Source organism: Spinacia oleracea, chromosome 4, assembly GCF_020520425.1.
Source record: "Spinacia oleracea cultivar Varoflay chromosome 4, BTI_SOV_V1, whole genome shotgun sequence".
NCBI classification, from domain to species: domain Eukaryota; kingdom Viridiplantae; phylum Streptophyta; class Magnoliopsida; order Caryophyllales; family Amaranthaceae; genus Spinacia; species Spinacia oleracea.
The window spans coordinates 60,193,884-60,265,972 of record NC_079490.1 but is presented as its reverse complement, the minus strand read 5'-3'; the positions used below and the strand labels follow the sequence as shown (position 1 = coordinate 60,265,972).

Genomic DNA, 72,089 nt, shown 5'->3' with positions numbered 1-72,089 from the left:
GATTAGTATTATTTGCATCTTCCTCCTCCGGTAACGGTTGAACAGCCGTTGGTAACAGGGGTGTTTCATCGTACTTGTCATACTCATCTTCATCCACAACATCATCAATACCCAGAATATTTCTCTTGCCTTGGGCAACTGCACGCCATATAGGATCAACATTGTCTACCACATAGAAAATTTGCTTAGCTTGTGATGCTAGAATGAATGGCTCGTCACTATCACTTAATCGATCAAAGTTAACCAATGTTAAACCAGGAAAAATTTCATCTTGTTTCACCCCATTATGGTTGTTGGCCCACTTGCACCGGAATACAGGGATCGTAAATTTGTTGTAATCAAGCTCCCATATTTCTTCGATAACACCATAATATGATTGTGTCGCATCAACCGGTCTTCTATCCTTGGCGCTTGCATAGACCCTAGATGCTGCAACATGCTTCACTCCACTATTCTGCACCACACTCTTTTCATCTTGTCTTCTAGTGTAGAATGTGAACCCATTGATATCATACCCTTCATAAGACAGAACACATAGTCGAGGACCTCGAGCTAACCACTGGACCATTTCAGAAACATCTAGATTTTTTTTCATTTCCTCGGCTACTTCCTTCTTAAACCAATCAACAAATGTGCGATTATGTTCTTGCATCAACGCTCTTTCCTTCAACTTAGGATTCTTTTGTTGCAATTCTAGCAAATGCTTATCTATGTAAGGATTGACCTCGGTAAGATGCTGCAACACACAAAGATGTGCCTTATTCTTCCTTTCAGATGGAGGCGAGATCACATTTTTACCAATTACCCCATGCCCTTCAAGCCTTCCTGCATGACGAGATTTTGGAAGACCTATTTGCTCAAGCCTTGTTAAGAATTCAGCTACATATTGAGATATCTCTTCCTCAAGGACTCCCCGAATGATACTACCCTCCGGCCTTGCCCGATTCTTTGTTTTGTCCTTTAAATGCCCAAAAAATCTCTCAAAAGGATACATCCATCTTAAGAACACCGGACCACATAACTTGATTTCTCGAACTAAATGGACAATTAAGTGCACCATAATATCAAAGAAAGATGGTGGAAAGTACATTTCAAATCGACACAAAGTTTCAACAATATCATTGTGCAAAGAATCTAATTTCTCCGGATCAATCACTTTAGCACATATAGAATTGAAAAACACACAAAGTTTTGTTATAACATGTCTCACGTGTTTCGGCAATATCCCACGAAGTGCAATTGGCAAAAACACATTAATCATTACATGGCAATCATGAGACTTCATACCAACCAACCTAAGGTCCGAGAGAGATACTAGGCGCTTTACATTCGACGAATATCCCGAGGGAACCTTAATTCCATGTAAGCACTCACAAAACTGCTTCTTCTCCTTTCTTGACATTGTGTAACACGCTGGAGGCAGATAAGTCTTAGTACCACCCGCACCAGATTTTTCAACAGGCCACAAATCTGGTCGAATATTCCTCTTTTTCATATCTTTCCGCACATTCTCATTGTCCTTAGTCTTTCCAGGCATGTTTAGCAAAGTCCCAATGATAGCATCGCACACATTTTTCTCAATGTGCATTACATCGAGACAATGCCTAACCGACAAATCTCTCCAGTAGGGAAGATCCCATAATGGAGATACTTTCTTCCACAAAACACCCTTTTTAGACTTGGACTTGTAGCACTTGCCGTATTTGGTTTCAACATTTTTTATTCGTTCATAAACCTGTGATCCTGTCAAAGGCGTACGAGCTACTCTTTCCTCGGTGAACCCATTGAATTCTTTCTTCTTCTTACGATAAGGGTGATATCGACTGAGGTGCTTCCTGAAATCTGGGTAAACATTTTTCTTGAAATTATGCAACCATGTGGGCTTCATGTCCTCTTCACATATAGGGCATGCTTGTTCTCCTTTGGTTTTGTATCCAGACAAGTTTCCATATGCCGGAAAATCATTTATGGTACAAAAAACCATAGCTCGCAATGTAAAGCTTGAATTGGTGTGTGCATCGAACATTGAAACACCTTCATTCCACAATAATTTCAAATCATCTATGAGTGGAGCCAGGTACACATCTATGTCATTTCCAGGTTGCTTAGGCCCCGAGATGAGGAGTGATAACATGATATGCTTCCGCTTCATACACAGCCATGGAGGAAGATTATAAATTGCTAGAAGAACCGGCCATGTGCTATGTTGACTGCTTAGAGTTCCATATGGATTCACACCATCTGCACATAAAGCAAGCCTTAGATTTCTAACCTCCTTACCAAATTCAGGATATTTCTTATCAATATTTCTCCATTGAACAGAATCTGCAGGATGTCGAAGGAGTCCATCTTTCTTCCTCACTTCCGCATGCCACCTTAAGTTTTTTGCTTGTTTCTTCAATGAAAACATACGCTCAAACCTAGGTATGATTGGAAGATACCACAAAGACTTAGCAGGCGGGCCCCTCTTAGCTGAATTTGCCCCTTTGCGTTTGTAACGAGATGCGCCGCATGTTGGACACTCATCCAAATGTTCATGCTCTTTTCTGTAAAGGATACAATCATTTGGGCAAGCATCTATCTTGTCGACCTCTAAGCCTAAGGGACACATCAATTTCCTGGCATAATAGGTAGAGGTGGGGATATCATTCCCTTCCGGCAAAAATTCACCTACCCACTCCAATAAGGTGTCAAAGTGTTCATCTCTCCAACCACCTTTACATTTGAGGTTGTAAAGTATTGACACACATTCCAACTTGCTGAATTTTGTACAACCGGGATACAATGGAGTTTCAGCAGCCTTTGATACTTGTTCGAACATCTGAGGTCGTTCGTCCAAGTGATCTTTCATCCCATCCATCATCTCATTTATTTCATCATCTTCTTCCTCATCATCATCCGTCTCATTATTCTCATAAATATCATCATCACTCTCATTACTCTGAACATCAAATTGATGGACACTAGAACTTGGACGATCAGGTATTGTTTCACCATGCCAAAACCAAACATGGTAATCTTGCTTAAACCCACGGCGAAATAAATGATCCTCAATTTCATCAATGTCACCTAACCGCTTGATATTGTTACAATCACGGCAGGGACAATAGATTTTTTCGGCTTTTGTACTCCGTTGGTGTGCTAAAGCACATCTAATGAACTCTGCGACCCCACTCAAGTATTCTGCCGTAGTATGGTCACCATACATCCAACGACGACTCATTACTAATAACAACAACAAAAGGTTCCACACATAAACACATATATTAAGAAGTCACAAAATCATTAAGAAGTTCCGCAAATCTTTGGTTACATCATTTAAGTTTATCAATGCTTCACTGAAGTGATATTAGAAGTCCAAAAACAGTCATAATAAGTAAAACGGAATGGATACTTAAGCATAGAATACTAATGTACACGTTTTATTATTACACTTACTATACTTATCCAAATTTTATTTATCGTAAAAATGATATGCACTTACTGTACTATTGATTTCAACTTTCAAAAGAGGAAAAGAGAAATTTTATGAAGATAATTAGATATATCAATACCTTATGCAATTGTTGAAATTCGAACAAGCACGATGATAGATTATGCTGGCAGTACGATCATCGCCCCTCTCTTCAACCATATGCGTATCTACCCATCTTCACAATTAACTGCAAATAAAAGAAATAATTGAAAAACAGCCAAAAAAATCAAAATAAAAACGAAAATCAAAACGAAAATCAAAACGAAAATCAAAACGAAAATCAAAACGAAAATCAAACGAAAATAGTTCGAGGGCCAAATTCAGATATTTCTCATAGAATGCATGTAACAGGAAATTAACTATCTACCACATCACCACATAGCAATCACATTATTCAAGTTATTGGCATTATCGCAGCATTCAAGTGCGGAACTAAGTGCTTACGTAACCTCGGGGAAGGAAGAAGGGTAATGCCAGAATAAAATCCTGTAACCTCGGGGAAGGAAGAAGGGAACTAAGGGCCTGATACTACTGATCTAAGTGATGTATTCAACACTTTGAGCATACTTGGAAATTAAAAAAATTAAAAAAAAAAAAAGGTAATCCAAAAGCCTCTTGGAAATCAGCAAAATAACATCCAAACAACAGTCTGAAGGGGTGAGTAGCAGTCAGCAACAGCCTTAGCCCATTCCCCATTACTTGGAAACATAGTGGCTGTGTGCTTTTTAAAGAAATAGATCTATACTCGGAAACATAGCAATCCCCATTTACTTCGTTGAGTCGTTAAGTTTCAAAAACGAAAATCAAAACGAAAATCAAAACGAAAATCAAAAACGAAAATCAAAAACAATAATCAAAACGAAAATCAAAAAATAAAATTGAACCCTAATCTGAAAACGAAAATAAAAAACGAAAATAAAAATTGAACACACCATACCACCGGAACCACGACGCCGAGCAACCACCGGAACCACGACGCGACGGGGAGATGCTGAACCACGGAACCAAGTCAGCGACGCAGGGCTGAACCACGGAACCACGGAACCAAGACAGCGAAGCAGGGTTGAACCACGACGCGACGGGGAGATGAGCAACCAACGGAACCAAGACAGCGACGCGAGCTGAGCAACTCTTGGGTTCGACGGCGACGCGAGCTGAGTTCGACGGCGACCTTGGATAAGCTTGGAGCTATAGCAGAGAAGGAACAGAGATATGATTGAGCGCGGTTCGTACGTACGTTGCAACTAGGAAAGTAAAAATTTTAATTTGAAACGCGGACTTGTTGCAGCGGGCATTAACATGTACGCTGCAATAACTAAGGTTTGTTGCTGCGGGCTTTTATTTTGTACGCTGCAACAAACGCATTTGTTGCGAACAACTAAAATGTACGCTGCGATAACCCTTTAAAGGGTTTGACCCGCGTTGACCGACTGGTTGTTGAAGCGTATTTATACTTGTACGCTGCAACAAGGGGGCTGCAACAGGGGTTTTTTCTACTAGTGATATGTATATATATATATATGTGTATATATATATATATATATATATATATATATATATATATGTATATGTATGTATGTATAAATGAGGAATTGAAATAATATGGAGTAATAAACTTAAATATCCCCGATATAGATTTTTTTTTTTTAACGTAAAAGTACAATATATTACACTCTGCACCGTGGACACTTATCCAAATTATCATACTTCTTATGATATAGAAACAATCATTTGGACAAGCATGCATCTTCTTGTACTCTAAACCAAAGGGACACATGAGCTTCTTGCCATAATAGTTCGACCTCGGAAGTTCATTGCCAGCCGGTAACATATCACTTAACGCCACCAACAACTGAGTGAAACTAATGTCTGTCTAGCCTCCGCTTTTCTTGATATTGTAGAGTGTGCAACCAGGGGAAAGCTTGTTGTACTTTGTACAACCAAGATACAGTGGCGTTTCAGCCGCCTTAGACAAGCACTCAAAAACACGATCGTGAACCTCATCCTCGACCCCGTGCATCATCTCCTCCACACGATCATTATGATCATCGCTATTATTTTCAACGTCATCGTCATCCTCAACAAAATCCGTTTCCTCATCAGCATAGATAGCTTCTTCTTGTTCATGCACAACATGCGTACTATAATTCCCTACGTACACTCCATTCTCACCATGATAAACCCATACATGGTAATTAGGTCTAAAGACACGTAAAAATACATGATCTCTAATCACCAAAACATTATTGACCGTGTTCACATTCTCACAATCGGCACAAGGACAATAAAACTCTTTGACCCCCGACTAGCTTGATGTTGTAAAGCACTCATACAGAACTCCGAAATACCATTCATGAAATCCATTGTGTCACATCTACCATACATCCAACTAGGATCCATCTCCGGGAACTTCTAAACAAACCAAAACCCCGTTTAATTGGCATAGGAAAAAAAAGATCATTAATTAAATTTACTTTTTAACGAAACCCTAATCGGCATACATCAATGATTTATGTACTAAGATAATAAAAATATTTTAGGCCTATTTTCATAACTTTTTTGTTTTATTTGTTTTTAAAATTTTATATTTTAATTAGTTTAGTTTTTAGTTTTAATTATTTATTTCTAATTGTATTTGTATTTATATTTATTTATTTAATTATTGATTTATTTATTATTATTATTATTATTATTATTATTATTATTATTATTATTATTATTATTGTTGTTGTTGTTATTATTATTATTATTATTATTATTATTATTATTATTATTATTATTATTATTATCATCATCATTATTATTATTATTATTGTTATTATACACTACTACAAAAATGGGCAAAGAGACCCTCATTGAAAGACCCCTCGATTAAGATAACGGATCTCTTTAGTATAAGAGATCCACTATTAGATATAACGGGTCTCTAATAAGTCTAAGAGCCTACTATTTTTTTCAGAAAATAGAGAGAGAGAAAAAAGAGACCCGTTATTTGATTTAACGGGTCTCTTTTACGTCAATGGGCCCACCATTTTCTGTTTAAATTAAATAGTGATCAATAATAGATCATTTATTCAACCTAACGGCTCTCTAATATTTCACTGGGTCCACCAATTAAATCAAGCGAAAGAAGGGAGAGACCCTCATTTGATTACCGGGTCTCTTATTTTCCCAAATTTGTTTCATTAGAAAAAAAAAGAACAAAAAGCTTTTGCCTCCATCTCTCTTCTTCCCTGTCGCCCCTCTCCATGTGAGAAACAAGAGAGTGAAAAATTCAACGATGTCCGTTAAGGGCGAAAGTTCATCTTACTTTGGCCTTGAAGAAGCTATTTCATTATCTTACTCTCGAGCTCGAAAGTTCATCGCCCTCACCATTTTCCAGGTCGGTAATTTTTGAGGTTAAACCTTTGATTTTTTTTGTTGATTACGTTTGAACTACATGTTGATTTTGCTGCAATGTTTTTGTTTTGCTTATTTTCTCTAGATTTCATGAATTAAGGGGTTTTTTTGGTATATAAATTTAGGTTTTTATTAACATGTACTGTAATACCTTGTATTTTTCGTAATTTATAAATATATTTTTATTGTATTTATAAAGATTTTACGAATTCAATTGCATTTAATGAGAATTAAATGTATTTTATTTTAAATAATTTAATTATTAATTATTAATGAAAACTGGATTTTTTATGAAAAAAATTAAACGAATTTATTTATTTAGGAATTGTTGGGTTGTATTCTAAAAACGAATTTAATTCTAATCTAAGCCCAGTCCAATTTCATTGTCAAACCCAACAAGACTTGCAAGGAATTAATTTTAATTAGGCCCGTAAGCAAGCCCAACTCAAAACCCCAAAACCTAGCCCATGAGGGAAGGAAAAGTTATAAATACAACCCTTCCCCTCATTAAATCCCCACATTAAATTTCTAGATTTTCTTTCTCTCTCTCTCTCCTTCTTGCGGCACTTTCTCTCTCCTTTGTCCGCCCTTTCCTTCGGCCGCAAGCAAGCACGCCCCTTCGTGCCTTGCTCGCTTCCAGCCCGTGCCTCGCCTTCCTGCCTTGCCGTCCCTCACGCACACACCCTCACTCCCTCGCGCTCACACCCTCGCGCGCACCGTGTGCGCTGCTGTTGCGGTTGTCGTGCCGAGCGGAGCCCAGCACCCAGCGCCCTCGAGCACGCTGCTCCTCGTGCGCGCTTCTCCTGAGCGCTGTGAGAGCCCTGCCATGCTCGTGCTGCTGTTGTTGCTTTGCGTCGCTGCCACAGACGCAACACAAACCGTTGTGGTGTGTGTGTGTGTTGTTGTTAATCAAACTCCGTATACTTTTAAACTTGTTCCAAATTCCGTTTTAAATTGTTTAATTACCATTATTTAATTGTTTTGGATTATTTAAATTGCAGGAAATGGTTATAAACACCGTGTTTTAATGTTTTCGTATTTGAATTGATGGGATTGATTTTTAATCATAAGAATTATAATTATTTAGATTTAATGATTAAATAAAGTGTCAATTTTAAAGGTCAAAACATGGTTTTATGAATGACCTATTGATAGAATTTTAATTCCAATTTTTCAAGAGATTGATTCACATAATTTAATGACGATTTAAATTATGGGAATCAACTTAAATTTTCAGATTTATTATAAGGCTTTCAGTGTTGATTTTTAATGATTTTAAGGCCAAAAAGTCAATGTTTTTATGCTAGGACTTGAGTTGACTATTTGAGACTATTAAATTAACGAATAACGATTAATTTCCAAATAAACCAAAGGTTTTAGATTCTTAAATAATTGCTGGAAATTTAGTAAACATGGATAATAATTAAGTTTCTCCTTTGTGTTTATAAGAGTTGATTTCTGGCTTGAGTCGTGATTCGCACAGTGGCCCCCGTACTTAGGTATTTCAAGTACGTACATGACTAGGGTGACCACCTATCCCATGAGGACTTTATGATGTGTGTTGATTGTGAATCATGTGAATTTAAGTGTTGAGGATTCATGTTTGATGTGTGAACAAGCATGTTGAAAATTATTATTGAATCTATGTATTCTACGTGAATGAGCATGCTATGGATTGATTAATGCTCTATAGATTTTATTGAACTATCATGTCATGGACTTTGATAATCGTTGAATTATGTCAAGCATGTTGTTCAAGTTGATATGCATGTATAAGTGTTTCGCATGCAAGTTATTATGGTTATGCTATTGTACGGGATGTCTAGGATACATTGAGCCTATTGAATATTGCCTCAGTGCATCGTTTATTCTACCGCCGTGTAGAATACATTTAAGGAGTGTATGTGAATTGAACTAAGGACGATTCGTGCTAAGAGCACATCCCGCTTGTTAACAGGCAATGTCGGGTTATCTCAAACAATGTTTTTGAGAAGGAACAATTGAGTAATTTCACTTGAGTCCTATGTTTGATCACAAGTCCTAAAGGATTAAAATAATGTGTCATTGTTTAATTGTGTAATTGTTGAATTGCTTGTAAGTTATGTCTTTGGGTTGAGTCTTTAACATAACATACTAATTAATGTAAAGTGTAATCCGAATGAGCTTCAAGTCCGAATGAGCTTCAAAACTCTTGGAACGTATATACCTTGAGTATGAAAAATGGGGGTGTCGCGTCAGAGAAACTCGTACTCCTTGAATGATACAAGACGTTGTTTCATTCTTTTGGTTAATCGCTTATAAAATGCGCAGGAATTCCGTCGGTATGGTCCGACTGTCGGTAGAAAGCCCTACTTTATTTATTTTGTGTTTGGTGGACTCCCAACACCCTTAGTTTCCCTTAGTGGTCTTGTTATTCCCTCAGTGGTTTTATGTTTTACCCGTTCGAAGCTAAATTCTTATTAATCTATGAGTTAAGAGTCGTGTAAAGTCTCGAGTTCTCTCCACGATTAATTGTTTACTTCAATGGCTTTTGCATGTGGATTATTATATTGTTGAGTGAAGCATGCACTACAAAATAATCATTTTATAGAGACAAGGAATTTCGTCTCTATATAGTCCAAATCCGTCTCAAAATAATGCTTAGAGACGGATTTAAGACGGAAATAGGGCGTCTCAAAAAAAATTGAGACAGAATTTTTGCAAATCCATTACAAACTTGAGACGGAATTTTTGAAACTCCATATACAATTCCATCTCAATTTTAATTTAGAGAGTAAATTTTAATAACTCGTCTCAAGTTTGAGACGTTTATTGTATCTGTCTCAAAATCCATCTCTAATTGATGCATAATTTTGTAGTGTTGTTAGACTAGGATTTCATTCTAGCTTGTTCGTACTCAGCTTTCGCTGACTTCATGCTTCATGTCTTTCGCCTTAATGACCCTATGATGATCCATCATTGCACTTGCATTGTTGGGGAATAGTTTTCAATAAGCAGGTTGGTAGAGATAACTTGCGGGAGAAGTTATCATGGGAATAGTGATGAGTGACTATTTCATCTCTAGTATTTATAAACTCTATTTTGATTTATAGTCATGACTATCATTATTACTATAGTATGGTTTTAAATCTTAGTTAATGGATTTTCTAAACTATTTAATGTTGGTTTGGGCCTTGATGGTTCCAAGTTGTTTTATGACCATTAACTATTTAATATATTTTGAAAGTTAGTTATTTCCGCTGCGTAATTCTGGTAAATAGCCTTAGCCGTTATCACGGTGGCGGTAATATCTTGGTAATTCTTTTATATTAGTCGAAAAAAGGTAATTATAAATATAAGGAATTATCAGGGTGTTACAAAGTGGTATTTTCAAAGCTCTAGTTTGAGAGCTGCTTTGCATTAATTAATAGTCCAAAGTGGTAAATCCTTAAACTACGATTTTAAAAAACTAATTGATAGTAATTCATACTATTTGAGTAGGATTTGCGGAACTTTAGGATTTTCGAAAATTCTTTTCCTAAAGTCAAAATGTTATTTTGAGTATTCAATATTTTGAAACGCCAAATACCAATTATTTTAAGTTATTTTAAAACTTATTGATTTTATTTTAATATTTCTCGAATTTATTAAATTTGAACAAATTCGAATTAAATTTTTGAAATTTCCGAATTCCTTTTCTTTTCGGATTTTTTTTTCCGATTTTTTTTAAAAAAAAAAACATTTATTTTTCCGAATTATTTATTTAATTTAATTATTTATTTATTTTCGGAAATTAATCGGATTAATTAATTAAATTATTCGATTAATTATTTTAATTTTCGATTTTAATTTTAATAATTTCGCTTATATTTGAAGTTATTTATTTAATTAATTTCGAAAATTATCCTTATTTCTAAGTGAGAAAGGGTAGAATAAGAAGGGTATTTTTAGATTAAGTATGCATTTAATATGAGTATGCGTGTGATTAAGTGCTAAGTGTTAAGTACTAATTGTATGCTTATGTATTTAAGTTTGATCATGCATGTTTTATGTTGCTTTATGCGATTAATTGCATCACGATTCATGATTACGCATGTACTTGTGCATTGAAATTGTATGGCTCCACGAACTTACTTTGTTTTGGAAAGTATTAGTAAGACTTTCAGTGGTGAACTTTCAGGACTAAGATGTTGCTTTCAAAGTTCGCTAACCTAGGGCACCTAGAGAAGCTAAATTGTGAGACCCCGTACATTTACGTACAGAAGATTGAGTTTGCCTGCAACTATTTTGCTACGGTCAAGAAACTTCCTGAACTAAGGAAAAAGGATGTCATTGTAATACCTCATATTTTTATAATAATTATAAATATATTTTATTATATTTATAAAGCATTTTACGATTTTTAGAATTTATTTCGCATTTAAATATTATTTAAATGTATTTTAATTAATTAGAATATTTTTTTATTTTAATTAATTATGGAACGAATTTAATTTTCGAGTCGGGAAATTTAATGGGTCGCAAGTAATTTTAAAGGTTTGGGTTTTTAAATAAAGTCCAACTCGTTTTATTAATCGAGCCCAATCAAAAGAATTTAATTCTAAGCTCTAGGCTAGCCCAATCATTTAATTGCTAAGCCCAATGTCAAATTCCCAAGCCTAGCCCACTAGGGATTTGAGAGCCTATAAATAGGACTCTCCTCATTAAATGATCCCCTTGTTATTCATCAAACCCTCCCTTCCTCTTTTCTTGCCCCACACTCTTTCTCTCTCTCTCCTCTCTTTGTGCCGGCTTACCCCACCCGCATATGAGCGCTAGCGTGCTGCTGTGTCGTGTCGTGCCCTCGCCTAGCGTTTCCCCACTCTCCCTCTCCCTCTCGCAGCCCGCCTAGCCAGCGCACCCTTGCTGTTGTTGCTGCCTGCTATTGCTGCGCTGTGTGTGCGTTGCTCGCGCCCATCCCTCGCCCTCATCCCTCTTGATCGCGCCAGCCCTCGCGCCCCTCGTCCCTCGTTCTGCGCGCGCTGCTGCCCTGCTCTTCGCCCTTGTCCGCGCGCGCACACACACGAGTGGTGCGCGTGTGTGTGTGTGTGTGTGTGTTGTTGCTCGTTCGTTCAATTCTTTCGCCCAATCACAATTAATTCGTGGTTGTTCCGTGCTATAGGCTGGATTGGTATAATCCTATTTTCCATTATCTATTTTATTTCAATTCTGTATTTTAGATTATTATTGTTTTGAATAATTAAAATGCTAGGAATCGATTGTGAACACCGTATTGTGAGGATTTATAAGTTTTAATTCTTGAGGCGTGTTTTAATTATTAAAGTGTGAATTCTCATATTCGTTTATGTAATAAAGATTTGATTTTTATGTTGTTAAATTGGTTTTATTGGAAAATTCAAGTTAGGGTTTTAACCTAGGCCTAAAGGGTCAATTGATTAGCATAATTAGGTGATTATTTAATTATGATAATCAATTATATTTTCAGATTTATAAAAAGGTTTAAAGTGTTGATTTTTATTGATTTTAAGGGTGGAAAAAGTATGTTTTCATACTAAGGATTAGTTTTACAAATTGAGACAATTATTTTATTAAAGAACGATTAATTTCTAATTATTATCAAGGTTTTATATTTCATAAAGTTGCTGGAAATTTAATGAACATGGAAATAATTAAGGTTTCATTATTTTGATGATAGGAGGTGATTTCTAAGTGAATAATCGTATTTGCAAAGTGTCCCCTACGCTTAGATATTCAAGGTACGTACAAGTCTAGGGCAACCATATTATTTTTCAAGGGACATTACATGATTGTTATTGATGTGAATTATATTATGTGAACTTGGTGTATTCATGTTTGATTTGGTGAACGATCATGTGAATTATTATTATTGGAATTATTGAATTGTTGATTGAACAAGCATGTTGGGACTATTGTGAGTATGGATTTCATTGTAAATCATGTTGTTCAATATTTATGCATGTATGGTTGTTTCACATGCAAGGGATGAATTATCTATTGTTATGCTATTGTACGGGATGTCTAGAATACTTTTGAGCCAAATATTCGTACCTCGTTGTACTATTTATTTTACCACATGTGAAGGGTTAGCTCACGTAAGCCACCGCACATGTAGGGTTCAGTTGGGAATATTTTATATGAAATGAATTCGGATTTGTCGTGCAAGGGCACAACCCTCATGTTAATAGGCATGATGTGGAATCTCACCTTTTGTGAGAAGGAACTTGGTAGTAATTTCAATACGTCTTGACTTATTAATCACAAGTCCTAAAGGATTAAAATGAGACTGTTTTGGTTGTCGTTTATTAATTGTATGTATGTATGTATGTATGGGTGTTCGAGTCTCGAGTTCACCATTAATAAAATATTAATAAACGTAAAGTGCAACCAGAACAAGCTTCAAAACTCTTGGAACGTATATACCTTGAGTATGAACAATGGGGGAGACTTGCCGGAAAACTCGTTCTCCTACTAATGATACAAGACGTTGTTTCATTTAATTTATACGCTGGAATTCCGTCGGTATGGCCCGACACTCGGTATGGTCCGATATTCATTATATAATTTATTATGGTGTTTGGTGGGCTCCCAACACCCTTCCTTTATGGAATATTCTTTTGGCCCGTTTGAAGCTTATTCTAATTAAATTTTGATTCAAGAGTCGAGTCTTGTATTCGCTTGTTAATCATTAAATGGCTTTTGCATGTTGATTAGTACTTTAGCGAGTGATGCATGTTTATAGTTTTATTTCACTCTAGCCTTGTAAGTACTCAGCTTTTGCTGAATACGTGCTTTGTGTCTTTTGGTCATGGCCATCGCCTTAATAACCCTATAATGATCCATCATTTGCACTTGCATTGTTGGGGAGTAGATTAATTTAGCAGGTTGGTAGATCAATGTACGATCGAAATCATGTAGCTTGGGATGCTTGAGAGAGTTTCATTCTTTTGTGCTTTGAAACTATTTTAAATTATACTTTAATCATGTTTTGGGTTTGTTGGATTTTTAATACGTTTGTTTTTGGGCCGTTATGGTTCCAACTTGTAGGAGGCCTCAATAAATATTATTTATGTTGGTTTGAAAGTTAGTTAACATTAATTTCCGCTGCGTAATTCTGGTACTAGCCTTAACCGTTATCACGGTGACGGTAATACTTTAGTAATTCCTTTATTTTAAGTTGGAAAATAGTTTTATAAAAGCAAGGAATTATTAGGGTGTTACAAAGTGGTATACTAGATCTTAGTTTCATTCAGTCTTTGTAGTAAGCAATACTACAAAGTGGTAATCGGAGACTAATGCTTCTTTGTAGTGATTCATACTACAAAGTGGTATTTGCGGAACTTTAGGATTTTTTAAAATTATTTTCCTAAAGTCAACACTACAAGAAAATTTACATATAGAGGCAACGCCTTGGGGCAATTAATTATTTATGGCCTCTAAAAGTGTTTTTTAGCGTTACTTAATTATGATTGCCTCTAAAAGTGTTTATTAGCATCAATAAAAATTAGGTTGCCCCCAACTTTTTAGCATTAGTGAAATAATGGTTGCCTCTAAAACTTCTTTTTAGCATCAATGAAACTTAGGTTGCCCCTAAAAGTACATTTTTAGCATCATTGAAATAATGGTTGCCTCTAAAACTTCTTTTTAGCGTTAATGAAATTTATGTTGCCCCTAAAAGTTCTTTTTTTAGCATCAGTGAAATTATGAGAGCCTCTAAAAGGTTTTTTAGCATTAGTAAAATTAATGTTGCCCCTAAAAGTTCATTGTTCGCAATAGTGGTATTGTGGTTGCCTCTAAAATATTGTTTTAACATTTCTGACATTTAAATTGCCCTTAAATGGTCTATTTTTGCATAGCGAAGTTTAGGTATCCTTTAAAAGCTTTTTCAAGGATTAGTGAAATTTAAATTGCCTAAAAGTTAATTTAACACTAGTAAAATATATACTACATACTATACTAAGTATCTTCTATGGAATGCTTTCATTGTTTTCGTGGCACGCTTTGTCCATCGCAATTAAGTTTTTTTCTTAAGGCATGCATTTTCTAGGCGCTTCTCAACAAATGCTTCATATGGTCTAATGTAAGAGTTTATTTACAACGCGTTGTGGTTTTGGCGCTCTGCAACAAAGGCTTATGTTGCGGCGTTCTTTCACTTAGCGCACCTCCAAAATAATATTTTAAAAAAATAAAAAATTACACAGATTCACGGTTAGCCATAAAGAACACATGCTAACTCAAACTTGTCATTCTCAAAAATAAATTTGTCTTCTAAAACAACTACTACATATTTAATTATAAAAAAACTATTTTGTAATACAATAATGTGAAGTTTCCTTTGTCATAAATAAAGTACACTAAAAATAAACTGATTGTGCTACAGCTCATAATCACAAACCTTAGCCAACACCCTCAAATGCAAAAACTAAACACTATGTCCAACTACAATGGATCCTAAATTGTTACAATATCCATGATCTAATCTGCTTCTCTTGATTCATGAATACAAAAAGAAAAATAAAAACACTGAAACCCCATGTCACACGATCTTAACTATACTAGTACGAACTCAAGATCACCTTGTTTTCTGAATTAAAGATTATATTTCGTATGTGAAATGTCCATGTAAAATTTTGGTTACATACACATGGTGCTAAGCAAGGCAGCAATATTTTCACCTCTGCTCACGTCTGCCCACCTGCACCAGCAGCTTCACAACAGAAAGGAGCTCAAAACACAGCAGCAACAAAAGAAGCCCAGCAGCAAACACACAACAGAATCACCTAAACCACAAGGGACCCTGCTGCAAAGACCTGCAGTCCCTTCCTAATCCCACAAGCATAACAGAAAACCGCATCAAGAAGACAAGTGTTGATTCCTGGTTTTGATGATGACAAGCTCACCTTCTACTAATAGTTCGTTTTGGAGAATGTCAGGAACAGGTTAATATCTAAAGAAGAACAAATGCAATACCGAAGCAAGCTAGGGAGCTATGAAGTAATTAAGTTCGAAGTACGTGGCAAGATTAAATCAAGGATCAAATCAAGCAGATTAATAAGGGTCGAAAGGTATAAGACCAGTGTAATTTAGTACAAGCTTAGTATGGGAACAGAGTATTTTAAAGAGTCCTAGTTATATCGTGAAACGAAATAAATCAGTTTTTACTTTTACAAAAAGATAAACGTCAAAGTTTTTAAACTGATTTTACAAAACTGTTTGAAGTTATACTCTTGAATTTGAGTTAACATATAACTCTCAAAATACGAAAAGATTGTTTTTACCTAAACGCGTTTGAAGTAAGATTTGCGAAAATCTATCTATTAAAAAGAGTCCTAAACTGTGTTGGATTTGAATCTAGGGTAAACACTTAGATTCTTATAAATACAACCTTTGTTCTTTGCGAAACTTTTTTATCAGACTTATTTACATCAACCGGAAGCTTTCAGGTATCACCCTTAAAGTCTTAATCTTTAAAGAAGTCTGTTCCTGTTCCCATATAGAGCAGTATTTGTTACTTGGTCTTATATCGTCTGTTAGTAGTTAATTAATTCTTATACGTTTGATTAAGGTGTTGAGTTATTGTATGTTAAGCCTGAGTCAGGCTTACTTGAGCAAGAGAGAAGATCTCACGAGAGATCAGTGAGTAGGAACAGTTGAGGGACTGTTTCCATAAGGGAAGGAACAAAGAGGGTTGTTCCTAGTCATCTGCAATCAGAGGCGATTGGCAGAGTGTGGCCCGAGTAGATTAGGTTTGTAAAGAAACTGAGTTGTTTTGCCTAATTAGTAAAAGTGTTTAAGTCCCCAAAGGGGCCGTGGTTTTTTCCTCTCTATTGGGCCTAGAGAGTTTTCCACGCTAAATCTTGCTTGCATATTTTACTATTTCTGTTCCTTGTAGTTTAATTTTTATAAATACGTAAAATATCAATTCACCCCCCCTCTTGAGGAACTCTGTAAAACTAACAATTGGTATCAGAGCCAGAACCCTTTAAGCTGCAGGTAACGCTGACGGGAAAAACGATTCTGAAGCTATGAACACTACGGAGAAACTAGAAGAGGGATACTCAACACAACGACCTCCAATGTTTAGTGGCAAATACTATTCCTACTGGAGAAACAGGATGGAGATTTTCATTAAGGCTGAAAACTATCAAGTATGGAGAGTGATTGAAGTTGGAGACTTCCAAGTCACTAAGCTGAACACCTCTGGAGAAACTGTTCCCAAACCTGTTGATGAATTTGACAAAGCCGACTATGAAAAGCTTGAACTCAATGCCATGGCCGTCAAAATCCTTCATTGTGGACTAGGTCCAAATGAACACAACAGAGTAATGGGCTGCAAGAACGCGAAGCAGATTTGGGATCTGCTCCAGGTTACTCATGAAGGAACAAATGAAGTTAAGAGATCGAAGATTGATCTCTTAATGCACCAATACGAGCTGTTCACCATGAAGACATCTGAAACGATTCAAGACATGATTACTCGCTTCACAAACATTATCAATGAACTAAATTCTCTTGGCAAAATCATAACTCCTGAGGAACAAGTCAGGAAGGTCCTAAGAAGTCTACCACAAGATCCCTGGATGGCTAAAGTCACAGCCCTCCAGGAAACTAAAGACTTCACCAAATTTAACCTGGAACAACTGGCTGGATCTCTCCTAACTCATGAACTGCAATTAAACGCGCGACCTTCAGAGAATACCAAAAATAGAGCTCTTGATCTAAAAACCGAAAATGATGAAAACTCTGAAGAAGATGAAGAGACAGCTCTGTTTGCTAGGAGGTTCAGAAGAATGTTTAGGAACTACAAAGATGTGGAACACAGAAGCAAACCAAATCGAAAGTTCCCTAAAACTGACACTGGATGCCATAAGTGTGGAAACTTGGAACATCGCATTAGGGAATGTCCTCTATGGAATCAAGAACGAGGAAAAGGAAAGGAAACAACAAAAGATAGATTCAAAGACAACAGAAACTCCTTTTCCAAAACTGAGGTAAGAAAAGCCATGATTGCTGCATGGGGAGATACTTCTTCTGATGAGGAACAGGAACAACCCAACGAAGAAATTGCTCACCTGTGTCTTGTAGCTGAACATGAAGATGAAGAATCAGACTCAGAATCTGATAAATTCCAGGCAAGTCTTGTTCATATTAAAAGTAGGCTTGAATCCATGTCTAAAGTAGAATTGTTTGACTTACTTTCTTGTCTCACTAGTGATTATGAGGATCTCCTAAAAGAAAAACTAGACTCAGACAGAAAACACCAAGACATTGTCAATAAACTCACAGAGGAGTTGGAATGGACCAGAAACTCAAACTTAGATATTGACAATCGTTTCTTTAAACTCTTTGATCAGAACCTTCATATAAAAGAAATGTGTGAAGCCTTACGCAATGAAAACTCCTGGCTAAAACAAGATCTGATTGACCTAAAAATAGCCAAAACCAAGAACCTCTATAAAGAAGAACTAGAAAAAGCTCAGTTAGAACTAGTAAAAATTCACCAAGAAAAGACCCATCTAGAAAGTGAATTGGCTAAAAGGACCAGACACAAAATAGAGGTAACACCAAAATGGATAGAAGAAGCTAGAACCAAACGCACAGAAGGTTTAGGTTTTAACCACAAAAAGCATCATCCTAGAAAAACCAGAGTAGATTTATACAGTGACATAGTATGCACCTTCTGTGGTCAAATCGGTCACTATAGAGTTTCTTGCCCTAAAAACCAAAGGTACTTGGAAAAGAACATCGAATTCACCAAAACTAAATGGGTAAAGAAAAGTGATTTGATTCCAAGTAAGGAACCCAAGCTATGCTGGGTTCCTAAAAAACTCTAACTAAAAACTTCATGCAGGTCGAAGTGAGGGGGAACAACACATGGTACCTAGACAGTGGTTGTTCCAAGCACATGACGGGAGACAGAAATAGATTTCTCTCACTCACGACCTACGAAGGTGGAACTGTGACTTTTAGCGATAATAAGAAAGGTAACATCATTGGCATTGGTAAGGTTGGTAAGTCAAAGTCTCACTCCATCGATAATGTGTTTCTAGTTGAGGGACTAGGTCATAGTTTATTAAGCATTTCTCAATTCTGTGACAAAGGCAATTATGCAAAATTCTTCTCAAATAAATGTCTAATCATCAATAGTAACACAGAGACAGTGATCTTAGAGGAAAGGGAACACATATGTGGTTAACCTCAACTCGGTCCCTCACTCCAATCTAACCTGTCTCAGTGTTATTGAAGATGATCCTTTGTTATGGCACAAAAGATTTGGTCATGCTAGCTTTTCTCTAATGAACAAATTAAAATTGAAAAATTTAGTCACAGGTCTCCCAAATACAAAGTTTGCAAAACAATCAGTCTGTGATGCCTGTATCAAAGGAAAGCAAGTAAGAACGTCCTTTAAATCAAAGGGGGTAATCAGTACAACAAGACCACTGGAGCTGATCCACATGGATCTGTGTGGACCAATGAGGACACAGAGCAGAAGTGGAAAGAAGTACGTACTCGTAATTGTAGACGATTTCTCAAGATACACATGGGTGATCTTCCTATCCAACAAGGAAGAGACGTTTGAAGAATTCCTGGCTTTCGCCACAAAGGTTCAACGACAAAGCAGTCATAAGCTGGTCCACATCAGATCAGATCATGGTACAGAATTTCAAAATAAAAGATTTGATGATCTATGTAAAGGTTCAGGAATAGATCACAACTTCTCTGCTCCCAGAACACCTCAACAAAACGGTGTTGTAGAAAGAAAGAACCGAACTCTTGAAGACATGACAAGGACTATGTTGATTGCTAGTGGACTTCCAAAAAGTTTCTGGGCCGAAGCTCTAAATACGGCATGCTATGTGCTCAATCAAGTGCTAATTAGAGCTATCAAAAACAAAACTCCATATGAACTGTACAAAGGAAGAAAACCCTCTATAACCTATCTTAGAATCTTTGGTTGCAAGTGTTTCGTTCACAACGATGGAAAGGATCAACTGGGAAAATTTGATGCACGAAGTGATGAAGCAATATTCCTAGGATATGCCTCAAACAGCAAAGCGTATAGAGTATTCAACAAAAGGACCATGTGCATGGAAGAAAGCATACATATTATATTTGATGAAACTGACTCCCAAAACTATGTTGCAGGTACAACTTCTGATGGAAACTTCAAACTAGGACTCACTAGAGAAACAGAAGACGAAGAGATAAGGAAAAGTTCCCAAACAGAAGAACAAACCCAAGTCGAAGAAACATCTGAAGATAACATAGTTGAAGAGGAACCAGCACAGGCCGAAGATCATGCAGAAACAAATGAGCAAGTTGAACAGTCTGTTGTGGAAACAACCACACCTTTCCAACCCAGACCTTGGAAACATCAAAGCTCACATCCCCTTGACCAAATAATCAGTGATCTTGGACGTGGAACCACGACCAGATCCCAACTCAAAAACTTTTGTGCTTTCTATGCTTATTTATCCATGATTGAACCTAAAAATTACAAAGAAGCACTAACTGATTCTGATTGGATCATTGCTATGCAGGAGGAGCTTAATGAATTCGAAAGAAATAAAGTATGGCATCTTGAGCCTATACCATTGAACAATCGAGTAATAGGTCTCAAGTGGGTATTTCGAAATAAACAAGATGAGCATGCTACGATTACCAGGAACAAGGCCAGACTAGTTGTCAAGGGATACAACCAACAAGAAGGAATAGACTTTGAAGAAACATTTGCTCCAGTTGCCAGAATGGAGGCGATACGCATACTAATAGCATTTGCATCATATATGGGATTCAAACTCTATCAAATGGATGTAAAATGTGCCTTCCTAAACGGCATTCTCAAGGAAGAAGTCTATGTGGAACAACCTCCAGGCTTTGAAGATCCAGAATATCCCGCACATGTCTACAAACTAGATAAAGCACTGTATGGACTGAAACAAGCACCAAGAGCCTGGTATGAACGTCTCTCACACTTTTTGCTAGACAATAAGTTCAGTCGAGGTAAGGTTGATAGAACTCTGTTCCTTAAGTCAAGAAATACAGACATATTAATTGTTCAAATCTATGTTGATGATATTATATTTGGAGCAACTAACGAAGATCTATGCAAGGAATTCTCTGACCTAATGCAGCAAGAATTTCAAATGAGCATGATGGGAGAACTCAACTTCTTCCTAGGTCTCCAAATCAAGCAAACGGAACAAGGGATCATGATACATCAACAGAAATACATAAAAGATCTCATCAAGAAATATGGAATGGAGTCCGCTAAGAGCAACCACACTCCAATGGGAACAACCACGAGACTGGATGAGGATCAAGAAGGTAAGAGTGTAGACCAAACAAGGTACAGAGGTATGATAGGCTCCCTACTTTATCTTACAGCAAGCAGACCAGACATCGCATTCAGTGTAGGTGTCTGTGCCCGCTTCCAATCAAATCCAAAAGAATCTCACCTTACAGCTGTCAAAAGAATTCTAAGATATCTAAAAGGAACAGACGATTTATGCCTATGGTACCCTAACTATGATCACTTTGATCTCAAAGGATATACAGATGCTGACTATGCAGGTGACCTAGTAAACAGAAAGAGCACATCAGGAATGGTTCAATTCCTAGGAGCATGTGCAGTCTCCTGGGCTTCAAAGAAACAAAACACAGTGGCATTATCCACAACAGAAGCTGAATATGTAGCTGCGGCTACATGCTGTTCCCAAATGCTATGGATCAAACAACAACTTAGAGATTTTGGTATGAAATTAAAGTGTGTTCCTATCCTATGCGACAACACAAGTGCAATCTGCATATCAAAAGACCTAGTGCACCACTCAAGGGTCAAACACATTCACATTCGACATCACTTTTTAAAAGATTATGTGGAGAAGGAACTAGTCAAACTTGAATTCTGTCCCACAGAAGATCAAGTAGCTGACATCTTGACCAAACCACTTAACAGGGACAGACACGACAAGCTCAGGTTAGAACTCGGTATGATACGAATACAATAATACCGGTTGTCCTTAACAATTTTCTAACCTCACTGGAAAATATCAAAAAAAAAAATAAAAAAAAAAATTAAAAAAAAAATGTTTTTAATTATTTTTTTCGTATGCACCATATTTTCTGAATGGACTAACAACCAGGTTCGGATTGCAAAAACCAGTTGTGCATTACCACAGCCACGTCTGCACATTATTAAGGTAATCGCACTTTTTCCCAATACTTGCATTCAATTCGAGGTCTAAGTGGGAATACTAAAAATGAATGGAAAGCAATTAATTTGATTCATCGAATCTTACAAAACTCGGTACATGCATTACCACTCCATTTTCTACACTCAAACACGCTTCCCACACACTGATTCCCAATAAAAACCCTTCACCTTCCAAATCATTCCGTCTATAAAAACTCACGGAACATCCCTTACTCCTCGTCAATTCCCCAAAATTTAAATTTTGAAATCCCATCTCAACTCTCCTAGTAAATCGCGACACTCAACCCTATAAAATCATGACTCTCTTCAGACTCCAATTCCAAAACCCTAACGATCCCTCTTCTCCTTCCACACCAATTATCACCGTCTTACCGCTTCAAACAATGCCTCCCAAACAACCAACTCCCAAACCATCCGCTGTGAAATCCACCGCAAGGGTCACCACCAAAAGGAAGCTGGTCATGAAAAAGGAAGTTGCCGCACTAACTCAGGGGGAACCTCACCCTCCGATGGAGAAGAAGGTCAAGCTTGAACCCACAAAATTCTTCTATTTTCCCCCCGATCGTATGCTCCCTGGTCTCAGTATTGATTTTGTGTGGTGTCGAGAAGTCGGGTTCGTCGAGTTAATGGAGACCATCGAATCTCAGGGATGGACTCATCTTTTTGAGGTCTGTTCAAAAGCTAGTATGTATCCAGAAGCAATGGGAGAATTTTGCTCTAATTTCGTAAATACAAAGGGGGTTTGTCGTTCTGAAGTTAATGGGAAACAATTTAGTTTTGATGCTGAAAAGTTGGGCTCCTGGTTCAAGGTCCCCGTCTTGGGTGAGGAGGTCTATCACAAGGGGAAGGGCCAAATTGAGCTTGGGGGAGCGACTATGAAGGAGGTTTATTCCTATTTTGGGGGACAAGGGAAACACCCAAAAGCTCTCAATCAGTCTGTCCTGACTCCGTTTCAAAAGGTTCTTTTCAATGTTGTTCGAAGGGGTCTGGTTCCGCGTCATGACAAGCGCGCTTTGGCTAGCAGGTTAGATCTCATCTACATCTTTCTCCTAGAATCCCAACGCCAAATTAACTTCCCTGTTGTTTTTATCTCCCATCTCTCTCACTCCATCTCCCAAAACAACATGATCGGGTATGGTTCTCTTCTTACTTTCATTATGCGAAAGGTAGGAGTGGACCTTACCCGTTACACTGCTGAGCCACATACACCAGCCCACATTCTTAACAAAGCCCGCCTAAATGGGATCAGTCTAAGTGTGGTGGATGGGGTGGTCTGTGTTGGGAAGTCGAGTGCTGAAGAAGCCACCCCACAGGAATATGAGGGAGAGGAGGATGTAGATGATGAAGAGGAGTTTTCAGAAGATGTAGGTGAGGCGGCCTTTCCCTGTGAGGAAGAGGAGGGCCAGTCAGAGGAGATGTCGCACTCTGCATGCCCAAAGGAGAAATGCTCAATGCCAGCCACCTCACCTATCAACAAGCCACATCCCTCTCCTGTGTCTACTCAGCCCATTCGTCGCAGCAGCCGTCTTGCCAGTTCTTCTAAGGAAATGCCTCCAGTATACAGGGTTGAAGACTCTGAATCAGACAAGGATGGAGAAACCCAGTCCGCTGCACCCTCCCCATATAATTCTGTCAAGCTCCTGATAGCCAAAGTGGATCAATTGCAGCTGGACAATGCAGTTCTGTTGTCAGCTGTTTCTTCTTTGCAGGAGTTGATCGACAAGGTGCGCCAAGATCAGGCTGAGTTCTTCAATGATATGACAGAACGCCTGAATGACATGATCGTCGAGGAGGTGACACATGCTGAGGATGTTAGGTTATGATACATATGACATTTACATAAATCATGCGGAAACAACCATTAACCCAGGAAACATATTATTTACACATAATCATATAGCATAATTAGATGCATACTCTTTGTTGCGTGCCTTCCCTAGCTGCGCCCGAACCGAACAAGAACAAGTCTTTTAGGACTCCAAGTGTCGTCCCTCCGTAGAAAGTCCACAGCACGTCCGGATCCGCCTTAAGATTGACCAACTAGAATCGCCCTTAAGGTACTCAGAAAATTCGGCACTTTTGGGGCAAGATGGGTGTTTGAATTTTCTCTCAAAAAACTCACTTTTGAATACTTTGAAACTTGTATATAAATTATGACCCCTAGGCCTTTATTTATAGAGTTATGGAAAAGGAATCGTAATCCTAGTAGGATGCGAATTAATTGGAATTAGAATTCTACATGAATTCTACTTAATCAATTTATCCAATAGGAATAGACATTTAATCATACACTGACTCTTGCAGATTCAGGAATCTCGCATGAGCTCAAACTCACACACACACGGCAGCCACAAGGGCTGCCCACGCATGCGAGCAGCAGCCCACGCAGCGCGGCCCACGCATGCGCGGCCTTGTGCGCGCTGGGCTGTGGCGTGCGTGCTTGCTGGGCGATGGCCTGGCTTCGTGCTGGGCCTTCGTCCGGCAGGCCTCGTCCGATGCTAATTCGTACGATACGCTTCCGATTAAATTTCCATTTCCGGAATCTATTTCCGATACGAACAATATTTAATTTTTCCGATTCCGGAATTAATTTCCGTTTCGAACAAATATTTAATATTTCCGTTTCCGGAATTATTTTCCGATTCCGGTAATATTTCCGATTCTGACAATATTTCCGTTTCCGGCAATATTTCCGATTCTGGTAATATTTCCATTTCCAATAATATTTTCCGATACGTACCATGTTTCCGTTTCCGGCAACATCTACGACTTGGATAATATTCATATTTCCGATACGATCCATATTTCCGTTTCCGGCAATATCATCGTTTCCGGAGTATTCATTTCTTGCCTGTGACGATCTTAGCTCCCACTGAAACCAAGATCCGTCGGTTCCGAATATTCATAGATGGAGTATTTAATGCCATTAAATACTTGATCCGTTTACGTACTATTTGTGTGACCCTACGGGTTCAGTCAAGAGTAAGCTGTGGATTAATATCATTAATTCCACTTGAACTGAAGCGGCCTCTAGCTAGGCATTCAGCTCACTTGATCTCACTGAATTATTAACTTGTTAATTAATACTGAACCGTATTTATTAGACTTAACATAGAATGCATACTTGGACCAAGGGCATTATTTCCTTCAGTCTCCCACTTGTCCTTAGGGACAAGTGTGCATTTCCTAATTCCTTTGTCGCTCGATGCTTGCTCTTGAACATAAGGTAAGAGTTGTCATCCTTATTATGTCCAGAGGTGTTCCTCGGTTTCAGAGTTCAACTGATCAAATAAACAGATAATCATAGCCTATGATTCATCCGAGCACGGCCATGCATTTCACAGTTTCTAGCTCTCCGAGTGGCCTTGTACAACTTTTAAGCATCTCATCCCGATTTATGGGAGGACAATCCCAATCTTGTGATCTTGAGATTAGACTTCGTTTGATAGGTGATTACCTGAGCGTTGCCTTTATAGCCTCCTTTTACGGTGCGACGGTTGGTCAACGTCAAAGCAACCAGTTCTCAAACAAGTAATCTCAAATCACTCAGGTATTGAGGATTTAGTGTCTAATAATTTAATGAAATTTACTTATGACAGACTTTCATCTCTTACAGTAAAGTTTCATAGGTCTTGTCCGATACTAGTCTTCCCAAAGTAAGTATCTATGCAAATGATTATGACATTGCCATGTCCACATAGTTCAAGAAACAGAACCACTAGTCATCTTGCATTCTAATCGTCTAACGTTTTCTATGCGTCCAATTTTATAGAAAACTCCGATTAGGGACCATTTTCAACCTTTGACATTCAAGTTCACTTGATAGACATTTCTTAGTCACAGGACTGGTCCTGACAGTCTATCTTGAATATATCGTCAAGTTGAAGGGACTCATCATTTAATAAACCACAAATTAAATGGAAAAATGAATTCCTTTCATTTATTGTGAATGATTAACCAATAATGTTTTACAAAGATTTAAACTCTAAAACTTTAAAACATTAAACAGAGACATCAAAGCCATTCTCCAATATGCTTGATTCCCATAGCTGCAGTGTGCGAGTTGTGCTTCGCTTGCGGCAGAGGTTTAGTTAATGGATCTGATCAGTTCCAATTTTGCTTATCTCGACTTCTTTTCTTTCAACGAACTCTCGTAGAAGGTGAAATCTACGAAGTACATGCTTGACTCTCTGGTGGTGTCTAGGCTCTTTTGCCTGTGCAATAGCTCCGTTATTATCACAATACAGTGCTACTGGTCCTTTAATGGAGGGGACTACACCAAGTTCTCCTATGAACTTCCTTAGCCATATAGCTTCCTTTGCTGCTTCATGTGCAGCAATGTACTCCGCTTCAGTTGTAGAATCCGCAATGGTGCTTTGCTTAGCACTTTTCCAGCTTACTGCTCCTCCGTTGAGGCAGAAGACAAACCCAGACTGTGATCTGAAATCATCTTTGTCGGTTTGGAAACTTGCGTCCGTATAGCCTTTAACAATTAATTCATCATCTCCACCATAGACCAGGAAGTCATCTTTGTGCCTTTTCAGGTACTTCAGAATGTTCTTGGCAGCAGTCCAATGCGCCTCTCCTGGGTCTGACTGGTATCTGCTCGTAGCACTGAGTGCGTACGCAACATCCGGGCGTGTACATATCATAGCATACATTATTGAACCAATCAATGATGCATATGGAATCCCATTCATTCGTCTACGCTCATCAAGTGTTTTTGGGCACTGAGTCTTGCTTAGAGTCATTCCATGAGACATGGGTAGGTAGCCTCGCTTGGAGTCCGCCATCTTGAACCTATCAAGCACCTTATTGATATAAGTGCTTTGACTAAGTCCAATCATCTTTTTAGATCTATCTCTGTAAATCTTGATGCCCAATATGTACTGTGCTTCCCCTAGATCCTTCATCGAAAAACATTTCCCAAGCCAAATCTTGACAGAGTTCAACATAGGAATGTCATTTCCGATAAGCAATATGTCGTCGACATATAATACTAGGAAAGCAATTTTGCTCCCACTGACCTTCTTGTATACACAAGATTCGTCCGCGTTTTTGATGAAACCAAAGTCACTGACTGCTTCATCAAAACGTATATTCCAGCTCCTGGATGCCTGCTTCAATCCGTAGATTGACTTCTTTAGCTTGCATACCTTTTTAGCATTCTTTGGATCCTCAAAACCTTCAGGCTGTGTCATAAACACAGTTTCTGTTAAAACGCCGTTTAAGAAAGCAGTTTTGACATCCATCTGCCATATTTCGTAATCGTAATATGCAGCGATTGCTAACATTATTCGAATAGACTTTAGCATTGCAACTGGTGAAAAGGTTTCATCATAATCCACACCGTGGACTTGCCTGTAACCTTTCGCAACCAATCTAGCTTTGAAAACTTCAAGTTTCCCATCCTTGTCCTTTTTCAGTTTGAAAACCCATTTGCTTCCAATGGCTTGGTAGCCATCTGGCAAATCGACCAAATCCCATACTTGGTTTTCAGACATGGAGTCTAATTCAGATTGCATGGCTTCTTGCCATTGCTTGGAGCTAGGGCTCGTCATAGCTTGCTTGTAAGTCGCAGGTTCATCACTTTCAAGTAATAGAACGTCATAGCTCTCGTTCGTCAAAATACCTAAGTACCTTTCCGGTTGAGATCTATATCTTTGCGATCTACGCGGGGTAACATTTCTAGATTGACCATGATTCTCACCAGATTCTTCTAAAGATCTCTGAGTTTCATCCTGAATGTCATCTTGAGCATTCTCTAGAGTTTGTTGTTCGACTCGAATTTCTTCGAGGTCTACTTTTCTCCCACTTGTCATTTTGGAAATGTGATCCTTCTCCAAAAAGACACCATCTCGAGCAACAAACACTTTGTTCTCAGATGTATTGTAGAAGTAATACCCCTTTGTTTCCTTTGGATAGCCCACAAGGATACATTTGTCAGATTTTGGATGAAGTTTGTCTGAAATTAATCGTTTGACGTATACTTCACATCCCCAAATCTTAAGAAAAGACACATTTGGAGGCTTTCCAAACCATAATTCGTATGGAGTCTTTTCGACAGCTTTAGACGGAGCTCTATTTATAGTGAGTGCAGCTGTATTTAGTGCATGTCCCCAAAATTCTAATGGAAGTTCGGCCTGACCCATCATTGACCTGACCATGTCTAGCAAGGTTCTGTTCCTCCGTTCTGACACACCGTTCCATTGTGGTGTTCCAGGAGGAGTCAATTCTGATAGAATTCACATTCTTTCAGATGGTCATCAAATTCATAGCTCAGATATTCACCGCCTCTATCAGACCGCAGTGCCTTGATCTTCTTGCCTAATTGATTCTCTACTTCACTCTGAAATTCCTTGAATTTGTCAAAGGATTCAGACTTATGCTTCATTAGGTAGACATAACCATACCTACTGAAGTCATCAGTGAAAGTGATAAAGTAGCTGAAACCACCTCTAGCATTTGTACTCATTGGTCCACATACATCTGTATGGATTAAACCCAATAGTTCATTTGCTCTTTCTCCAACTTTAGAGAAAGGTTGCTTTGTCATTTTGCCAAGTAAACATGATTCGCATTTACCATAATCCTCTAAGTCAAATGGTTCTAGAATTCCTTCCCTTTGAAGTCTTTCTAAGCGTTTCAAGTTTATATGGCCTAATCGACAATGCCACAGATAGGTGAGATCTGAATCATCCTTCTTGGCCTTTTTGGTATTTATGTTATATACTTGTTTGTCGTGATCTAATAAATAAAGTCCATTGACTAATCTAGCAGATCCATAAAACATCTCTTTAAAATAAAACGAACAACTATTGTCTTTTATTATAAAGGAAAATCCCTTAGCATCTAAGCAAGAAACTGAAATGATGTTTTTAGTAAGACTTGGAACATGGAAACATTCTTCCAGTTCCAAAACTAGCCCGGAGGGCAACGACAAATAGTAAGTTCCTACGGCTAATGCAGCAATCCGTGCTCCATTTCCCACTCGTAGGTCGACTTCACCCTTGCTTAACTTTCTACTTCTTCTTAGTCCCTGTGGATTGGAACATAAGTGTGAGCCACAACCTGTATCTAATACCCAAGAAGTTGAATTAGCAAGTATACAGTCTATAACGAAAATACCTGAAGATGGAACGACTGTTCCGTTCTTCTGATCTTCCTTTAGCTTTGGACATTCTCTTTTGTAATGGCCTATTCCATCACAATAAAGACAGCTTGATGTGGACTTGTCCTGCTTTGATTTAGCATTGCCCTTGGACTTTCCACCTTTCTTGAATGGTCTCTTTCTAGCCTTGAGTAAATCTTTGGCTTCACAGTCCAGTACTATTTCAGCCTTTCTGACAAGGTGAATAAATTCTGCAACTGTTTCTTCTCTTGGTTCACTTAGGTATTGTTGCTTGAAGCGACCAAACCCACTGTGTAGTGAATTGAGCAAGACAGAGACTGCCATCCTTTCGCTTATTGGTGTTCCTAGTAGACTTAGGCGATCAAAATATGAACACATAAGATCCACATGGAACCTCAGTGGGACGCCTACCCTCTGTTTAGTGCGAAGGAGCTGAACATGTGTTTCTTGGACCTCCATCCTATAACACCTGTTGGGAGAACTAACCTTTAGTCCAGACATTGATTCAATCAACTCATGGACGTTCAGGTCCCTGTCCTCCGTACTTCCACGACAGATATCCCTCAGATTCTTGATGAGCGTAAAAGGTTCATAGGCTACAAACCTTCTAGCCCAATCATCAGGGATATTGTTCAGCATGAGACTCATAACCTTTTTGAGATCCGCATCCCAGGCGTAAAATCTCTCAGGGGTCATGTCTCTGGCATAGTAGCTTGGCATGGGATGTGATAGTACATACTCAAGTCCATTGAGTTTGACTATTTCAACTAGCTTAGCTTCCCATTCAAGAAAATTTGTCAGGTTCAGCTTGACCATAAGCTCAGAACCTATGATGATGTTTTGATTGTTGTTTGCCATATTAAAACTACAATTGAAAAGAATAAACAAATAAATAACCATTCACAGTTTCTCTTAATAAACTTAAATTCTAGCATACATGCATAATTCAATGTTTATTAAGCATTTTATTCAAGTTATGTGTTCCGGCAGGTGTGAATAAAATGATTCCAAGATCCTAAAATCATTGAAGAACTAAGCACAGTTTGTCGACTTAATCCTAGAACATCTTAGGTAAGCAAAAGCCTTTTGCTAATAGTCTAGAAACTATTCTTGGTTGATAGGTACGTCTAAGAACTTATTAGGTAAACCTATCGAATTTGCCACGACATAAAAGGACTCCTTACTTATATCGTTGAGTTTCACCAAAACTAACATGTACTCACAATTATTTGTGTACCTTGCCCCTTTAGGACCAATAAGTAACACCTCGCTGAGCGAAAACTATTACTAGATTGATGTAAAGGATATCCAAGCAAGTGTATATTTTGGCATGGCACCTTTTAACTCAATTTTTAAGTTTGGAACTTAAGGCTCTTACTATGTTGGTTAGATTTTAAGTGAACTAAAATCCTTAATCATGCAACATAATCAAGCTTTTGATCTCATGCATTTTAAGACATATTTAAAGCAATAAATAACTTAAAACATGCATAAGATATTTGTGATCTAGTATGGCCCGACTTCATCTTGAAGCTTTGACTTCAAAGTCCGTCTTGAAAATCTCCGTGGGAGGCACCATTTTCTTCAAATAGGATAAGTTATAACTAATTACAACTATTTGATGGTACGCAGACCATATTTGAATTGAAAAACAACTTTGGTACTTTAGACCAATTACATTCAAATTAATGGTACGCAGACCATATTTTCTATCCTATTTGGGCCATACTAGTCACTTCATAACCTGCAAAACAGTACATATACAATATATACCATTCACCCATTCATTATCATGAATGGCCCACATAGCTGGTTAGTAAAACACATTATGCATCACGTAAACATTTGCAGCAATTAATCAAGGGCACCAATAATCTACCAATTATTCAGTCCTTATTAATTCTAATCGAGTTGTTTTAACCTTAAGGATTTGTAGACCTAATCAAGAGTTTATGACTAAAAAGTGCTCCCACTCAAACCAATAAATTCATATGCTTTACTAATTTTAAACATAAAATTGTATTTCTAGTCTAACCGGAAACATACAAATTTAATTAAAATTTAAAGCTCATATAAATTTATAATTGAATCCAAAAATTTAATTTAATTTCAGTCGCATTTAAATTAATTCATGATTTTAATTTTAGTAAAATAATTAGAATAAATTCCATTTATTATAATTATAATATTCAAAATTAAAATCCAAGAAATTAATTCAAATTATTAATTTTAAAATTAATTTAAATTACGTGAACTGAAATTTTCAAATTAAACATTCAAAACGATCTAATCGAAACGCAAACACCCTACGCGTTGCACGCCCATGGGCTGTACGCACACAGCCATTGCTGGCCATGTGCGCGCAGCCCATGCGCTCGTTGCATAGCTGCTGCTGTTCCATACGCAAGCCTCCGCACAGCGCCCACCGCACGCGAGCTATCGCTCGCAGCGCGCGCGCGTTACCGCGCTCGCTGGTGCGCGAGATCGCTCGCTGGTGCGCGCGAGCCATCGCTCGCTGGGGCGCTGCATCGCTCGCTGGTGCGCGCGAGCCATCGCTCGCTGGCGCGCGAGATCGCGCGCTGGTGCGCGCGAGCCATCGCTCGCTGGCGCGCGAGATCGCTCGCTGGTGCGCTGTGCGCAGCGCTCGTGGCACGCGAGCTTGCGCTCGCTGCGCACGAGGCTGCGCGCTGTTATGCGAGGCAGCGCGCGCTGTGGCGCAGCTCGCTTGCTGCCCACACGCGACTGCCTTGGCTCGCCCCTCGCCCATGCCCATCCGTTCATTGCTCGTGGCACACGACACAAGGCAGGGCTGCTGCCTTGTGCTCGTGCACTACGCCCTTGCTCATTGCATTCGTGCCGCACGGGCGACGAGCTCCCTTGCTCGTCGTCGCATGCCCGCATTATACAACACCCCTTAAGGGTAACACGAAGCGTCCATTGCTTCGTGCGTGCAAGTTATTTGAACGAATCGCATAAAAATTTAAAATTTATACTTAAAATTAATGACAAATTAATAAATATTATTAATTTCATAATTTTAGGGCGAAAAATCGGAAATTTATTATCCAATTGATTTCCGATTGTTATGGATTCAGGTCTAGGTCATAAAAATTTAAAATTTATCGTAAATTTACAATTTTTTATGGTGGTTTTTAATCATAGGTTTCTAATTAAATTACAATTAATTATGAAAATCAAATTAATTCTAAATTATTCTAATTTTCAACAAATTAATCATAATTACAAATTAGATTGCATAATTAACAAGACTAGGCATTCAAACTTGTTAAACATATGCAGTAGGTCAATCAAAAATTCAAGATTTATCAACAGGAATCGCAAATATTTAATTTAACATCTTAAATTTACGAAATTTTGCATCCGAAAAACTAAAACCTTCGAAAAGTCATAGTTAGGCTTCGAATTTGAGAATTCTGGGTTCGGCAGAAAAATACTATTTTTGTCAAAATTTTAGAATGCCTTTTACATGCGGAATTGACACAAAAATCACTCAATTCGGATGAGTAATGAAGAAACTGCCGAAAAACTGCGTACATATAATTAAATAAACGCAATTTGCAATTAATTAACAATTACGAAAATTAATCACCCCTTTTAATTCTTGCAAATTTGTAATATTTAACCATGTTCATGCAATTTAGATTATGAAAATAATAAGGGGCTCGTGATACCACTGTTAGGTTATGATACATATGACATTTACATAAATCATGCGGAAACAACCATTAACCCAGGAAACATATTATTTACACATAATCATATAGCATAATTAGATGCATACTCTTTGTTGCGTGCCTTCCCTAGCTGCGCCCGAACCGAACAAGAACAAGTCTTTTAGGACTCCAAGTGTCGTCCCTCCGTAGAAAGTCCACAGCACGTCCGGATCCGCCTTAAGATTGACCAACTAGAATCGCCCTTAAGGTACTCAGAAAATTCGGCACTTTTGGGGCAAGATGGGTGTTTGAATTTTCTCTCAAAAAACTCACTTTTGAATACTTTGAAACTTGTATATAAATTATGACCCCTAGGCCTTTATTTATAGAGTTATGGAAAAGGAATCGTAATCCTAGTAGGATGCGAATTAATTGGAATTAGAATTCTACATGAATTCTACTTAATCAATTTATCCAATAGGAATAGACATTTAATCATACACTGACTCTTGCAGATTCAGGAATCTCGCATGAGCTCAAACTCACACACACACGGCAGCCACAAGGGCTGCCCACGCATGCGAGCAGCAGCCCACGCAGCGCGGCCCACGCATGCGCGGCCTTGTGCGCGCTGGGCTGTGGCGTGCGTGCTTGCTGGGCGATGGCCTGGCTTCGTGTTGGGCCTTCGTCCGGCAGGCCTCGTCCGATGCTAATTCGTACGATACGCTTCCGATTAAATTTCCATTTCCGGAATCTATTTCCGATACGAACAATATTTAATTTTTCCGATTCCGGAATTAATTTCCGTTTCGAACAAATATTTAATATTTCCGTTTCCGGAATTATTTTCCGATTCCGGTAATATTTCCGATTCTGACAATATTTCCGTTTCCGGCAATATTTCCGATTCTGGTAATATTTCCATTTCCAATAATATTTTCCGATACGTACCATGTTTCCGTTTCCGGCAACATCTACGACTTGGATAATATTCATATTTCCGATACGATCCATATTTCCGTTTCCGGCAATATCATCGTTTCCGGAGTATTCATTTCTTGCCTGTGACGATCTTAGCTCCCACTGAAACCAAGATCCGTCGGTTCCGAATATTCATAGATGGAGTATTTAATGCCATTAAATACTTGATCCGTTTACGTACTATTTGTGTGACCCTACGGGTTCAGTCAAGAGTAAGCTGTGGATTAATATCATTAATTCCACTTGAACTGAAGCGGCCTCTAGCTAGGCATTCAGCTCACTTGATCTCACTGAATTATTAACTTGTTAATTAATACTGAACCGTATTTATTAGACTTAACATAGAATGCATACTTGGACCAAGGGCATTATTTCCTTCAGAGGATGCTGCTCCTGGATCTCCCCAAACCTGACCCTGCTACACAATCTTTGCTTATCCTACCCCATATAATCTTCTGTCCATCAAACATTTTATTTTGTTTTGCTGGCTCTTTGAACAATTTTTTTTGGTGTTGGTTTTTGGATGCGCCAAGTTTATGACTAATGCTCATTAGTGCGCTTTTCCTACGTTCTGATAGTTGCCCCACTCTGACTTGTAGAATTTTTGCTTGTGTTGTGCTATATGTTGCGTTTATCTTGTTCTGCTTGCAGGGGTGCGGTCAAACTCGTTGACCGACTTGAGCTGCATGATGACTATCTGCTTGCTAGGGTAATATGATTCCCATATCCACCTTCTTCTTCTTCTCTTTTGGTTCGGCGTTTTTCCCTACTCCCTTTTTGATAATTCCAAAGGGGGAAGATATTGAGAGGACAACTTGTGTTCCATTATATTTGTTTTTATACTTGGGTTTACCACCTACGCGACACATCTGTTCCTGGTTAAGTTTTTGACTCTGGATTGTCAGGTTACATATCTCATTCCTTAAGTTATTTACTCCTATCAAGTTGTAAGGTTGTCATCATCAAAAAGGGGGAAATTGTTGATTCCTGGTTTTGATGATGACAAGCTCACCTTCTACTAATAGTTCGTTTTGGAGAATGTCAGGAACAGGTTAATATCTAAAGAAGAACAAATGCAATACCGAAGCAAGCTAGGGAGCTATGAAGTAATTAAGTTCGAAGTACGTGGCAAGATTAAATCAAGGATCAAATCAAGCAGATTCTATAAGGGTCGAAAGGTATAAGACCAGTGTAATTTAGTACAAGCTTAGTATGGGAACAGAGTATTTTGAAGAGTCCTAGTTATATCGTGAAACGAAATCAATCAGTTTTTACTTTTACAAAAAGATAAACGTCAAAGTTTTTAAACTGATTTTACAAAACTGTTTGAAGTTATACTCTTGAATTTGAGTTAACATATAACTCTCAAAATACGAAAAGATTGTTTTTACCTAAACGCGTTTGAAGTAAGATTTGCGAAAATCTATCTATTAAAAAGAGTCCTAAACTGTGTTGGATTTGAATCTAGGGTAAACACTTAGATTCTTATAAATACAACCTTTGTTCTTTGCGAAACTTTTTTATCAGACTTATTTACATCAACCGGAAGCTTTCAGGTATCACCCTTAAAGTCTTAATCTTTAAAGAAGTCTGTTCCTGTTCCCATATAGAGCAGTATTTGTTACTTGGTCTTATATCGTCTGTTACTAGTTAATTAATTCTTATACGTTTGATTAAGGTGTTGAGTTATTGTATGTTAAGCCTGAGTCAGGCTTACTTGAGCAAGAGAGAAGATCTCACGAGAGATCAGTGAGTAGGAACAGTTGAGGGACTGTTTCCATAAGGGAAGGAACAAAGAGGGTTGTTCCTAGTCATCTGCAATCAGAGGCGATTGGCAGAGTGTGGCCCGAGTAGATTAGGTTTGTAAAGAAACTGAGTTGTTTTGCCTAATTAGTAAAAGTGTTTAAGTCCCCAAAGGGGCCGTGGTTTTTTCCTCTCTATTGGGCCTAGAGAGTTTTCCACGCTAAATCTTGCTTGCATATTTTACTATTTCTGTTCCTTGTAGTTTAATTTTTATAAATACGTAAAATATCAATTCACCCCCCTCTTGAGGAACTCTGTAAAACTAACAACAAGGACTAACCACCAACACCAGCACCAAATCCCCCCTACAGCAACAACATACACCCAACACTTCTGACAATAGCCAAAAAAAACAACTAAACTTGCCAACAGTCAACATAGAACAACAAAGGAAAATATATTACCCCTAGTCTGACCCATGGCAGTCATCTAAGCACCAACCTGCAACACAACCAACCAAACTGAAGACCACCTGCAACCACCAACCCCAGACCAACCTATTGCACCACCAACCTCAGACCAACCCCATTACATGCTTTTGATTTCCCTGCCAAAAACAACGACTTCAGTTTGCATTGTCCTACAAAACAATTATACTGATCATCAGAATAATATAAATAGTTCTTACACAGATTATATTATTAAGGCTACAATAATAAATATAATAATCAGTTGATGGTGTATATCTCAGCAGGAAATGTGGCGCTGAAAAGCATAGTCTGTCTAGAACCTGGTGCCGGCATATCCATCTACTGGATAATCTTACATATCTGAGGCTCAAAAGCCATATCCAGCATTAATTCTATCTACCTGGTCTAAATACAAATACCTGATCAAGCGAAGAGACACTTTGCCTCTCTCAATCATATCAACCAAACGCCGAGGTGTAGCTAAAAGAATATCCACGCCTCTTGCCAACTTTGCGGAGCTGCATATAAAACAAAGTATAGTGACAGATTAGTTCATATAATCTTTTATTATCTTAAGTGAGCCCATTCTTGGGAATACAAGATAATTATCAGCAAAGCTAGGCGCATAAAATCTTAACGGCCCACGAGGGAGACACACTATGAGAGTTAAGAACCAATGATGCGGATTATCATTATTTAATCGCAAGCTCGAGCTTTAAAGAGATCAAACTTTAAAATTCATTCACAGAATATATTATTAAGGAACTAAGGCTACCATAATAGATATAATGATTAGTTGATGGTTTAAAGGTGATTCTTGAACAAGAGAGAAGTAAGAGAAATAGGTTCACTAAGGTTCATGGCACCAGAGCACTAAGGCAGTTTAACATATATTCTGTAGGGATGTTCTTACTACAGATGGTCAGTTGGGAAACTCCATACAGTGGATCCAGAAATGAATATCAAGTTTCTAGAAATATTAGGTCAGCTGTAATGTCTGCCGCGCTAAAAAAAACTGACAGAAGCAAACTGACAAACCCTGAGGTTAGGCAGTTCATTGAGAAGTGTCTGACTGAATCCTGTATCTGAGAGACCCACTGCAAATTCCCTCTTGAATGACTCGTTTCTTGCACCGATTGTTTCTAGTACCTTAACAACAGGTAGTAGTCTGAGAGTGGGAGAAACTGTAGGTAATCAGGTGGCTAGCATATCCTTAAATATGTCTAATATTTCCAGTAAGTTTCACGCTCAAGTTGGGTACTTTGGTAATTGATTTATCTCGATCATTCCTAAGTCTTAGGGTCTAACCATTAGGGATAAGAGAAAGAAAATGATTGCAGAAGAAGCTACTACATAAACAAGAAATATAATGTGCCACCAATCTAATTTCCTCCACTTTTAACCAAAAAATGTGCCACCAATAATGAAGTGCCAAACTTAATACATGTTTGGGGGAGTTAGCTGACTCATGGTAGCTTGGAGAACAGGTCCTTAGAGCTCTTTGATCACCTTAAAGGACTTGAACAACTTGGGGAAGACGAGTCTTTACTCTCTTCACTAAGAAAATGGTGTAAGTCAAAATTTGAGCTATAAACTCTCTTATTAAGGTTCTACTTGGCTACTATATAGCACCCCATAAAGCAACTGACATTAGAAAGCAAGACCAAAAAAGGGTCAGGGTATATACCTTTTGCTTGCACCAACCCAGTTCATTCATGGTTCTTATGAGCTGCAGAACCATGAATCCATCAATAGTATTCTGTTGAGTTCGATCCTACATGATGATATAAGAGATTACTAATTATGGAAAATCAAGATGAACAAAAAGATCCTCGAAAGAAATGTAGTGTCCTGTAACATGTATCTTGTCTTGTCTTATTACAAACTTTAAGACAATCATTCCAATCACGTAGATTTCATCTAATAAATTACTGCAGAGTGCAATGGAAAAGTGAAGGCTTTACTATCAAAATCTCATAATTAAGGATTTCTTGTCAACCAAAGCAGTGCCAATTCACTTATATTGTGAACAGCACGCACACATAAAACAGACATTATAAGCAAAATAAGTCTAGAATTTCAAGGAAACTATTATTACGACTGCTAAACAGTAACTAGCCTTAAATTAAGTTTAAGCCTCCACCGCATTCTACAAATGAAAGTTTGCAACAGCATCTAGAGCTTTCCCTCTCTTTTGTTCATGAAGAAGATACATGTACGATGAAACAAAAATTCATTAAAAAATAAAAATGAACAACTTATGTTGATTGCCTACATCTATATCACCTCATGAAATGGCATAGCACCATAGCCATTTCCTAAATGGCTGGAAGAATCACAACAAAGAGAACCAAAAGCAACAATCTCATCAATTTCAGGCATTTATAAGACAAAAATTCCATGATAGATTAGCAGAGCCTAAAACATTACATAAATGGCTTATTCAAAATACATAAGAGTCTTTTTTCTTATATTTTACCAACTTAAGTATTTTTGTCGAAACGCTAAATTCCTAAAATCTCACTAATCACTTTACAATCCAAATAAATAATACTTTTCTCTGATTTTCCCAACATCCGTTGATAAAAATTGATTTTATTTTATTAAAAACTTCGTCTCATCCGTGCGTTGCACGGGACCTAATCTAGTATGCATAAAAATAAAGTGCTACAAAACTACTCCCACTTTTCATAATCGGTCGTACTTCCTCCGTCCCAGATTAATTGTTACACTTTCCTTTTTCGGCCGTCCCAGCTTAGTTCTTACACTTCTAAATTAGGAATGACCCCACAATTATTATATTGTCTCTTTCTTCCCACTAAATTTCTTTTGGTCCCCACATCCTCTCTCATTCAATTAAAAAAATACCCCACTAACTTTTATCACATCTACTTTTTCAATAAAATAACAATTGATAACCAAACAACAACAACTTATCACCTAACACTTTGTGCAAAGGTAACTATAACAACTAATCTGGAACGGAGGGAGTATTTATTAATTGGTGCTTTGATGCCCTCAACCTTTTATATTCTGAATTACAAATAAGAAATTATTATTCATGAAAATATCGTTTTAAATTAACTTATTACTCAAATATTTTATATGGAATCTAGAAATCAAATACGGAGTAAGCAATTTTTTATGTAAAAGAACATAAAAATACGAAGTACCAAAACATATCAAGGGAAGTCATATTTTTTATTTTTTTTGTTTTCCTTTTTTTAGATGATGAAACAGTCATATTCTTCTTCTTCATGAACAAAAGAGAGGTTTATCGGAAATTAAGTACGAAGTACCATGTTTTGACTGTTCAAAATATTTTTATGACTGTCATAAACATCGTACGTTTATCGGTTTTTTCATGAAATGCCCCCGAGGTTTGCTTTAATGCACCAAATACCCCTAAACTTTTCAGAATGCACCAAATACCCCGAGGTTTTAAAAAATAACACAAAATGCCCTTAATGAGCATTTTCCGTCCATTCCGTTAACCACCACAAACGCCTAGAATTCTGGACTTAACGGAATGGACGGAAAATGCTCATTAAGGGGATTTTGTGTTATTTTTTAAAACCTCGGGGGTATTTGGTGCATTCTGGAAAGTTTAGGGGTATTTGGTGCATTAAAGCAAACCTCGGGGGTATTTCATGAAAAATCCGTATTTTTTATTGTTGTTAGCACCGACTTCCCTTACCCTTGTTTTATTCTTTTAGCATTTTCTTTTTCATCTCATTACCCATTTGACCATCTATCAATCTACATTTCTTCTTCTCGCCGGAAACCACCGCCCTAATTGTAAGCCACCACTTCTCTTCCTTCTCCTTGTCCTCTTCACTCTACCTTGTTGTTCCTCTTTTCTCACTTTGTTTGTCACGAGAGTTTAGAAAATTCTAGCACATCTAAACTTCGATAAATGCGATTTCAATTGGAAACCCTAACTTTGCTGTGCCAAATTCCCTCTCAGAAGCATCAGCGGCGAGAAGAAATGAAGCATTACCGCTGGTCGTAACACATCCCCTACAGTCATACAGTTGTTTCTCCAATTCCAACATGGTCTCCCCCTTCACGCCTCTCTCTTTCTTCCATAATTTGTTTTTTTTATGCACCTTTAATTTGCAAATGATGTAAACTGAATTAATGTTTGTTGTAAAATTGGAATTCATAAATGTCAAATTTCATTTTCTTATATTTATAATTTGTTTAATTGATGTTTTTGTTTGAGCTCTCTTCCTAGTTCCTATTTACGGTTCTAATCGATTAATTTATATAAATTTGCTTATTGTTGTTTAATTTGTTTGATTGTAGATGGCCTGGCTGGTTTCTTCAACTTAGGTCGGCGGTTTGAGTTTTGTGTGTAATATTTCAATCTCTCGAAGAAGGGATGGTAAGATTGCGTTTCTAAATATTATTTCTCTGGGTGGACTTGCTATTCGTTTTTTTTGCTTTACTGTTTCGTTTGAATCTTCTATGTAGAAAAATGCTCTGAATATAAAATCAGTGTTCTAACCATTTATCTACGCTAGAGAAACTTCAATCAACTTGTCATGTTAAATTGATTCAAATGAGCTTGTTTACTGATTTCTCTTTGACTATTCTGTGAATTAGATTTCAAAAGTTATGAGCCTTTATATTGTGTTATTATATATGTTTGAATTGGTTTATAAGCCAGACCCTTTACAATTTAACTTCTTTATTATGTTAATTGAATTCAAGTCAGAGGCAATGATGCATTATTTATGTTTGATTGGAGCTATATTTATATTTAATCATTTTCCTTTTCTCAACTTTTGAATTTAAATTTGTCTAATTTTCTGTACAACCTATAAGATTGAACGTAGTAAAAGATACGGAGTAATTTATACTGCATATTGGATTTAGCAAGATGAATACGTACTAAACAAACTCCAAAAATGGGTTTAGACCAAAGACTTGGAGTTCTAAGGGATAATGAAGATAGAAAACTACAATTAGCACTACATATGAACTACTGAACCTTATGTTTAAAGGTGAAAGTGTTTTTGTGTTGTTCATTTGATTTTCCTCTTATTCTTTTTAGTTCAATTCTCATTAGCTCAATTGTCTTTTGAAATATAATGCTGCCTTATTTCTTTGAGTTACACTTGTTTTATTTGATCAGCATTCAATATTCTCTAATCAGTTACACATACTCAGTGTATGTAGTACTCCGTATAAATCTATTCCCAAAACAACTAATTAGGTAGTTTGGGAGACTATAATATAAGAGATCAGCGTAGTGAATAATTTGATGTGTGGAATTTTGTGCTAGATTATTAAGTAATCAGTTACTTGTAGTCGGGCACCCATTTGACTGCTTATTCTCCCCTATTCTAAGTAACTGAAGTTTAACATACTACAGGTGATCATATCCTTGTAAAGATTCACTGCTGGATGCATTTTTCAGTTGGTAATAGTACCACCAGAGCCATGGAGGAGTTGCTATGGGTGCTGCACTACTTTTTCCAGCTAGGTCATAATTTCACTAATTGCAGCACAGCTGATAATTTTAGCCACAACAATATTGTTGGAAAAGGGATGGATTGGCTGATGGATCTCTTGTGGTAGTTTCTTACTGTTGTACTGAAATTGTTGCTGGTGGCTTCTAGATTGTTGATTTCCAAGTTATGTTTCGCAGGTATGTTGAATTTTTTCTCTTTTTGTGGACATGATATTGATTTTTCTTAGTCTGACACTCTGCGTAGTCGCTAGAAAGCGTAGCCTTTGTAAGTCATTTGAGCTCATTGTACTTGTTTTTCATATCCTTTTTCGTTTTACGTTTCATTTAAAATTTGGTACTATATTCTCTTCTAGTATAAGTTTGCATTTAGGTGATCAGATTATATTGCACAGAAGTTAACACAAAATCTATTCTTCTTTTTTTTTTTGTTGCAGTTTTCCCGTTTGCCCGTTTGCAGATACACTGAAATTTTGAGGGGTGCTGGAAGATAATTGGAAGTAGATAAAGAGAATAACATGTATTTTTAGATTTATATTTTTAAATGAGTACACTTTTCTCATATTAATAATTTGTCATGTCGTTCGACCATGACATTTTTAGGGGAACTATATATGTAATGCCTTTAATTATTTATAGATATATTTTTTTTGAGTTAATGGTACCATTATTTGTTTTGTCATAAATTTTTTTGGTTTGCTTTAGCTATTTGATTATGATTACGTCTTATAATTGATCGTACTTGGAAATGTATGAAGTAAAATTTTGTAATTTAAAGCAAGATATATAATAATGTCAAATAAATGAAATAATGAAAAATATTATAAAATTGCAATAAAAACCAGGTGGAAGTTTTAGATATTTATGGTTGCTCCTAAATGTAAGCCTTTAGAATCAACTTTTAATATTGCCTCAAAATATGTTTTGAGGCAATAATACATGTTAGCCTCTAATTATATTTGGGGCAAGAATATACAAATGCGACTAATTATATTTTGAGGCAAGAATGTGTTGTTGCCTCTAATTATAATCTGAGGCAAAGATATAAGTTGCATCTAATTATATTTTGAGGCAAAGATATAGGTTGCCTCTAATTATGTTTTGAGGCAAGGATATTGTTGCCTCTAACTGTATGGGCTTTTAGAAGCAACACATTATGTTGCCTTAAAAATGGGTCTTTAGAGGCAACCAATAATTAGCGACGGACTTATTAGAGGCATCCACTTTTTTGCTTCAGAAACCCATTAGAGGCTAAATCCCCATTTTTAGAGGCAATTATGACTTGCCCCTGTATCCGATTTTTCTAGTAGTGCAAAACGTATTATTTTGAGTACTCAATATTTTAAAGGTCAAATACCAATTATTTTGGGTCGTTTAAAATTAGTTGAAAAATTGGGATTATTATTTTATTTAATCTATAGTATCCGATATTTTTTTTTTATTCGGAATTTCCGAATAAATTTTATTTAATTCAAATTACTGTAATTTCTTTTTCGAATTTTCTTTTCTTTTTTTATCCGAATTTATTTTATTTATTTTTTTATTTTATTCGAATTTCTCGAATGTTTTTATTATTTTCGGATTTTTCGAAATTTATTTATTTAATTATTTGATAATTCTTATTAATTTTCGATTTTAATTTTAATAATTTCAACTAAGTTAGGAGTTATTTCTTAATTAATTTCGAAAATTAATATTACTTCCAAGTGAGGAATGAGTAGATTAAGAAGGGCATATTAGTTTAAGTATGCATTTTATGTGATTATGTGATTTATTAATTGTCATGTATGTGTTTTGACCATGTTTTATCTTGCTTTGTGTGATTATCTGCATCATAATTCATGTTGAGCATATACTTGTGCATTGAAATTGTATGGCTCCACGAACTATTTATTGTATCCTTTTTGGGTTGGAATTTCTTTGGGAACGCGTTAGTAAGACTTTTTAGTTGTGAATTTTCAGGATTTAAGATGCTACCTTCTAAGTTCTCAAGTCTAGGATGCCTAGAGAAACTGGATAACGAGACTCCTCATATGTATGTTCAGAAGACTGTGTTTGCTTGCAGTGACTTTGCTTCAACCAAGGATATGCCACATCTTAGGCATAAGGATATGATAGCTAGTATAGTTATTCATTGTTTGCCCCATAAGAACCCTTACATAGACCTTAAGAACAAGTTCAGTGACATGCACTATAATGATGGTACCCCTAATTGGTACAAATATGGGACTGGAGATGGTAGGTGGAAGTATGATACTGAGGTTCTCACTACTATCTTAGAGGTTGCGAAAAATAGTTATGAGGATGGAAAATACTCTGCGGGTCTAGGTATGGGCTATGGAGGAGAAGAAAGTGATGGTGAAGATGGCATGATGCATGATGAGCAAGCTAATGATGTTGAGGAGGATGATGATGATGTAGTTGAAATTGAAAATCCTAATCCTGTAGTTCCCGAACCAACAATTGAGATATCTAGTAGATATGAGGATGAGCTTGAAGAGGACAATGTGGTTGACAGTGAGCCACAACAGGATGATGAGGCTATGGATGAAGATTTTGATCCGGAAGAAGACTTGGATGATCCTAATGATCAAGACTTCACTCCAGAGCAATACAAAGAAAGAGATGATCGTCGTGATAGGTTATGATACATATGACAATTCATAAATCATGCGGAAAAACCATTTAGCCAGGAATACATATTATTTACACATAATTATATAGCATAGTTTAGATGCATACTCTTTGTTGCGTGCCTTCCCTAGCTGCGCCCGAACCGAACAAGAACAAGTCTTTAGGACTCCAAGTGTCGTCCCTCCGTAGATAGTCCACAGCACGTCCGGATCCGCCTTAAGATTGACCAACTAGAATCGCCCTTAAGGTACTAAAGATTTTCGGCACTCTTAGGTAAGAAATGTGTCTGAATTTTCTCTCAAAAACTCACTTTGAATACTTGAATAATCTATGAAAATATGTGACCCTAGGCACTTATTTATAGAGTTATGGAAAGGGTTTTGGAATCCTATTAGGATACTAATTTATTTAATTATAACCCTACTAGGACTCTAATTAAATAATCATTATCTAATAGTTTTAGGATTTAATCACACTTCGAATCCTGATTGCTTCAGGATTCCCGTACAAGCAATGCACGAGCACCGTACACCCGCGCAAGCCTTGCGGCCCACGCTAGGCGCACAACGCTCGGCCCATTGCTGCGCTCCGCGCGCGCGCGCCCAAGGCCTTGGCTGGGCCTGGCCTTGCGCTGGGCCTGGTCGAGGCTTGGCGTGCGCTGGTGTGCGTTGGCTCGCTGGGCGACGGCCTGGCTTCGTGCTGGGCCTTCATCTAGCGGGCCTCGTCCGATGCTAATTCGTACGATACGCTTCCGATTAAATTCCCGATTCCGGAATTCATTTCCGATACGAACAATATTTAATATTTCCGATTCCGGAATCAATTTCCGTTTCGAACAAATATTTAATATTTCCGTTTCCGGAATTATTTTCCGATTCCGATAATATTTCCGATTCAGACAATATTTCCGTTTCCGGCAATATTTCCGATTCTGGCAATATTTCCATTTTCCGATAATATTTTCCGATACGTACCATGTTTCCGTTTCCGGCAACATCTACGACTTGGATAATATTTATATTTCCGATACGATCCATATTTCCGTTTCCGGCAATATCATCGTTTCCGGAGTATTCATTTCTTGCCTGTGACGATCTCAGCTCCCACTGAAACCAAGATCCGTCGATTCCGAATATCCATAGATGGAGTATCTAATGCCATTAAATACTTGATCCGTTTACGTACTATTTGTGTGACCCTACGGGTTCAGTCAAGAGTAAGCTGTGGATTAATATCATTAATTCCACTTAAACTGAAGCGGCCTCTAGCTAGGCATTCAGCTCACTTGATCTCACTGAATTATTAACTTGTTAATTAATACTGAACCGCATTTATTAGACTTAACATAGAATGCATACTTGGACCAAGGGCATTATTTCCTTCAGTCTCCCACTTGTCCTTAGGGACAAGTGTGCATTTCCTAATTCATTTGTCGCTCGATGCTTGCTCTTGAACATAAGGTAAGAGTTGTCATCCTTATTATGTCCAGAGGTGTTCCTCGGTTTCAGAGTTCAACTGATCAAATAAACAGATAATCATAGCCTATGATTCATCCGAGCACGGCCATGCATTTCACAGTTTCTAGCTCTCCGAGTGGCCTTGTACAACTTTTAAGCATCTCATCCCGATTTATGGGAGGACAATCCCAATCTTGCGATCTTGAGATTAGACTTCGTTTGATAGGTGATTACCTGAGCGTTGCCTTTATAGCCTTACGGTGCGACGGTTGGTCAACGTCAAAGCAACCAGTTCTCAAACAAGTAATCTCAAATCACTCAGGTATTGAGGATTTAGTGTCTAATAATTTTAATGAAATTTACTTATGACAGATATTCATCTCTTACAGTAAAGTTTCATAGGTCTTGTCCGATACTAGTCTTCCCAAAGTAAGTATCTATGCAAATGATTATGACATTGCCATGTCCACATAGTTCAAGAAACAGAACTACTGGTCATCTTGCATTCTAATCGTCTAACGTTTTCTATGCGTCCAATTTTATAGAAAACTCCGACTAGGGACCATTTTCAACCTTTGACATTCAAGTTCACTTGATAGACATTTCTTAGTCACAGGACTGGTCCTGACAGTCTATCTTGAATATATCGTCAAATTGAAGGGACTCATCATTTAATAAACCACAAATTAAATGGAAAAAATGAATTCTTTTCATTTATTGTGAATGATTAACCAATAATGTTTTACAAAGATTTAAACTCTAAAACTTTAAAACATTAAACAGAGACATCAAAGCCATTCTCCAATATGCTTGATTCCCATAGCTGCAGTGTGCGAGTTGTGCTTCGCCTGCGGCAGAGGTTTAGTCAATGGATCTGATATGTTGTCATCAGTTCCAATTTTGCTTATCTCGACTTCTTTTCTTTCAACGAACTCTCGTAGAAGGTGAAATCTACGAAGTACATGCTTGACTCTCTGGTGGTGTCTAGGCTCCTTTGCCTGTGCAATAGCTCTGTTATTGTCACAATACAGGGCTATTGGTCCTTTAATGGAGGGGACTACACCAAGTTCACCTATGAACTTCCTTAGCCATATGGCTTCCTTTGCTGCTTCATGTGCAGCAATGTACTCCGCTTCAGTTGTAGAATCCGCAATGGTGCTTTGCTTAGCACTTTTCCAGCTTACTGCTCCTCCGTTGAGGCAGAAGACAAACCCAGACTGTGATCTGAAATCATCTTTTTCGGTTTGGAAACTTGCGTCCGTATAGCCTTTAACAATTAATTCATCATCTCCACCATAGACCAGGAAGTCATCTTTGTGCCTTTTCAGGTACTTCAGAATATTCTTGGCAGCAGTCCAATGCGCCTCTCCTGGGTCTGACTGGTATCTGCTCGTAGCACTGAGTGCGTACGCAACATCCGGGCGTGTACATATCATAGCATACATTATTGAACCAATCAATGATGCATATGGAATCCCATTCATTCGTCTACGCTCATCAAGTGTTTTTGGGCACTGAGTCTTGTTTAGAGTCATTCCATGAGACATGGGTAGGTAGCCTCGCTTGGAGTCTGCCATCTTGAACCTATCAAGCACCTTATTGATATAAGTGCTTTGACTAAGTCCAATCATCCTTTTAGATCTATCTCTGTAAATCTTGATGCCCAATATGTACTGTGCTTCTCCTAGATCTTTCATCGAAAAACATTTCCCAAGCCAAATCTTGACAGAGTTCAACATAGGAATGTCATTTCCGATAAGTAATATGTCGTCGACATATAATACTAGGAAAGCAATTTTGCTCCCACTGACTTTCTTGTATACACAAGATTCGTCTGCGTTCTTGATGAAACCAAAGTCACTGACTGCTTCATCAAAACGTATATTCCAGCTCCTGGATGCCTGCTTCAATCCGTAGATTGACTTCTTTAGCTTGCATACCTTTTTAGCATTCTTTGGATCCTCAAAACCTTCAGGCTGTGTCATAAACACAGTTTCTGTTAAAAGGCCGTTTAAGAAAGCAGTTTTGACATCCATCTGCCATATTTCGTAATCGTAATATGCAGCGATTGCTAACATTATCCGAATAGACTTTAGCATTGCAACTGGTGAAAAGGTTTCATCGTAATCCACACCGTGGACTTGCCTGTAACCTTTTGCAACCAATCTAGCTTTGAAAACTTCAAGTTTCCCATCCTTGTCCTTTTTCAGTTTGAAAACCCATTTGCTTCCAATGGCTTGGTACCCATCTGGCAAATCGACCAAATCCCATACTTGGTTTTCAGACATGGAGTCTAATTCAGATTGCATGGCTTCTTGCCATTGCTTGGAGCTAGGGCTCGTCATAGCTTGTTTGTAAGTCGCAGGTTCATCACTTTCAAGTAATAGAACGTCATAGCTCTCGTTCGTCAGAATACCTAAGTACCTTTCCGGTTGAGATCTATATCTTTGCGATCTACGCGGGGTAACATTTCTAGTTTGACCATGATTCTCACCAGATTCTTCTAAAGATCTCTGAGTTTCATCCTGAATGTCATCTTGAGCATTCTCTAGAGTTTGTTGTTCGACTCGAATTTCTTCGAGGTCTACTTTTCTCCCACTTGTCATTTTGGAAATGTGATCTTTCTCCAAAAAGACACCATCTCGAGCAACAAACACCTTGTTCTCAGATGTATTGTAGAAGTAATACCGCTTTGTTTCCTTTGGATAGCCCACAAGGATACATTTGTCAGATTTTGGATGAAGTTTGTCTGAAATTAATCGTTTGACGTATACTTCACATCCCCAAATCTTAAGAAAAGACACATTTGGAGGCTTTCCAAACCATAATTCGTATGGAGTCTTTTCGACAGCTTTAGACGGAGCTCTATTTATAGTGAGTGCAGCTGTATTTAGTGCATGTCCCCAAAATTCTAATGGAAGTTCGGCCTGACCCATCATTGACCTGACCATGTCTAGCAAGGTTCTGTTCCTCCGTTCTGACACACCGTTCCATTGTGGTGTTCCAGGAGGAGTCAATTCTGATAGAATTCCACATTCTTTCAGATGGTCATCAAATTCATAGCTCAGATATTCACCGCCTCTATCAGACCGCAGTGCCTTAATCTTCTTGCCTAATTGATTCTCTACTTCACTCTGAAATTCCTTGAATTTGTCAAAGGATTCAGACTTATGCTTCATTAGGTAGACATAACCATACCTACTGAAGTCATCAGTAAAAGTGATAAAGTAGCTGAAACCACCTCTAGCATTTGTACTCATTGGTCCACATACATCTGTATGGATTAAACCCAATAGTTCATTTGCTCTTTCTCCAACTTTAGAGAAAGGTTGCTTTGTCATTTTGCCAAGTAAACATGATTCGCATTTACCATAATCCTCTAAGTCAAATGGTTCTAGAATTCCTTCATTTTGAAGTCTTTCTAAGCGTTTCAAGTTTATATGGCCTAATCGACAATGCCACAGATAGGTGAGATCTGAATCATCCTTTTTGGCCTTTTTGGTATTTATGTTATATACTTGTTTGTCGTGATCTAATAAATAAAGTCCATTGACTAATCTAGCAGATCCATAAAACATCTCTTTAAAATAAAACGAACAACTATTGTCTTTTATTAAAAAAAAGAAAATCCCTTAGCATCTAAGCAAGAAACTGAAATGATGTTTTTAGTAAGACTTGGAACATGGAAACATTCTTCCAGTTCCAAAACTAGCCCGGAGGGCAACGACAAATTGTAAGTTCCTACAGCTAATGCAGCAATCCGTGCTCCATTTCCCACTCGTAGGTCGACTTCACCCTTGCTTAACTTTCTACTTCTTCTTAGTCCCTGTGGATTGGAACATAAGTGTGAGCCACAACCTGTATCTAATACCCAAGAAGTTGAATTAGCAAGTATACAGTCTATAACGAAAATACCTGAAGATGGAACGACTGTTCCGTTCTTCTGATCTTCCTTTAGCTTTGGACATTCTCTTTTGTAATGGCCTATTCCATCACAATAAAGACAGCTTGATGTGGACTTGTCCTGCTTTGATTTAGCATTGCCCTTGGACTTTCCACCTTTCTTGAACGGTCTCCTTCTAGCCTTGAGTAAATCTTTGGCTTCACAGTCCAGTATTATTTCAGCCTTTCTGACAAGGTGAACAAATTCTGCAACTGTTTCTTCTCTTGGTTCACTTAGGTATAGTTGCTTGAAGCGACCAAACCCACTGTGTAGTGAATTGAGCAAGATAGAGACTGCCATCCTTTCGCTTGTTGGTGTTCCTAGTAGACTTAGGCGATCAAAGTATGAACGCATAAGATCCACATGGAACCTCAGTGGGACGCCTACCCTCTGTTTAGTGCGAAGGAGCTGAACATGTGTTTCTTGGACCTCCATCCTATAACACCTGTTGGGAGAACTAACCTTTAGACCAGACATTGATTCAATCAACTCATGGACGTTCAGGTCCCTGTCCTCCGTGCTTCCACGACAGATATCCCTCAGATTCTTGATGAGCGTAAAAGGTTCATAGGCTACAAACCTTCTAGCCCAATCATCAGGGATATTGTTCAGCATGAGACTCATAACCTTTTTGAGATCCGCATCCCAGGCGTAAAATCTCTCAGGGGTCATGTCTCTGGCATAGTAGCTTGGCATGGGATGTGATAGTACATACTCAAGTCCATTGAGTTTGACTATTTCAACTAGCTTAGCTTCCCATTCAAGAAAATTTGCCAGGTTCAGCTTGACCATAAGCTGAGAACCCATGATGATGTTTTGATTGTTGTTTGCCATATTAAAAAACTACAATTGAAAAGAATAAACAAATAAATAACCATTCACAGTTTCTCTTAATAAACTTAAATCCTAGCATACATGCATAATTCAATGTTTATTAAGCATTTTATTCAAGTTATTTGTTCCGGTAGGTGTGAATAAAATGATTCCAAGATCCTAAAATCATTGAAGAACTAAGCACAGTTTGTCGACTTAATCCTAGAACATCTTAGGTAAGCAAAAGCCTTTTGCTAATAGTCTAGAAACTATTCTTGGTTGATAGGTACGTCTAAGAACTTATTAGGTAAACCTATCGATTTTGCCACGACATAAAAGGACTCCTTACTTATATCGTTGAGTTTCACCAAAACTAACATGTACTCACAATTATTTGTGTACCTTACCCCTTTAGGACCAATAAGTAACACCTCGCTGAGCGAAAACTATTACTAGATTGATGTAAAGGATATCCAAGCAAGTGTATATTTTGGCATGGCACCTTTTAACTCAATTTTTAAGTTTGGAACTTAAGGCTCTTACTATGTTGGTTAGATTTTAAGTGAACTAAAATCCTTAATCATGCAACATAATCAAGCCATAATCTTATGCATAATTAAGACATATTTAAAGCAATAAATAACTTAAAGCATGCATAAGATAAAGGTGATCTAGTATGGCCCGACTTCATCTTGAAGCTTTGACTTCAAAGTCCATCTTGAAAATCTCCGTGGGAGGCACCATTTTCTTCAAATAGGATAAGCTATAATTAAAACTAATTACAACTATTTGATGGTACGCAAACCATATTTGAATTGAAAAACAACTTTGGTACTTTAGACCAATTACATTCAAATTAATGGTACGCAGACCATATTTTCTATCCTATTTGGGCCATACTAGTCACTTCATAACCTGCAAAACAGTACATATACAATATATACCATTCACCCATTCATTATCATGAATGGCCCACATAGCTGGTTAGTAAAATACATTATGCATCACGTAAACATTTGCAGCAATTAATCAAGGGCACCAATAATCTACCAATTATTCAGTCCTTATTAATTCTAATCAAGTTGTTTTAACCTTAAGGATTCGTAGACCTAATCAAGAGTTTATGACTAAAAAGCGCTCCCACTTAAACCAATAAATTTATATGCTTTACTAATTTTAAACATAAAAATGTATTTCTAGTCTAACCGGAAACATACAAATTTAATTAAAATTTAAAGCTCATATGAATTTATAATTGAATCCAAAAAGTTTAATTTAATTTCAGTCGTATTTAAATTAATTCATGATTTTAATTTTAGTAAAATAATTAGAATAAATAAAATTTATTATAATTACAATATTCAAAATTAAAATACAAGAAAATAATTTAAATTATTAATTTTAAAATTAATTAAAATTACGTAAACTGAAAAATTTCAAATTAAACATTCAAAACGATCTAATCGCAACGCAAACACCCTACGCATCGCACGCCCATGGGCCACACGCACACAGCCATCGCTGGCCATGTGCGCGCAGCCCATGCGCTCGTCGCATAGCTGCTGCATCTTCCATCGCAAGCCATCGCACAAGTGGTTCTCGCTGCGCGCGCGCCAGCGCTCGATGCACGCGAGCCATCGCTCGCTGTGCGCGAGCCATCGCTCGCTGTGCGCGAGCCATCGCTCGCTGTGCGCGAGCCATCGCTCGCTGTGCGCGAGCCATCGCTCGCTGTGCGCGAGCAATTGCTCGCTGCGCGCGATCGACGCTGGGCGCAGCGCTCGTGGCACGCGAGCTTGCGCGAGGCTGCGCGCGCTTGCGCGAGGCAGTGCGCGTTGTGGCGCAGCTCGCTTGCTGCCCACACGCGACTGCCGTGCCTTGCCTTCGCCCATGCCCATTCGTCCATAGCTCGTGGCCCACGACACAAGGCAGGGCTACTGCCTTGTGCTCGTGCACCATGCCCCTGCTCATTGCATTCGTGCCGCACGGGCGACGAGCTCCCTTGCTCGTCGTCGCATGCCCGCACTATACAACACCCCTTAAGGGTAACACGAAGCGTCCATTGCTTTGTGCGTGCAAGTTATATGAACGAATCGCATAAAAAATTTAAAATTTATATTTAAAATTAATGACAAATTAATAAATAATATTAATTTTATAATTTTAGGGCGAAAAATCGAAAATTTATTATTCAATTGATTTTCGATTATTATGGATTCAAGCCTAGGTCATAAAAATTTAAAATTTATCATAAATTTACAATTTTTATGGTGGTTTTTAATCATAGGTTTCTAATTAAATTATAATTAATTATGAAAATCAAATTAATTCTAAATTATTCTAATTTTCAACAAATTAATCATAATTACAAATTAGATTGCATAATTAACAAGGCTAGGCATTCAAACTTGTTAAACATATACAGTAGGTCAATCAAAAATTCAAGATTTATCAACAAGAATCGCAAATATTTAATTTAACATCTTAAATTTACAAAATTTTGCATTCGAAAAACTAAAACCTTCGAAAAGTCATAGTTAGGCTTCGAATTTGAGAATTCTGGGTTCGGCAGAAAAATAATATTTTTGTCAAAATTTTAGAATTCCTTTTACATGCGGAATTGACACAAAAATCACTCGATTTGGATGAGTAACGAAGAAACTGCCGAAACACTGCGTACGTATAATTAAATAAACGCAATTTGCAATTAATTAACAATTACGAAAATTAATCACCCATTTTAATTCATGCAAATTTTTAATATTTAACCATGTTCATGCAATTTAGATTATGAAAATAATAAGGGGCTCGTGATACCACTGTTAGGTTATGATACATATGACAATTCATAAATCATGCGGAAAAACCATTTAGCCAGGAATACATATTATTTACACATAATCATATAGCATAGTTTAGATGCATACTCTTTGTTGCGTGCCTTCCCTAGCTGCGCCCGAACCGAACAAGAACAAGTCTTTAGGACTCCAAGTGTCGTCCCTCCGTAGATAGTCCACAGCACGTCCGGATCCGCCTTAAGATTGACCAACTAGAATCGCCCTTAAGGTACTAAAGATTTTCGGCACTCTTAGGTACGAAATGTGTCTGAATTTTCTCTCAAAAACTCACTTTGAATACTTGAATAATCTATGAAAATATGTGACCCTAGGCACTTATTTATAGAGTTATGGAACGGGTTTTGGAATCCTATTAGGATACTAATTTATTTAATTATAACCCTACTAGGACTCTAATTAAATAATCATTATCTAATAGTTTTAGGATTTAATCACACTTCGAATCCTGATTGCTTCAGGATTCCCGCACAAGCAATGCACGAGCACCGTACACCCGCGCAAGCCTTGCGGCCCACGCTAGGCGCACAGCGCTCGGCCCATTGCTGCGCTCCGCGCGCGCGGGCCCAAGGCCTTGGCTGGGCCTGGCCTTGCGCTGGGCCTGGTCGAGGCTTGGCGTGCGCTGGTGTGCGTTGGCTCGCTGGGCGACGGCCTGGCTTCGTGCTGGGCCTTCGTCTAGCGGGCCTCGTCCGATGCTAATTCGTACGATACGCTTCCGATTAAATTCCCGATTCCGGAATTCATTTCCGATACGAACAATATTTAATATTTCCGATTCCGGAATCAATTTCCGTTTCGAACAAATATTTAATATTTCCGTTTCCGGAATTATTTTCCGATTCCGATAATATTTCCGATTCTGACAATATTTCCGTTTCCGACAATATTTCCGATTCTGGCAATATTTCCATTTTCCGATAATATTTTCCGATACGTACCATGTTTCCGTTTCCGGCAACATCTACGACTTGGATAATATTTATATTTCCGATACGATCCATATTTCCGTTTCCGGCAATATCATCGTTTCCGGAGTATTCATTTCTTGCCTGTGACGATCTCAGCTCCCACTGAAACCAAGATCCGTCGATTCCGAATATCCATAGATGGAGTATCTAATGCCATTAAATACTTGATCCGTTTACGTACTATTTGTGTGACCCTACGGGTTCAGTCAAGAGTAAGCTGTGGATTAATATCATTAATTCCACTTGAACTGAAGCTGCCTCTAGCTAGGCATTCAGCTCACTTGATCTCACTGAATTATTAACTTGTTAATTAATACTGAACCGCATTTATTAGACTTAACATAGAATGCATACTTGGACCAAGGGCATTATTTCCTTCAGTGATGACATTAGTCTTTAGAGAAATATAATCCTTAGTTATTTATTTCGTTGAGTAATAAAGTGGCAAAGCTACTATTTATGGTTATTAGTTCAATTATGGTTGGAGAAATAAAAGTAATGTTATTGATGGATGTAAGACTTTATCATTGAAGTATTAATAAAAGCATAGAATTTCCTTTTGTTATCTCTTAAGTTCAATTTTCGATTATAAGTTTCGTTGGTATCGCAAAGGGATTATTTGTTATTTCTTCAATGAAATTTTATGTGCAAGGTGGTCAATGTAGCAACCATCTAAATTACATGCTCAAATAAGTAGGAAAGAAGGCCCCAAAGTGGCGCCAACTTCCTCTAGGACGCGTTTGCTTTGTCTTCTTGTTGTGAGTGAGTTCATTGTCGAACTAGTGCCTTAGTGATGTCGTGTCCAACCAATATTAAAGTTAGTCTTTTATTCTATTCAGGAGAAGGGATATCGCTAACCATGAAATTTCTGAAGTGGTTAGACAACTAGCTGAGGTAGTTCGAGACCTAGCTCAAACTAGAGCCAACCCGGTGCATGATCCGACTGGGAAAATGTTTAAGAAAATAGCTCAAAGCAAGCCTCCACTGTACCACGGGGAGATTGAACCAAGTGTACTTGAAAACTGGTTGAGGGAATTTGATAAGCTTATTCTAGCTGTGAATTGCCCCGAAGACCTTAGGGTAAACAGTGCTGTGTATTATCTTAGAGGCGAAGCTGATTTATGGTGGCAACGATGTGAGAATACCCTTAGAGCCACACCTAACTTTGGGTGGGAAGCGTTTAAAACCGCGTTGAGAAACAAGTTTTACGCACGTTACCTGAAGAAGCAAAAGGCGCAGGAGTTCATCGAACTCAAAATGGAGGGTTTGTTAGTAATAGAGTACTATTCCAAGTTTATAGAGCTTTCTAGGTTTGCACCTGAAGTGGTGGCAATGGAAGAGCTTAGAGCTCAGAGGTTTGAGAATGGATTAACCATGGACTTACAGTTGTTGTTGTCTGGAGAGACCTTTACCTCATTAGACACCCTGTACGGAAAAGCTGGTCACCTGTATGGGTTACAACAAAGGAAGAATGGAGGTTCTGAGAAAAGAAAGGATGTTGGGAAATCGAATCAAAGGAGTAACCAACAGAATCAAGGGAATTTTAAGAAGCATAGAGGGAATGGGAATTTCCATTTTAGAGCTAACAATGGTGGAGATCGCAACAACCAAGGTGGTGGAAACCAGTTTGGAAGGAATGGAGTAAGGACCTACGACTGTAGGCGCTGTAACATGAATCACCCTGGAAAGGATTGTGACGGAAACCTAGTGACCTATAGATTCTGTCAGAAGTTAGGCCATAGAGAGTAAGAGAGTACGAATGCTATTCTAAGAATGGAAAGCCTAACCAAGGTAACCACCAGAACAATAATCGGAATAACCAGAACCGAAATGGAGGAAATGGAGGTGGAAACCAGAGGAGTTACCATGGTGGTAACAATAACAATAGAAATGGAAACCACCAGAACCATGGAAATCCTGGGGGAAACCAACAGCAGAATGGGAACCGAAACAACAATGGAAACACCAATGGAGGTGGCTATAACAAAGGAGTTGCCCAAGGGAAGCTGAATGTGATATCTAGGCAAGAAGCAGAAACTTCCTCTGACGTCATAGCTGGTACTTTTTCTATTAACTCCGTTTTAGTTAAAGTATTGTTTGATTCTAGTGCAACATATTCTTTTATCTCGGTAGACGTTTTGGGAAAAGTAGGATTGAAAGAGCCTGAATCAATTGAGGTACCTATAGTCATACCTATTGGTAGCATAGTAAAGTGTACCAAAATCCATAGAGATGTGCCATTGACCATAGCCAAGACCGTGTTCCTATCTAACCTAATCGAGTTTGAGTTAGGAGAGATTGATGTGATTCTAGGGATGCACTGGTTGGCCATGTTCAAAGCCAAAATGGATTGTGAGAAGCAGAAGGTTCACTTGAGGTCTAGCTTAGGCAAGGTAGTGTCGTATCGTCGTTTTGGTAAACCTAAGAACATAGGGATTATCACGGCAATGGAACTCGTGAAGCTAGTCAGTAAAGGGAACCCACTCTTCTTATGCAATGTGTGAAACCTAGAGCATGTGACCAAAGATCAAGCTGAGGACATTGCGGTAGTGAACGAATTCCTCGATGTGTTTCTGGAAGAGATCTCGGGGATGCCTCCCAATCGACCTATTGACTTTACCATAGACTTAGTACCTGGAACCGCGCCTATCTCGAAAGCACCATATCGAATGGCTCCAGCGGAAATGAATGAGTTGAAAGGCCAATTGGAGGATCTGTTAGAGAAAGGTTACATTAGGCCAAGTGCATCGCCTTGGGGAGCACCAGTCTTGTTTGTGAAAAAGAAGGATGGAAGTATGAGGCTCTGTATAGACTACAGGGAGCTCAATAAGGTCACGATCAAGAATAAGTATCCTTTACCTAGGATAGATGACCTATTTGACCAACTGAAAGGAGCAGGAATCTTTTCAAAGATCGATTTGCGCTCAGGTTATCATCAATTGAGAATCGCTGATCACGATATACCAAATACCGCATTCAGGACTAGATACAGACATTATGAGTTCACCGTTATGCCTTTTGGGTTAACCAATGCACCTGCAATATTTATGGACTTAATGAACCGTGTGTTCCATGCTTATTTGGACAAGTTTGTAGTGGTTTTCATAGATGACATCCTAGTGTATTCGAAGCATGAAGAGGATCACGCTGAAAACTTGAGATCTGTGTTGAGTACGCTGAGAGATAACCAGTTGTATGCCAAGTTCTCGAAGTGTGAATTTTGGTTGGAAAAGGTTGCATTTTTGGGAAATTTTGTGTCTAAAGAAGGAGTGGCAGTAGACCCTGCTAAGATTAAAGCTGTTAGTGAATGGCCTACACCCAAGAGTGTGACTGACATTCGAAGTTTTCTGGGATTAGTTGGCTACTATAGACGCTTTGTGCAAGACTTCTCTAGGATAGCCAAGCCAATGACAACCATGATGAAAAAGGAAGTAAAGTTTGAATGGATTGACCAATGTGAGGAGGCGTTCCAAGCCTTGAAGACGCGATTGACAACCACGCCGGTGTTAACTTTGCCAGATGAGAGTGGTACATATGATGTATATAGTGATGCCTCTAAGAATGGCTTAGGGTGTGTATTGATGCAGAACGGAAAGGTTATTGCGTATGAATCGAGGTAGTTGAAGCCATATGAATCTAATACCCTACCAATGATTTAGAGCTAGCCGCCATAGTGTTTGCATTGAAGATATGGAGACACTATCTGTATGGTGTGAAATGTAGGATATTCACGGATCATAAGAGTTTGAAGTACATTTTCACACAGAAGGATTTGAATATGCGCCAACGAAGGTGGTTGGAGTTAATCAAGGATTATGATCTGGACATTCAATACCATGAGGGAAAAGCCAATGTAGTTGCGGATGCCTTGAGTAGGAAATCCAGTCATAGTGTGAATGCGTTAGTAGTTGCTAACGAGCCGTTTAAGGAAATGCAGCGATTGAACCTTGAAATAGTGAGTAGTGAATGTCTTGAGGGAATGATGAATGCCTTAACCATCCAACCGTCGATATTTGATGATATTAGGGAGAATCAGGCTGGTGATGTAAAGTTGGAGAGAATCAAGGAAAAGATTTCGCAAGGAAAGGAATTAGATTTCAAGATCCATGATGATGGAAGTTTGAGGTACAAAGGCAGGTGGTGCGTGCCTCAAAAGTGTGGTGAATTGAAGGAGAAATTGATGAGAGAAGGGCACAATACGCCATATTCTGTGCACCCAGGTGGTGACAAGTTGTATAAGGATTTGAAGAAGATCTATTGGTGGCCAAGAATGAAGAATTTGTGGCTGAATTTGTGGCTAGATGTCTGACTTGTCAGAAAGTCAAGATAGAACATAGGAGACCTCAAGGAAAGGTCCAACCTTTGGAGATTCCGAGCTGGAAATGGGATTGTATTTCAATGGTCTTTGTCACTTGTTTGCCCAAGTCGAAAACCGGAAATAATACAATTTGGGGCGTGGTAGATAGGTTGACCAAGTCGGCAGTGTTTATACCAATGAAGGAAACCTGAAAAATGGAAAAACTTGCTAAAGCTTACATTAAGAATGTTGTGAGATTACATGGAGTTCCTAAGGATATCGTATCAGATAGGGATTCAAGATTTCTTTCGAACTTCTAGAAAAGTGTGCAGAAGAACTTTGGTACAACATTGAAAATGAGTACACATTCCACCCAGCCACAGATGGACAAACTGAAAGAACCATCCAAACCCTTGAGGACATGCTTCGAGCATGCGTCATCGATTTCCAAGAAGGTTGGGAAGATAGCCTGGATTTGATTGAGTTTTCATACAACAATAGCTATCATGCTAGCATAGGAATGGCTCCATTTGAGGCTCTGTATGGACGGAAGTGTAGAAGTCTACTTTGTTGGAATGACATTAGTCAAACAGTAGTGTTTTGGACCTCAAATGATAGAGGACACCATGAACCAAATCCGAACCATCCAATCGAAAATTCAAGCGGCGCAGGATCGCCAAAAGAGTTATGCAGACTTAAAACGTAGGGATGAAGAGTTCATCATAGGTGATAAGGTGTTGCTCAAAGTCTCACCAATGAAAGGTGTCATGAGATTTGGAAATAAAGGGAAGTTAAGCCCTAAGTACATAGGCCCGTACGAAATCTTAGAACGAATTGGAAAGGTAGCCTATAGACTATCCTTGCCTATGGACTTGCATAGAGTGCATAATGTGTTTCACATATCTTAGTTGAGAAAGTATGTTCCAGATAAGTCGCATGTGTTGCAACCGGAAACCATAGAATTAGACCAAAGTTTAACTTTCGAGGAAAGACATGTCAAAATCCTGGATAGTAAAGTGTGTAGTACACGTATACTAAGGATGTGAAAATTGTCAAAGTGGTGTGGTCTAATCAAGAATCTGAGGAAGCAACTGGGGAAGCCGAGGACGAAATGAGAAAGAAATATCCCGAGATTTTTCCCGAGGTTAGTTGAGTTACGAGGTCGTAACTCGTGTATTTTAAGGGGGCTAGAGTGCGGTAGAATTTCGCGCTTTTTACCTTGTTTTCCCCTATTTTATGTTGAATTTAGTGCTTTCTATTGAATTTGCCCTCAATATTGTCTTTTTTAATCATGTAAAGAGTACAACAACTTAATTTTTTTGCAAGTGAACGCATTAAAGTATCATAAAGTCTCAAGTTTTGAGTTTAAATTTTGATTTCCGAACTCAAGTTTCGGGACGAAACTTCTTTTAAGGAGGGTAGACTGTAATACCTCGTATTTTTATAATAATTATAAATATATTTTATTATATTTATAAAGCATTTTACGATTTTTAGAATTTATTTCGCATTTAAATATTATTTAAATGTATTTTAATTAATTAGAATATTTATTATTTTAATTAATTATGAAACGAATTTAATTTTTTTGTCGGGAATTTTAATGGGTTGCAAGTAATTTTAAAGGTTTGGGTTTTTAAATAAAAGTCCAACTCGTTTTATTAATCGAGCCCAATCAAAAGAATTTAATTCTAAGCTCTAGGCTACCCCAATCATTTAATTTCTAAGCCCAATGTCAAATTACCAAGCCTAGCCCACTAGGGATTTGAGAGCCTATAAATAGGACTCTCCTCATTAAATGATCCCCTTGTTTTTCATTAAAGCCTCCCTTCCTCTTTTCTTGCCCCACAGTCTTTCTCTCTCTCTCTCTCTCTCTCCTCTCTTTGTGCCGGCTCACCCCACCTGCAAACGAGCACTCGCGTGCTGTTGTGCCGTGTCGTGCCCTCGCCCACCGCTGCCCCACTCGCCCTCTCCCTCTCGCAGCCCGCCCAGCCAGCGCGCCCCTGCTGCTGCTGCGTGCTATTGATGCGCAGTGTGTGCGTTGCTCGCGCCCATCCCTCGCCCTCATCCTTCTATCTTGCGCCAGCCCTCGCGCCCCTCGTCCCTCGTCCCGCGCGCGCTGCTGCCCTGCTCTTCGCCCTTGTCCGCGCGCACACACACACGAGTGGTGTGTGTGTGTGTGTGTGTGTGTGTGTGTGTGTGTGTGTGTTCTTGCTCGTTCGTTCAATTCTTTCGCCCAATCACAATTAATTCGTGGTTGTTCCGTGCAATAGGCCGGATTGGTATAATCCTATTTTCCTTTATCTATTTTATTTCAATTTCGTATTTTAAATTATTATTGTTTTGAATAAATAAAATGCTGGGAATCGGTTGTGAACACCGTATTGTGAGGATTTATAAGTTTTAATTCTTTAGGCGTGTTTTAATTATTAAAGTATGAATTTTCAGATTCATTTATGTAACAAAGATTTGATTTTTATGTTGTTAAATTGGTTTTATTGGAAAATTCAAGTTAGGGTTTTAACCTGGACCTGAAGGGTCGATTGATTAGCATAATTAGGTGATTAATTTAATTATGATAATATAATCAATTATATTTTCAGATTTATAAAAAGGTTTAAAGTGTTGGTTTTTATTGATTTAAAGGGTGAAAAAAGTATGTTTTCATACTAAGGATTAGTTTTATTAATTGAGACGATTATTTTATTAAAGAACGATTAATTTCTAATTATTATCAAGGTTTTATATTTCATAAAGTTGTTGGAAATTTAATGAACATGGAAATAATTAAGGTTTCATTATTTTGATGATAGGAGGTGATTTCTAAGTGAGTAATCGTATTTGCAAAGTGTCCCCTACACTTAGATATTCAAGGTACGTACAAGTCTAGGGCGACCACATTATTTGTCAAGGGACATTACATGATTGTTATTGATGTGAATTATATTATGTGAACTTGGTGGATTCATGTTTGATTTGGTGAACGATCATGTGAATTATTATTATTGGAACTATTGAATTGTTGATGGAACAAGCATGTTGGGACTATTGTGAGTATGGATTTCATTGTAAATCATGTTGTTCAATATTTATGCATGTATGGTTGTTTCACATGCAAATGATGAATTATCTATTGTTATGCTATAGTACGGGATGTCTAGCATACATTTGAGCCAATTATTCGTACCTCGTTGTACTATTTATTTTACCACATGTGAAGGGTTAGCTCACGTAAGCCACCGCACATGTAGGGTTCAGTTGGGAATATTTTATATGAAATGAATTAGGATTTGTCGTGCAAGGGCACAACCCTCATGTTAATAGGCATGATGTGGAATCTCACCTTTTGTGAGAAGGAACTTGGTAGTAATTTCAATACGTCTTGACTTATTGATCACAAGTCCTAAAGGATTAAAATGAGATTGTTTTGGTTGTCGTTTATTAATTGTATGTATGTATGGGTGTTCGAGTCTCGAGTTCACCATTAATAAAATATTAATAAACGTAAAGTGCAACCAGGACAAGCTTGAAAACTCTTGGAACGTATATACGTTGAGTATGAACAATGGGGGGAGACTTGCCGGAAAACTCGTTCTCCTACTAATGATACAAGACGTTGTTTCATTTAATTTATGCGCTGGAATTCTGTCGGTATGGCCCGACACTCGGTATGGTCCGATATTCATTATATAATTTATTATGGTGTTTGGTGGGCTCCCAACACCCTTCCTTTATGGAATATTCTTTTGGCCCGTTTGAAGCTTATTCTAATTAAATTGTGAGTCAAGAGTCGAGTCTTGTATTCGCTTGTTAATCATTAAATGGCTTTTGCATGTTGATTAGTACTTTAGCGAGTGATGCATGTTTATAGTTTTATTTCACTCTAGCCTTGTAAGTACTCAGCTTTTGCTGACTACGTGCTTTGTGTCTTTTGGTCATGGCCTTCTCCTTAATGACCCTATGATGATCCATCATTTGAACTTGCATTGTTGGGGAGTAGATTAATTTAGCAGGTTGGTAGATCAAAGTACGATCGAAATCATGTAGCTTGAGATGGTTGAGAGAGTTGCATTCTTTTGTGCTTTGAAACTATTTTAAATTATACTTTAATCATGTTTTGGGTTTGTTGGATTTTTAATACCTTGGTTTTTGGGCCGTTATGGTTCCAACTTGTAGGAGGCCTCAATAAATATTATTTATGTTGGTTTGAAAGTTTGTTAACATTAATTTCCGCTGCGTAATTCTGGTACTAGCCTTAACCGTTATCATGGTGGCGGTAATACTTTAGTAATTCCTTTATTTTAAGTTGGAAAATAGTTTTATAAAAGCAAGGAATTATTAGGGTGTTACAGTCATGGCCGAGATGGTTATTCACTATTTGCCCCATAGGATCCCATGTATTAGTCTGAAGCAACAATTCCATGATATGTACACTAATAGTGGCCTTCCTAATTACTTCAAGTATGGTACTCCATATGGTAGGTGGAGGTATGACATGGAGATTATGACCACTATTTTAGAGATGGCAGAGCAATGTTTTGAGGATGGTAAGATGGTGGAAAGTATCAACCACACATAGTTTAGTAGTGATATGGAAACCCTTATGAATGAGGATAGTGATGATGATGTTGTTGAGATTGAAAACCCCAATCCTATCATTCCTGAACCCACTATTGAGATTTCTAGGGACACTGAAGTTGAGCCTGAAACAAATGATGAAGTAAACAGTGAGCTACAACAGAACGGTGAGGATATAGAGTATGAATCCGATCCGAAAGAAGACATGGATGACTTTGAAGACCACGATCGCTCTCTACAAGTCTGTAGGGGAGGTTGGCTAGTAGAATGTCATTTAAAATTTTCTAAATGTAATAGCTAATGCTTATTTTAGTGGAGTAATATAGTAGCAAGCTACTATTTATGGTTTTAGAAATTCGTTTTGTGGTTTCTCGAAATAAAGTACTATCCAAAGGATGTATTGTTCTCTCATTGAAGAAATAAAAGTTTAGAATTCTTTTTATTACCTCTAACTCTAAGTTTTAAGTTTTCTTTGAGCGATTATCGCAAAGAAGTTTCATGTATTTCTTCAATGAAATCGTACTTGCAAGGTGGTTCAATTCTTCACCACTTAAACTTTGTGACGGGAATTAAAGCGAGAATTAGCCCAAGAATAGGCGCCAATCTTGCCTTAAGGTTCCGAAATTTTGGTGCATAATTTGTTCTATTGTGTGACTTTTCAGTGCAATGCTTTAGCAAGGTAGTGTCCAACCCAGTTGTTAAAGTTAGCCTTTAGTTTTATTCAGGAGAAGGGACATGACTACCCAAGGGATTGCCGATGTGGTTAGGCAACTAGCTGAAGTAGTGCAGAACTTAGCACATAATAGAAATAATCAAGGACATGATCCAGCTGGTGAAATGTTTAAGAAGGTGGCCCAGAGTAAACCTCCTTTGTACCAAGGGGAAGTAGACCCCTCTGTACTTGAGAACTGGCTAAGAGAGTTCAATAAGCTTATACTAGCTGTGAATTGCCTAGAAGGCCTTAGGGTTAATAGTGTTGTGTATTACCTTAGGGGAGATGCTAATTTGTGGTGGCAAAGGTGTGAGAATGCTTTGAGAGCTGGTTTTGGATGGGAATCATTCAAAGTTGCCTTGAGAAACAAGTTTTATCCACCGTATCTGAAAAAGCAGAAAGCCCAAGAGTTCATCGAGCTGAGGATGGAAGCAATGTCTGTAACTGAATACTATTCCAAGTTCATAGAACTATCTAGGTTTGCACCTGAAGTGGTGGCAACGGAGGAGTTAGAGCTCAAAGATTTGAGAGTGGATTAACTATGGATTTGCAAATGATGCTTGCTAGAGAGACCTTTACCTCTCTTGACACCATGTACGGGAAAGCTGCCCATTTGTATGGTCTGCAGCAAAGAAGGAATGGAGTTGGTGAAAAGAGGAAAGATGTTGGTAACCAAAATCAAGGTGGTGGCCAACAAAATCAGGGAAACTTTAAGAAGAACAAAGGAAATAATCACTTCCAGTTTAAGGGAAATCATGGTGGAAACAGAAACAATTTCCACAACAACAATGGGAATAAGAACCAGTCTGCAGGGAATGGAACGAGAGTCTATGAGTGTAGACGTTGCCATAATGATTACACATGCCAGGACTGTAATAGAAACCCAGTTGTTTGTAGGTTCTGTGAGAAACTAGGCCATAGAGAATTTGAGTGTTGGGCCAAGAATGGGAAGGCCAACCAAGGCAATTGCCAGAACAACAACCGGAATAACCAGGACCGGAATGGAGGAAATAATGGTGGAAACCAAAAGGGCTACCAAAATGGTAACAACGGCAATAATGGCTAGAGTAATGGAAAGTATGGGGGAAACTATCAGCAGAATGGGAACCGAAACACCAATGGAAATGCCAATGGAGGTGGCTATAACAAAGGAGTTGCCCAAGGAAAGCTAAATGTAATCACTAGGCAGGAAGCTGAAACCTCGTCTGACGTCATAGCTAGTACTTTTTCTATTAACTCTATTTTAGTTAAAGTACTATTTGATTCTGGTGCGACTTATTCGTTTGTATCGAAGGGTATCTTAGAGAAGTTAAAGTTGAAGAACCCGAGGGAATTGAAGTACCCATAGTGATACCAACCGGTGATATTGTGAAGTGTACTAAGATCCATAGAGATGTACCTTTGACCATAGCCAAGACCATATTCTTGTCTAGCCTAATCGAGTTTGAGTTAGGAGATTTAGACGTAATTTTGGAAATGGATTGGTTGGCAATGTTCAAAGCCAAGATTGATTGTGAGAAGCAGAAGATTCACTTGAAGTCTAACTTAGGAAAGGTAGTATCCTATCATCATCTTGGGAAACCTAGAAATGTAGGAATCATCATGGCAATGGAACTCGTGAAGCTAGTCAGTAAAGGGAACCTTGTTTTCTTATGTAATGTGAGAGACTTAGAGCATGTGATGAAAGAGAAACCAGAGGACATTGCAGTGGTAAATGAGTTCTTGGACGTGTTTCCGGAAGATATCCCGGGATTGCCGTCCAATCGACCTATTGACTTTACCGTAGACCTAATACCCGGAACTGCACCTATCTTGAAAGCCCCATATCGGATGGCTCCAGTAGAAGTGAGTGAATTGAAAGGTTAACTAGAAGAATTTCTAGAGAAAGGTTATATTAGACCAAGTGCATCGCCTTTGGGAGCGCCAGTCTTGTTTGTGAAGAAGAAGGACGGAAGCATGAGACTCTGTATAGACTACAGGGACCTCAATAAAGTCACAATCAAGAATAAGTATCCTTTGCCTGGGATAGATGATCTGTTTGACCAATTGAAAGGAGCAGGAATCTTTTAAAAGATCGATTTGAAGTCAGGATATCATCAGTTGAGAATCACAGAGCACGATATACTAAAGACTGCATTTAGGACTAGATACGGTCATTATGAGTTCACAGTTTTGCCTTTTGGATTAACCAATGCGCCTGCAATTTTTATGGACTTAATGAACCGAGTATTCCATGTATTCTTGGACAAGTTTGTAGTGGTTTTCATAGATGACATTCTGGTATACTCCAAGAGTGAGGAGGATCATGCTAAACACTTAAGGTCAGTGTTGAGTACCTTGAGAGACAACCAGTTGTACGCCAAATTCTCGAAGTGTGTGGCTGGAGAAAGTTGCGTTTTAGGAAATTTTGTGTCTAAAGGAGTTGCAGTGGATCCTACAAAGACAAAAGCTGTTAGTGAGTGGCCTACACCTAAGAGTGTCACCGATATTCGAAGTTTTCTTGGTTTAGCGGGTTATTATAGACACTTTGTGCAAGATTTTTCTAGAATCGGCAAACCAATGACAACCTTGATGAAGAAGGAAGCGAAGTTTGAGTGGAATGACCAGTGTGAAGAGGCATTCCAAGCTTTGAAGATGCAATTGACAACCGCGCCGGTGTTAACCTTACCAGATGAGAATGGTACCTATGATGTGTACAGTGATGCCTCTAAGAATGGCTTAGGGTGCGTATTGATGCAAAACGGGAAGGTGATTGCGTATGCATCAAGGCAGTTGAAACCGTATGAATCCAATTACCCTACCCATGACTTAGAACTAGCCGCCATAGTATTTGCATTAAAGATAAGGAGACATTATCTGTATGGTGTGAAATGTAGGATATTCACGGATCATAAGAGTTTGAAATACATTTTCACACAGAAGGATTTGAATAAGCGCCAAAAAAGGTGGTTGGAATTGATAAAAGATTATGATCTGGATATTCAATACCATGAGGGAAAAGCCAATGTAGTCGCAGATGCCTTGAGCGGGAAATCAAGTCATAGTGTGAATGCGTTAGTAGTTGCTAACGAGCTGTGCAAGGACATGCAACGATTGAATCTAGAGATAGTAAATGGAGAATGTCTTGAAGGAATGATGAATGCCTTAACTATCCAACCGTCTGTATTTGATGAAATCAGGGAGAATCATGCTGGAGATGTTAAGCTAGAGCGAATCAAGGAAAAGATTTCGCAAGGAAAACTGATGGATTTTAAGATCCACGACGATGGATGTTTGAGGTACAAAGGACGATGGTGCGTGGCTCAAAAGTGTAGTGAAATAAAGGAAAAGTTGATGAGAGAAGGTTACAATACACCATATTCTGTTCACCCGGGTGGTGATAAGTTGTATAAGTATCCGAAGAAGGTCTATTGCTGGCCAAGAATGAAGAACGAAGTGGCTGAATTTGTGGTAAGATGCTTGACTTGTCAGAAGGTTAATATTGAGCGTAGGAGACCTCAGGGAAAGGTCCAACCCTTAGAAATTCCGAGTTGGAAATGGGACTGTATCTCAATGGACTTCATCACTTGTTAACCGAAGTCGAAAAGTGGAAATGACGCAATTTGGGTGGTAGTGGATAGGTTGGTTATGTCGACAGTGTTCATACCAATGAAAGAAACATGGAAAATGGAACAACTTGCCAAAGCCTACATCAAATATGTAGTGAGATTACATGGAGTTCCTAAGGATATCGTATCAAATAGGGATTCTAGGTTCCTTTCAAATTTCTGGAAAAGTGTACAGAAGAACTTTGGTACGACATTGAAAATGAGTACAACGTTCCATCCAACCACAGATGGAAAACCGAAAGGACTATCCAAACCCTAGAGGATATTCTAAGAGCTTGTGTGATAGATTTTCAAGGTGGATGGGAAGATAGCCTAGATCTGATTGAGTTTTCATACAATAATAGCTATCATGCCAGTATTGGAATGGCACCATTCGAAGCCTTGTATGGGCGAAAATGCAGAAGTCCCTTATGTTGGAGTGACATCAGTAAAACCGTTGTACTAGGTCCCCAAATGATAAAGGACACAATGAATCAAGTTAGGACTATTCAATCCGAAATCCAAGCCGCGCAAGATCGTCAAAAGAGTTATGCGGACTTGAAACGTAGGGATGAAGAGTTCTAAAAAGGTGACAAAGTGTTACTTAAGGTTTCACATATGAAGGGTGTAATGAGATTTGGGAAGAAAGGAAAGCTAAGCCCAAAATATATAGGCCCATATGAGATCTTAGAAAGGATAGGAAAGGTGGCATATAGATTAGACTTACCCATGGACTTGCATAGAGTGCACAATGTGTTCCATGTATCTCAGTTGAGAAAGTATGTCCCGGACAAGTCGCATGTACTGCAACCGGAGACCATAGAGTTAGACCAAAGTTTGACATTTGAGGAAAGACCTGTCAAAATCCTCGATAGCAAAGTGCGTAGTACACGGATTAAGGATGTTAAGATTGTTAAATTGTTATGGTCTAACCAAGAATCTGAGGAAGCTACCTGGGAAGCCGAGGAAGAAATGAGAAAGAAATATCCCGAGCTTTTTCCCGAGGTTAGTTGAGTTACGGGGCCGTAACTCGTTTTCTTTAAGGGGGTAGAGTGCGGTAGAATTTCGCGCTTTTTACCTTATTTACCTAATTTGCCCCTTACGGTATGCCTAATTTAGTGCATTTTAGTGAAGTTTCTCTCTATATTGTCATGTTGAATTACTTAAAGAGTACAACAACTAAAACTTTCTACAAGAAAACGCATTAAAGTCTCATAAAGTCTTAAGTCTAGATTTTTGAATTGTGATTTCCGTGCCCAAGTTTCGGGACGAAACTTCTTTTAAGGAGGGTAGGCTGTAATACCTCGTACTTTCCATAATTTATAAATATATTTTTATTGTATTTATAAAGATTTACGAATTTAATTGCATCTGATGAGAATTAAATGTATTTTATTTTAAATAATTTAATTATTAATTATTTAAGAAAATCGGATTTTTTATTAAATAAATTAAACGAATTTATTTATTCGGGAATTGTTGGGTCGTATTTTGAAAACGAATTTAATTCTAATCTAAGCCCAATCCAATTTCATTGTCAAACCCAACAGGCTTGCAAGGAATTAATTTTAATTAAGCCCGTAAGCAAGCCCAACTCAAAACCCCAAATCCTAGCCCATGAGGGAAGGAAAAGCTATAAATACAACCCTTCCCCTCATTAAATCCCCATATTATATTTCTGAATTCTCTCTCTCTCTCTCTCTCTCTCTCTCTCCTCCTTGCGGCACTTTCTCTCTCCTTCGTCCACCCTTTTCTTCTGCCACAAGCACTACTACAAAATAGGGCTATAGCAACGGCCTAAATGTGTTGGCAAAGATCTATTAAATGTTGCCATAGACCTATAGCAACATTTTATATGGCGTTGCCAATAGGTGGCGCTGCTATAACTCTATGGCAACAGTTATTATGCCTTAGGCAACAACATTATAAAACTGCTGCCATAGTTGTCATTAGCAACGCTTTTCTTAGGCAACAACTTTTAACTTTTGCCAACAGTTTTATTATATCTAAGGCAACAATTATTAAGTTTTAGTAACACTTATTTAGGATTTTAAGCAACAGTTTTAGGGTCTAGGCTAACACTTTTATTATCTAAAGCAACACTACCAACAGTCTATGGCAACGTTTATTGCTTTAATATTGCAACAATTTTGTAGTCTATTGCAACATTTCTTGATACCGCTATTGCGACGCTTTTACATGAGTCTATAGCAACGTTTCTTGATACAACTATTGCGACACCTTTACATGAGCCTATAGCAACGTTTCTTGCCACACCATTGCGACATTTTTATGTGATCTATATATAACAACGTTTCTTGATACAACTATTGCGACACTTTAATGTAACCTTATAGAAACAGTTTCATACGTGTTTATTTAATAGCTCATTTATATGAAAATATTATACCAAATAATCTTACCACTACAAGTAGAAAACATTTATTTCGAATTAAGTTTTACTTATTATTAAAACAAAATATCCATAACAATCATTCTAATAACAAAAATAATTGTTATAATATAAGAACATCAATTAAGAAAACCAATGAATCTCCAAAAAGAACTAATAGTTTAAACATGTAAAATCTATCTAGTATTTAATTTATTGTCCAAATCAGTCCAAAAGAACTTCAATCTGTGCCCTTCATGCCATCCTTTTATCTACTATTCTCCTTCTTACCATCCTGTAAACAGAAAATAATAGTCAATATAATAAGAAAATTAATGCATGTAATTAAAATGAAATAATATGATAAATTCTGCAAAACAACAGCTGAAAACCACAACACAGTTGCACTGAAAGAGACACAAACGAGCAAAGCAGATCAAAACGGAACTGAACAAACAACTGATCAGAACTGAACTGAAAATCAAAGAAGATCAGAACTTAAATGAACAGAAAAACAGAACAGTTATAAATGTTGATTATAATATAGTTGTTGTTGTTGCTGTTGCTGATTGGTTATAATTATGAAGCCTTGAGGACATCTGACCATCTTTTGACAAAAAAAAATCGTTGTCAATTTTTTTTACTACTGGCATTTGCCACGGCTAAAATTATGAAATTTAGCTGTATACATAACATAAGTTTATTTTATAAAATAATTTTCCAATATGGTAAAGTTGGTAATTGCAAACACAAAGTCAAGGGTTCAAAGTTCAAACCTCTATCCCCATTTTGTTTCCCTAGCTTGCGCGTTACGCCATGTGGATCCTAAGCGCATTAGACAGGTATGGTTATTTTCCTCTTTGAAATAGAGCAGGGACGGATGAAGAGAGATAGAGTTAAAACGAAGAGGAGCTGCTCACCCCCATGTCAAAACTCTGGTTCTTCTGATAAGGCTCTTGCCTAAGTCATGATGGATAAAACAACTCATCAAATCTAAAAGATTTGGTGCTACAAAATCATCAAAGAAAGGTATATGATGATTAAAACAGTCCCTGTTTCAGATTCCTAGCCCTTCGTTCCCTTCATTGTCAAAGATAGCCAACCCTACATTAGCAACTTATTCTAGTATTTGGTTACAGTGTCAATTAATCTTTCAGAAATAACTTTGATCATCACTCTAGTTTTATCTTCATTAATAAAAATGAAGCTCTACCTATTATTGCCTCTCTATTGATAAAACCAAAACCAAAGCCTGATCATAGATCTTTGTATCAAACAACACGATTTTGGTGTTTCAACTAAAATAATCTCCTTAGAAATCTCTATTATATAGAGGACTCTTGGTCACTAGAATTTGTCTGTGTCTACTTCAGCTATCAGATCATGTCAATCTGTCAGATACAAAACTCCACTAAGAGCCATTGTTTTAGTAGATTAACTAACTCCATCAATTAAGAGTATCCATGAGAGTCATCTACACACTGTACTTGCATCATCCCATAAATTGTACCCAAATCATCTATGAATGGGTGTATCTATGTTCTTTTTTGGTTTAGTTGTGGAGTCGTATCAATTTATCAGCAGTCATTAGTCTGTCTTGTAGAAACAACCAAGAAATAATATTTGATCTACTCTTTTAATTGGATATGCTACGTATAAGACTCTAGAAACTTATATACTCCCAAAAAAATAAGATTGAAATATTTGATAATTAAAATTATATTGTTTTATTAGTTGCAAAAGATGATTACCACGAGACACAAGAGAAGCTTTCAAATGTTTCGAATCCACAACTTTGGAGAATGGATCCCTGTCAAAATGCAACAAAATATAGATGCCATAAGACTTTGATCAAGATAATAGATTCAAGAAAGGTTATAGAATAAATCCAGCAAGGTTTCATAAAAGTGAGTTATTCACTTACTAATTTACTATCCTTTTCCTCGCAGCAAAAGTGAGGGTGACATTGATAGACTGCTCTACCTTACTAATTTACACCCCTCCAGAAACGTTTAAAAGAAAAAGAAAAAACACACAAGGATTGAGTACATTGATCGAAACAACATTTCACATAATGCTAACATTGCACACAGATAAGAAAGAAGAGGAGCCAAAGTGGCAGGGACTGTAAAGACAAAAAAAGACGTCAGCACATCGAATATGTGTTAATAAACCATTAATCTTACAAATCACATAATTAAGTGGCTGACAGCGCGAATCCTTTAATTAAAAAAATGAACAAGGATTTTTTTGGTAATGGACCAGTCCATGAGCTTGTGTTTCTAATTGAAA

The 72,089-nt window shown here is 37.9% G+C and overlaps 2 protein-coding genes and 1 long non-coding RNA gene across 16 annotated transcripts in view; 2 read left to right on the top strand and 1 right to left on the bottom strand.

The window, feature by feature from the left end:
• The first annotated feature begins 16,896 nt into the window (after positions 1-16,896).
• Positions 16,897-18,705, top strand: LOC130471568 (uncharacterized). The gene has a single exon (XM_056841769.1). It carries the CDS (start codon positions 16,897-16,899, stop codon positions 18,703-18,705), a length of 1,809 nt encoding a protein of 602 aa, XP_056697747.1.
• Positions 18,706-39,754: 21,049 nt separating this feature from the next.
• On the top strand, positions 39,755-42,223 carry LOC110793349 (uncharacterized). Of its 3 annotated transcripts, XR_008919061.1 has the most exons (5): positions 39,755-39,886; positions 40,056-40,144; positions 40,397-40,475; positions 41,469-41,744; positions 42,002-42,223. It is a non-coding gene; the product is annotated as an uncharacterized lncRNA (long non-coding RNA). The 3 variants fall into 3 exon arrangements; XR_008919062.1 differs by having other exon boundaries at positions 39,809-40,144; positions 41,469-41,832; XR_008919060.1 differs by having other exon boundaries at positions 39,812-40,144.
• Positions 42,224-69,837: 27,614 nt separating this feature from the next.
• LOC110793350 (uncharacterized) overlaps positions 69,838-72,089 on the bottom strand; it is a 15,533-nt gene continuing 13,281 nt past the window's right edge. For 2 of the 12 annotated variants that reach the window (XR_008931921.1, XR_002534676.2), the window contains 4 exons: positions 71,549-71,607; positions 70,718-70,757; positions 70,574-70,622; positions 69,838-70,092 (listed from right to left, as the gene is read on the bottom strand). The gene's annotated coding sequence lies outside the window, so the exon portion shown is untranslated. Of the gene's footprint in view, positions 70,093-70,573; positions 70,878-71,548; positions 71,608-71,721 lie in introns of all 12 variants that reach the window. The other 10 variants (XR_008931922.1, XR_008931918.1, XR_002534678.2 and 7 more) reach the window with 7 other exon arrangements.

Bases quoted from the DNA above. Each gene is read 5' to 3' on its own strand.
- LOC130471568 (XM_056841769.1), top strand. From the start codon at position 16,897: ATGAACACTACGGAGAAACTAGAAGAGGGATACTCAACACAACGACCT.